The sequence below is a fragment of the Lepisosteus platostomus genome, chromosome 15 (genome assembly GCF_059453375.1).
Source record: "Lepisosteus platostomus isolate fLepPlt1 chromosome 15, fLepPlt1.hap1, whole genome shotgun sequence".
NCBI classification, from domain to species: domain Eukaryota; kingdom Metazoa; phylum Chordata; class Actinopteri; order Semionotiformes; family Lepisosteidae; genus Lepisosteus; species Lepisosteus platostomus.
This window is the reverse complement of record NC_142625.1, coordinates 24253820-24319141: the sequence shown is the minus strand read 5'-3', so window position 1 is coordinate 24319141 and position 65322 is coordinate 24253820. Positions and strand designations below refer to the sequence as shown.

Sequence of the window (65322 nt, the reverse complement as noted above, 5' to 3'; positions counted from 1 at the left end):
TGGGACGCTTGAGAATGAATCCTTTGCCGGGCATTTGCAGAAGTGAGTGGATGAAACAGTTGGACAAGGTGGGCATTTGGTGTTGTGGTCTGAAATGTGTGAAGCTGAAATTGGTAGAAGGTTTATCGCAAGTAAGACACTTTTTTTAGTAGTTCTCTAATTAAGACAAACACCAAAGATGAGAATGAAATATAGATGTATCTTTGCTAAACATCTTTGCATTGTTTAGGTATTACAGCTATAGGGTGAGCTGTGATTTTGCAGATCTTGATTGTACAGTACATGCTTTCTCTCCTTGCTCATAAAGTGACCCTAATGAACCTCTACAATTTGGCCGTCTTGGATCTTCTGTGACTTAAAGAGGTTGGGACGTCCTGGTCCTCTAGTCTTGAGGATCAGGTAGGAGTCCTGCAACCAGCTGGTCCTGAAAGTCAGAGAAAAGGCGGGCACAGAAAGTGAATCAAACCTGTGGCTGCAGGTCTTTCAGTCTTACCTCTTCTGCTGATTCTGTACTGTTCTGCACTGTTGCATTTTAGTCTATATGTATATGTGTTATGATTTTATTGTTTATACTGTAGTACTTCATTTATATTGTATGCTTGTTTGTACTCCTCTATCTAAATTCAATTACTGTACTTGCCATATTGATGTTCCAAGCATCTTTCTAGTAAAACGGTTTTTTAACCTTCAGTATGTAAGATAAACATGTTTATCTAAAGCAACATACAGTAAGTTTACAGAGATGCCTTCTCGTTACTAGATGTGCACAAGATCATGTCTTCATCAAACATGACGGTCCTTCTTTGTGAAAGAGCACTCTGGCTGCTGTGACTTTAAAAACCAGTTTTGTCTTTGCTTTTCTTCTCTGATGAAGAAAAGGTGTCTGGAGACTGAGAAGGAGGCAGACAGCACAGGAGGATCAACCGTGAGTGACTGTTGTGTGGGCCGGGGTGGAGACTCTGCAACTGCCAGGATTTCCTTGTGCCTTTACTACTTGGTGTGTTTTGAAGCACCATAATGTCTGAAGAACGCTGGGGAACAGAAAAGCAAAGTCTTTTGAGTCCAGTACAGTCATCAAAGGAAGTGTTTATCTTTTCTGTTTTAAAAATGCTTCCTAATATTTTCTGCTTAATACTTACCCAAAGACTGGTTTACTTGACTTGCGGTTAATACGTTTTTCCCCAGTGAGCTGAAAAACTCCACATGTGCGCTTTCATAACATGTTACTTGTTTAGAAAAGTTGTGGCACAGAAAATACATTAAGCATTGCAAAATCATGTGAGAGCTGACGTCTCCTTTGACTGGATATAAAAACATCCTGCCCAGGCAATTCTGTATGTTAGATTTAATTGATGAAGGAGTATACCTAGATTAAGTGAAATTGAAACACTGAGAAATCACAGTAAGAGGGCTGTCTCAGTTCTAAGCTTGTTATAATTTGTAATAACCACAAAAGGCCAATAAATGCACAGTTTCAGCTTGATGATTGAAGAGCAGTGTCTGAGAGCGTACAAAAGAACAGTTTTATTTGCGTCTGCATGAGCACCTTATTCAGGAGGCTCAACGGGAGGGGAATTTGAGAAAGCCATTTTCCCAGAAATGTCAATAGAGTATGATTTTTTTTTCTCTCTTTTGCACAAAGAGATCCTTTTAAATTCTATGCACCTGAAAAAAAAATTCAAAGGCTTTTGTGTTCTTTTAAAGCAGGTTGTTGCTGGCTTTCAAAAGCAAAAGAAATGTTGAAGTTTCTGGTTGATATTTTGATGTATTTGAGATTAACTGCCAGTCCCTCTTTCATCTTCTGTAGATGGATGTGTGCTCTGTGTGGACCGTTTATAAGCCGTAGACATTTTGTGAGTTAATGCAGGGTTTTGCTGTCCTGATCCCAGAGTCTCGCATACCTGCTGCAGTTTGTTCCAAATGACCTCTTTTTTTTTTTTTAATTCAGCCCCTTCATATGACTAACACATTTTTTACATGACTTCTGCAAAATAGAAAAAAGAACTGAGGGAGTGTGGTTGAGCGTGCGGCTCTCTGCATTTTTCTCAGTGACGCTGTGCGTCTCATTGCCTTTCTTGGTGTGTGATTCTCCTCTAATCCATTTTAAGTCTGGGACCTGGACCAGCAGAGTACTGTTGACTTGCATCCAAATCTGGGATCTGGGTTACTGCTCTGGGCTCGCAGTCCTCTTCTCATCTTAAATCGAAGAATTGAGATGGCCGCACGTGCTGTACTTGGCCGTGATTTTTTTTGTCCTTGCTGCATGTCTGGTTGTAAGATGTTGGGTTTTTTTGAAGACATTGAGATGGGATAGAAATGACCATGGCAAAAAAAAAGGATAAAAATCTCAAGGAGCTGCTCAATTAAATGAATATGATACATTTAGACATTTACAGTAAGTTGCCTTTCATAGGATCTGCGTGGTTGAAGTTTTTGTTTTTTTTTCCTGTTAGCCCCAAAGCCCAAACAATACCTCCGGGTCAGGGTTTTATCTGTCTGATTCGAAACTAAGATGTTCTGTACATAATTTATGATGAACTTATGTTTGCAGCAATGTGTGATAAATTGACATCATTTCTGTAAATGTTTCATCACATAATGAACTAAAATGTGTATTTGTTTGTGCAAAATAGTCACAAAAGCTGATTGACTTGAAAACGGTCTTACATTTTCAGCATTTCCTAGAACCTCTTTTAATGATTATTTTGCTTTTAAAATCTGTGTGGCATAACTCCCTATGGTCTACTCCCATCACTAAACACTTATTGGATGTTCTGTCAATCTGAATGCATTTTGTCTGCTTGTGCGCACTGTCTCTCCATATCCATAAATTATAACTAAACGACTGTGTTCTTCTTAATGGTGCCAATTTATCACACACTGCTGCGAGCATTAGGTCTTAATAAATTATGTCAAACAGAAAGCTGCTCAGAAGCAGCCCCCCTATTTACTGTTTGTACATATAAATGACCCGAGGCAGTGCCAGAGGAACCAAAAAACATATCATAACTTGAAGAGTCAGATGTTTAAGGCCCACTTGCTGGCCTGGCGTCATTCATTTTATCTGTTACTTTCTTTATAACTCTTTATTTCGAGATTGGTGTTTTCCAGGAGCAAAGGATTTTATGGATTGATCTAAAGAAGCAATGGTTGCTGGAGGTAAAAATGAAGTAAATTTTACAGTGGAGGCAAAAACTCCAAGAGGTTGTAAACCCCTGTGATCGGAAGATGATATAGGAAGCTCTGCTTCGGCTCACTGTTGTCATGCTACTGTACGTTTAACTCCTAACACAGTGCTAACATTAGGTTATTGAGAAAAACTACGTTTGCACAGTACTTGCTGGAGAACTGGAAAACTTGTAGGAAACTCTAGACCCACCAGATCCCTAGGTCTGGAGTAGGACTATCCTGTCCTCGGGTGTTAGATCACTATAAAAGGCATGCTGAATGAGGCCTGTTATTTAAGCAAAACTGTAGTACCTACTGTATCACCATAATACTGTAATCCTGCTGTAATTATTTGAACTTAATACCTCAGCTGTCCAGTTGTACCTTTTATGTGATTTACTGATAGAAAGACACCAGTTCTCCAAGCAATTTCTTTCTTGAAGACATTCAATTCAATTTACATTGAATTGCAGAGATTAAAAAAAATAAAAAAGAAGCAATAAAAGTGTGCAGAGATTACCCGGAGCAGAGACCTTGGAATAAGCAGAATTTATCTTAGCTTGGTCTAGTTCTCGCTACTGCACTGGCAGTAAACCCACTGTTGCGTTGAAAGTTACCGATTTCTTTGCTATGCCTTCTGCTTGAAATGCAAGGAAGGAGAAAATGCCAAAAACATATTCATTAAAGAGCAGAGAGGATAAGGAATGTATTTTCTGCAGTAAGAGAAATACTGCCTCACCTGGGTTTTTGCATAAAACAAATACTCTCTGTCCCAGAAAAATACGTCTAATTCTAGAACTGCATGAGATTAAAAAAGACTTTGCCTGAAGTACACAAAATATACAAAGATTTGTACAGTACCATTTTAACATTTCAACTTTTGGTTAGCTACTGTAGTTCTTAAGACAACAACTGCAGAAATCCATGAGATTCCTAATGAAATCCACAAAATTGTGTAATACTACAATGCAACAATTTTATATTACATGTTGTCTTAACTTTATATAAAACGTATATCCTAACTTGTGCGTTTCCTCACCTTGAGGGATCGCATCTTTGAATCAGACAGCCTGGTCTCTTTGGCTGTTAATGATTCTTTGGCTCAGTTAATAAATATTAATTTTTCAAAGGAGGGAAGAGACGTCTGGATGGCTTTTGACATCAAAATGGAAGAAGAGGCACCAAGAGCTTTAAGAAGTTTAGGATATCTGCATTTTAATGGCAGAATAAATCCCTCAGAGGCCTCTCTAGTCCTTTGGGATAATCTCTTTTGCGCGACTGCTCACCAGATCACTTTAAGGACAGAATATTAAAGTAGTTATTTCTTCTAAACCCGAAATGAAGTCTCTTGTCTCCCTCACTGGACCCCCTGTTTTATAGGGGTTACATGCAATGTTCAGCCTTCTCCTCGCCTTATTTTACTCTTTTTACAGACTCTGGTAAATTTACAGCCACAAGACTAACTGTGCAATGCAGGAGTTCTGTATAAATGAACTCTTCTCAGGTTCTCATGCAAATAGTGAGAGGTGGAATCTGTGACCATACTGTACTGCACCTTCACTGACTTCACATACACTGTGTGTTGGACCATATTTGCTGTTCAGAGATGATACTATATACACTCTGTGTACACATCTTTTGAATCACCTTTGCATGTATCAATATATAAGAAAAAAACAAAGTAAAAGTATCAAGAAGGTATTGTCTCTCACCTCATGGTACCTTATAGTAAGCCCCTGATGACTGTTTGACATCTGGCAGATATATGAAATCATCCTTCCTGTGACAGGCTAACCCTCTTGTCCAAGTTAGCAGAGCTTGAATTCTGTGTGCTTGATTGCTGTTTGCGTTACCAAATTAGACGTTGCATTTAAGAAGCAATCAGTTTAATTACTCCACGACACAACCATCCATTTTCCATTTTCCAAATATCTAATGAGGGATGATCAATAACTCATGTGCAATTGGTGCAATTAACGGCAGCTGGTGCAGGCTGGAGAGCACTCAATTAAAGGCCTGCGTGCTGCATCTCACAGCAGTAACTAGCCTCTCGGAAGAGAACAGTGAGAGGGCTGACATTCTGGTCGAACTTTCTAAACGTGTCTTACAACCTGTTGCTGCAGGGAATTCAACAGGTCTTACAAGCTGTTGCTGCTGGGACAGAGGAGGAGAGAACCACATCCCAGAAACAATCGGGACAGTATGCCGAAAACGAAAACATGGTTTCAGTGTCTTTGTCTCTGTTTTTGTGTGTCATTCCTTCACTGGCGAGGCAGTGCTGCCGTCACCATGTCATTCCAAATGATCCCAGTGGCTGGCTTGCCACTCTTTTTGACTGGGTCAGGCTGTCCCCAGCAAGAAGCACTTCTTAGGGTGTAGATGGCAGTTGTATAGTTCTGTTGAAGTGCAGTATGCAGAAATATTCTAGAAGTGCGAGGTCACAGGATCCCCACATGTTCTTTTTTTGTTGCTGTACCTCTGTCTGGAGGCCGGGTCTGCTTTCTGATTTAGGTTTTCACACACAAAAGGTCGTCCTTATGTGACCTTTTAAAAAGTCACTTATAAGAAAAGGAATGACTTTTATGTGTTCATTAAATCAGTATCATTCCTGGAGCATTTGTTTGTCAAAGGGTAGCTTGTACTGCATTTTAATTTTCAGCTGTGATCACTGAATATGTTTGAGAACATTAATTCTGTTGAGGTTTCCAAAGACGAGAGGTGCTGTGATTGCACGCAGAGAAGAAGACATCGATGCTCGTATTTAGAAAGTACCGTATGACTCTTCGTCCTAAATTAACAGTGTGAAATGGCCCTTTTTTGCGAAAAAAAAAAAAAAAACCTTGGTTATTTACTCTGTGTGTCTAAGGCTTTTTCTTCTTGAAAAACACTGCAATATTATCTTTAGACAACAGCAACTTGATTGATATTTATTTTACTCTTCATGAACTATGCTTTACAATTCTACAGATGGAATACCGAGCTCTTCACTTGGCTCTCTCAGGCTTGTTTTTTTATAGGAGCATATCAGCCTTATTTGTTTTCCTAAGACTTAATAAACAAATGCCCCGTGCCACAGACGAGTCATGTAGCTTTAAATTATACAGTACATCTCCATCTACTGACAGCATTTATTTCCATCCATCCTGTCTTCAAGAGCTCCTCCAGTACAGCAAGGTGTTCTTCAGCACTTGAACGTCTGTGTTAGAAAAACAAAAAAAAATTTTGTGTATCATTCATTTTGGGATAGACCTAGGTTTGGACAATTTCAGTGTGGCACAATCTCGTTATATACATTCTTAATGTACTGTGAATCGGCTTATGACAGAAAGTTTACAGGAATATACAGTACATTTTTAATGTATGTCAAAGAGGTTTTGACTGATTTTTTTTCTTTTAAACCACAATACACAGGTTATCTCTGGCAGCTAATATTGTTATGAAGCTTCATTCTGAAAAGTGCAATTATTTTCCGAGAAGTTTGCCATTATAAAAGGATTTTGAAAACGTGATGTTTTCATCCTGTATTTCTATCTTCAGGTCACTAGATGCTTCCTTTTTGCAGTGTTTGTTTTGTTAAAAACATGCTGAATATAAGCCCTTGTGGAGATAAATTCTCTGTATGTCAGCCATTTAATGTTGAGATATGAAATGTTCTAAATATACACAATCACCACTGACCTTGAATTGTTGTGTGTTTTTATGGGATAGCTGATGTAATTGGCTGTAAATAAGCATCTTTTTTTGCTTCTTGTTATCAGTAAGTGAAATGTGATGAGGTTATGTAGACATCTGGCTCAGTAATTTAAATTTGGGTGAAATCTTGTCCATCTACAGGATAGTTAGGACACAGATGTCTGCCTCAGTCTTCCTCTGTTCTGTTTCTTCACATGAGCATGGGTCCTTTATTTAATTGCATTGCTCAGCTTCATTAAGTTAATTAATTTGAGATTTTTCTCAGTGGTGTTTGCTGTAAAATATCTCCATCACCTTGACATCACCATGACTGGGCTTCAGAAATGTTTCTGTTGCTACAGATTTTATTTGAATTCACAACCATCTGCCTTAGAGTGTTAGAAGTTCTACAAAAATGATCACGCCTAATTAATCCTTTGATGGATTAGCTTCTTTTACTGCGCAGTGTTGGTAGTTAGGCAATGCTACAGTCCCCATTTCCTTCCAGTCTTTTGTGTTAAATTTGAAAAATGCAAAATAATACATTTAGTATACATCTAGAAAATTGAGATTTATTTTAAAAAGTCAGTCATCTCCTGTAAAAAGATCAATAAGCGTTTTTATGCCAGATGTGCTTGCTAGATTCAGCCCTTCCACAAACTTGCAACCCATAGTGGTTTCTGAAGCACAGCTTTAGAAAAAACTGAGAGCTGGCAGGCTGAAGGATTACAGTCAACAAGAATGAAGAATAGGCAGTGGATCTTCACATCTTTTTTGCTCTTGGCCTTTTCAGACATGGATCAAATCTGGAAAAGGAGTACAATCTCTCTTACAATACAACAGGAATAAATCCAACAAAATGGCAAACGCATTCACAGCCTGTAACAGGTAATGATTGCTGTGACTGAAGCGCTTGATGAAATTGTGCATTTCAGTCACATAGTGACTTGTTCTCTGTGCTCAGGTAAACAGCACTGCACCAATTATATGCTCGTCAAACACTTGTGGAAGTGTTACAGGGGGGGCTGTTAAAAAATGAGGATAATTGCTGATCATGTTAATTAAAACATGCCTTTTTATATTACTTTCATAGAACCTTTGCAGCTGTGCTTGATTATGCCATATAGGTATAATGATTGATGGAACACAAAAATGAACATACAGTAGCATTAGGTTTCCTAATGATATTTCGGGCCATCACTTCATTTGGTATCTGGTATCTGCTTGATCTCTTCCAGCTGTTTCTTGAGATAAGTTCTGGTATTGGCTTTGACAATGTGGCTGGGCTACTTGTTCCAAACACCTGCAACTCTTTGCATAAAGAAGTGCCTCCTCTTCGTAGGAGTTCTCGGGTGTTTTAAAAACACTTTCCCTTAGTTTCTGTTTGTGTGCTCTGGTTCATGTTGTGCAGGTGATTCTGAGGATGTCCAGAGGGCTAGCTTTGTCAGAGCCCCTCAGGATATGGAATACTTAAAACAGGTCCTCTGAATCTCAAGCACTTCTTATTTTTATTTAACAATTCACCAGTTTTCCCTGATGATCTTATCTATGTACTTTTGATTCTTTTCAGTACTTATAAACTTGTACCGTTTACAATGTTGTTTGGATGGATTTTTCAAAGTGTGAGAATTTGGGACTCTTCTCTGGTGAGATCTGGTGTAACGTTGATTTCTTAATCGTTAAACAATCTTTTGAAACCGTGACCTCAAAGGAATAAGGGAAGACAGTGAGGTAATGAGATTTGCATAGTGTAAGGCACTAGTGTCCAGATGTTTGTACCTACAGGTTAGTCTATGACTGACATATACCACTTCATTTATTCATTTAGATGAGTGCTCTAAAAAAAGGTTAAGTAGAGAAACACTTTAAAGATTAGATATACAGTATTAGGGAAGACCAAATATCTTAAAACCCATAAAGAACATGAGATAGTACTTTACTTTTCGGTATTTTGGTTACCGGAATATGCAGTGCTGTATATCCTCGCTAGCAGTGTCCTCTGCCTGCTGGAGCATGCTACAGTACCTCTGCAACAGTCTGTGGCCTGTACAGTACTGTGCCAAACTGTGCTCTGTGTTTGGCTACAATGTGGCACTTGCCTGTTTATTAATGAAAAACCAATCCACATGAACAATGGAAAAAAGTTATTGGCCACAAGGAAGAAAATGGTTTTATTTCAATGGATATTGTTTTGCTTCAATGTATGTAAGATGGTTATACTGTTATTACTGAAGGTATTGACATTCTGTTCCAGTAAAAGCCTGGTTGTCATTTTTGTATTGTATTCTGATCTGTCATTTTAGAAAGAAGGTGTTTATCTACCTAATAGCCTGTCAAGATCAGTTACTGTTAGACAGGCAATTTTTCATGACCAATTGTTTTTATGAAATCTGTCAATGTGTAAGGTCAAGTTCCTATCATTTGAAAGGCTAACAGTCAGTTTCAGACAGCTACAAATAGCTAATGAAATTGTTATCGTGATTCAAAGTCAAATCATTGAGAAACAAGTCATTTTCCATAATGGCAACTGGGTGTAATTCAAATCACAGTCTCACAGCCTGCACATCCAGCAAAGTGATTCGTTAATTGATCAAGAGTAATAACTTAACACAAAATGGATGCTTGTTCAACAGTGTTTTCTATGAGGATAATGAACACTCACAAGTTTTATTGACACAGAGGTGCATTGATTCTTCATCTCCTGCTATAACATTGAGTGTTCCCTCACTGGTAATTGTCTGTCAATGACAACAGTTTACTCTTTACAGCTATCACTGCAGTCAAGGATTCCTACTCTGAACAAGAGGTTAAAGGTGATCAGGCTGTGCTAGGTCACCCTGAAAAGACGGGCTTTTTCCTTGCTTTGCAAATAATCTGGGTGCAAAACGTTCTCCAGTAACGTGTGAGGAAAATTGGATTTACTTGTCTTTCATTCTTCTTTTCACTGCTATTTGAAAGCTAACAGAATATGAAAGGCAGACTCATTTTAAATACGGCTTGTCGAGAGTGCAGAGTCATTTTGTATTCCCCATTCCCCAAATTGCCATTCTTTTTCTTTTGCCATATTGCATTATTATTCATGTTCTGAATTTGGTTTTCAGACTTTTAGCCCATGTCTTCATTATTTTTTTATTTATTCAGTGGGACTCCTTTCCTAGGACACAAGAAAGTAAAAAAAAAGAAACAGACTGTAAACATCCTTCCATTCTCTAAAGCACTTCTTTTAATTCCGGATCGCAGGCGAGCCGAAGCCTATCCCAGCAAGCAGTGGGAGCCAGGAAGGGTACACCCTGGATGAGTCATCAGTCCATCGCAGGGCACACCAACACACACAAATTCACACCAGGGCAAATGTTCCCAGGAGAAAACAAGAGCACCAAGAAGAAACCCACTCAAACACAGGGACAACATACAAACTCCACGCAGATACAGTAGTACCCCAGTTCCGGAAGTGAACCCAGGGCCCCACTGCTGTTAACCATGCATTTAAATAATTGATCAAAATGTAAAATAAAAGAACAATAGGAAAAAACTAAAGCTTTATGCTTTGCGCACATTTGAAGAAAAACTAGACGGCATCAAAATCAAATATTTTCAACAAGTGCAGAGATGTACAGTACATCTCATATTACAAAAACTAGACTCCACAGCCCTCAGGGTCATGATCTGGATGGAAATACTTGCAGACAGAAAATGACAGATCCAGCAGTGTGGTTGGTTATATCTGATGTTCTGAATTCGGAATCCGAGTTCCGTTGCAGCATAATGGAACCAAGCAGGTTATTTCAGCTGGTTTTCATCTTTTTGACGAGGAATGAGGTCTGGTCTCCGAAATCCAAGTGGCAAGACCTGTGGATGTTTTGTGTCGGAAGGTGATGATTTGTTAGCTGATGAAAGTAAAACTGTGGTCATGCTGTGGTTTCCCATTTAAAATTTTAAAACAAACATTTAATTTGATCTTCCCTGATCCTCTAGTGCCGCAGGGTAAGCAATTGATTTAGTCATGATTGTTCAGGCAGCTAAACGCAGCCGCATTGCAGATATTATAGTGGGAGTTGGGGTTTTGTGTTCAGCTGGGGGGCTTGTGAGCACAAGGACCTCGCCTGCCAGGCGTCTGGTTGCACAGGGGTGGTGAGACCGTCCGTTGCACTGAGAGGTGTTGACTAGCCAGTGGGAATGACCGAAATGCAGGCCGCCACGCGACGGCAGAGCTCAACTGGAAACCGGCTGTGTCAGAGGATGCTTCACGTTAAAGGTCTGCTGTGGCTGTTTGTGTCACCGCTGCACAGTGGGGCTGTCGCTCTGCGACATCGCCGCTGGGGACATCCGCAGAACGTGCCATGGCGTTGTGACGTCAGACAGTCACGGCACAGGTGAAGCATTGTTTTTGGAAGAGCAAGGGGTTCGAAATGGATTGCTGCGATGCCTGTTTTAGATGACAATCCTTGCAATGTGAGCTGCAAGTTTTAAATATAACAGGCCAGACTTAATAAGCGGAATGGCTGTGGAAGAATACATTTTGTGCATTGCCTAGGTTTATTGCTCATTTGACCCCTATTTTAAAGTTGCGCATGTAGTAGAAAATAAGAGGTACATTTAGACAAGTTATCATCTAATTTGGAGACTAAAGGGGTTTTAATGAGACTTTATGAAAGTACTTCCTACGTTGTTTAGCTGTTATGACTCCTTTTAGTGTGCAGTGCAATTCCCACAGACGTGCTGCAGGTACAGCAGGGGTCAAGTCTTCGCCACTAGCCAGCTCTGGTGAGGAACCTACAGTAGGTGACATGCAGAATAGGATGTTTGGCTGAGCTTGCTTGGTGCTTGAGCTGGCTGAAAAGGTTCAGCTGATGGATCCCAAGATCTTGGTCTGGTGGTGTAGCTGCAGGGTCATTGCCCTGAAGCACGTACCTGTACACCACAGAGAGCACCCGCATGTCGGAAAGGTTGGTATTGCGCTCGCTATTCCACACCAAATTAGGGGTTTTCATCCAGACAGGAGCCTCAGCTCCGCCTGCTATTCTCCCTGGGGGGGTGGATGGCGGGGTTACAGTCCTGGACGTTTGGAAGGCAGCTCTGCAGTGTTTGGCAAAATGAGTTTAATCTTCCAGTCCGTGTGTGTCTGTCATTGGCAATGCCGTGAAAAAAAAAACAGCTGGAGCAAAGTGCAGAGAAGAGAATTTGAACTAACAGAACTGATGAAAGCCATGTTTGCTCAGAAGGTTTATTCACACCTTACTGGAGGGAGCTAGCTGTGCACAGCGAAACATCACAGCTAATGAACAGTACAGGAGGTTACAAGGTACAAAGTAAAAAAAAAATTAAAAGATGTTCTTTTCTCTGGTGGTATTTTTTATTTGTAATATGGCTCAAAATGTACGTCTAAGTGTAACCTAATTTTTCGGGGGAGACTGCACTTTGTTGCCATAGCAAAGCAAATTTGTTTACCAAATTCTCCATTAGACGAGTCTGCCTTGTACAATTAGACCTCTCATCATCCTATGTGCATACCATGAACATATTCCTGCTTAATTATCATCCTCCCGCTTTCTGCTTCATGTGATTCCTTAACCCCAGCAATATTCCTGTTCTCAGTCTGAACCATGATGCAGCTTTAACCTTTAACGAGTGCATTTTTTAGGTTCAGGGGTTTACAGTCTTGGTCCTGGAGGGTCAGTGTGTCCACAGGGTGTCCAGTCCTGGAGGGTCAGTGTGTTCACAGGGTTTCCAGTCTTGGTCCTGGAAGTCAGTGTGTCCACAGGGTGTCCAGTCCTGGTCCTGGGGGGTCAGTGTGTCTGCACGGTGTCCAGTCCTGGAGGACCAGTGTGTCCACAGATTTTCTAGGTATTTAAAGCAGCAGCACCTGAAGAGCTGGGAGATGCTGTTATACTGGTCCAGCTCATTAAACAACCAGCTGGATTCACTCATCGACTGCTGAGCTGGGATGAAAACCCACTGAAAAACCGTCCCTCCAGTGGCAGGACTGGACACACCTGAACTACGACAAGACATTTTTACTCCCCTCTGCTCATGTTTTAACTTCCCCGTTGAAACCTTCTCTCTCCACAGAAACGCAAAAGATGAAGCATTTTATTTCAAATCTGACCTGGCATGTGTTAAAATGTATTTATATAATAAAAACAAAGTGTTTTTTTATTAAGTGCACCTCACAGCATCACATCTGCGAACGTTAGAGTTGCTTCTGATTCTCGTCTCTTTCCAGTACAGGGCATTCTGATCCCCTCTGAGAAAGGATCTCAGTAATATGTCATTCTTTCTTTCAGAAGGCATTTAAAATATCTCCACGCTCCTAAATGAGAAGCCTTTCAGGACTGTGTTCTCATCTTCAGTATTTTCTTCCTTTTTGAATATTAACAGCAGACACAGAAGAAAGGAGGAAAGTGGAGGTCAGAGTCTCTGCCCTAGGCTTCCATAATTTATGAAACTGAAAAAGAAAAGAACACACCTCTTTTATTATTGAAATCGGCAGGTCTCCAAGTGTGTACACGTGAGGGGCAGAAAGGAGGACAAAAGAATTAATCTGTCGTATATCCAATGACCCGACCAAGAAGTCCCTTTATTGTCATATGGTTTGCTAAGGCAGTGTTGGCACATCTTTTACCTTAATGTACAGACAGCGCGTCTAAGCTGTCATCCAATCAGGACAGAAGAGGGAAGCATTCGAGTTTATGATCTATGTTATAGAATACTTGTTAGTGTTTGAGCCAGACAGCAGAATAGACCAATGTAATTATGGTTTGTTATTCCTCTAAGAAGTTACAAAGAAGAAGGGCACTTAAAATTGAGGACAAGAGGCACTTGTTTAGTCAAAGTACACAAAGAGATGTGGAGGTTTGGATCAAGCACAGAGACAAATCACTTCTTTCAAGAAGGGCCTGCTGCACTTTAGGGGTGGGTCACCTGGGTCCCCTCTTATACGTAAGAATCTTTAAGATCCTGTGGAATATACAAGCAAATTATTATTATTATTATTGGTGGTAAAAAATTATGGCTTTTATATCTCATAAAAAACAGGTAAATCAACTACAGGGTCCTCTGGGCAAGTGATTATACAGAAAGGCTTCCCAATAAAGTGGATTTGAAAATGAGAAGGAGGAGGAGAATTATGAAGGAAAAAAAAGTTGATTGAAGTTGCATTGAATAAGCAATATTAGATGTACTGTAGGACTGTTCTTGTCAACCGAACTGAAAAGGCTGTTCTTTATGAAAATATTTTGATTTCATTTGTACATACAGTATAAATACAATGGAATAAATGTTATGGATGGAACCAATTTCCATCCATAACGTATGAATATTTTTCAGCAGATACATACAGTATAAAGTTGTTGCATTCTGAAATAGTTCATTTTATTTCATGAGCCTCATGAAACAGCAGAGGAAAGAGAAGGACTGGTGAAGAAACCCATGAAACAAATGAGAAGAGGCTGCTAGCCTGTTTGCTAGTTAGTAGTTATTAATTTGTAGTTAGTAGTGGATCCATGGATCTTACTCAGTTGTATTTTTTTAGGGAAGCCAGGGTGTCGGCTTCAACAACATGGCTGAGCTGCTTGTTCCACACTCCCACCACCTTTGGTGTACAGAAGTGCCTTTTGTTCTTCTTTCAAAAGCACTTCCCTGTACTGTAAGTTCCTGTGTCCCTTCTGGAGCATGAGTTTCACTGCTGATTTAGTAAGAAATCCAGTGGGCTGAAATACAGCCAGAGGCCGCCCTAGCATATACAGCAGAACTGTTTTAAAGTGTGTTGCAAACTGTAGCAAACCATCGCAGACCATAGTGAGTGTTTGCTATACAGTAAGTGCCAACTGATAAATAAAAAGGTAAAATTAATAAAATTAGACAAAATGTCCAAAATTTCCTGTGACACGTTTTCAAAGGGGTGTTTTATTGCCAAATAGAAAAACACAGCTGTGCCAAAAGCTTGGCCAATCCACAGCAGCGTTAAAACCAGTTATCACAACAAAAACGTACTGGTGCTATCCATCAGGGAGAGAGCCCACATGATGTCATTAAGCGCTACTTGCATTTTCTCAAGATGCAAGGTTGGAGATTATGTGCTTTCGGCTGAATTTGTGGTGGCTTAATTAAATCCAGTCAAAACAGAACAGAAAGAGAATGCAAAGGAAACTGTATTTGCTCAACATTCCCCAAAATGCCCTAGAGACGCTGCAAGCCCCAACATGACAAGTTATATTTATTTTTTTTAATAAGCGCACATTACTTGGATTTAGGAGCATGTACAGTACTGAAAGCGTAAACACCCGTTTCAGAATACTGACATCAGATCATCTGAGTGTTTGAATTCACATTGCAAAATCACAACCAAATGCAAAATGAAGGGAATTTGTCCGTCAGAATAACCCCTACCGAACTGTGACTTAACTTTTCCAAGAGCAAATACGGTACAAACATAATGCATAATGAGTACAATAAACAGGTAAACAATGGCAAAAAAATCAAAAACCCAGACATTTACAGTAAAACCTCTGAAATTATATAAAAATTCAACCTCTAATCAAGCCTCGTTTTCTTCTCTATGTAGTATTCATACTGTTTTAATCTTTTTTTAAATGTAATCCTCCACTGGTTATAGCTAAATGCCAGGGCTCTAGGGGGAAATAAGTTATCTCGGTGATCGAGAGCGTAATGATTTTTCACAGTCCTGTTACTCACAGGGCTACAATGTTGATGTGTTCTCCATCCGTCTTCGGTGAGTGCGCAATCGTGAGCGAGTCAAGGGGAGCCAGAGTCTGAAATGGGACCCTCAGTGCAGCAGGTGTGCCCACTCCATGGCCAGGATGCCAGTCCATCTCACAGACACACACACACACTCCCCCTGGGAAGCATACGGTATCTCTGGGAGCGGGGCACCCTAAAATAACCTAAAAGAACATGCGAGCTTCGCACACAACGGGCCCCTGGCTTGATTCAGATTCGTAGCAAACTATGAGCCAGCAATGCCAACCGTGTGTTCACAGTTTTACGTGAAAAAGTGTCAAAAGCCAAATGCTGTCTTGTGTAAGCCCTCCTAGTTCCGTTAAAGATACAGTATGCCTTCGTGATTTTCACTTCCGTATTTAATTTAAATGGCCTGGGCACAATAAAAATGGTTCTAATCTTTTTCTCCCTTTACAGCTTTCTATTAGGAATATAGTACAGAAGGCAGACTGCTCTCTAGTCGGGTAATGTCGCCCAAGAGTGAAATACAAGCAAAGCCAGTGTTCAGATTAGAGGAGGCGGCTTCAGTGTTTATTTCTTTAATCTGTTTTATCCTAGCCATCAGCATTGACAGCTGCCCCTGATTGGCACTTATTGCAAGAAGCGCCGGCCCTGCCATCGTTAGTTTTCAGAAAATGCGTCATTGAGACTGACGGTGTCTGAGAAAACTGCCAGGTGCAAATATCAAGATTCCCTAGTGTAGCTTGGTCTCGCTGCTGCAAGCATTCAGGGGCAAAGTGAATGCTCAGAGAAAGACAGGGCCAGTTCTGCTGGTAGGCTTGTTCGTTCTGGGCTCAGGTCTTACAAGTGTGATGTTTGCTCGGGCAGTGAGGTGCAGGAGCTTGGACATGTGCCCGTGACACCGATTTGTGCCGGGGGGGCTGAGCACACGTGCACAGCCACCTGTGTCCTCTTTAGCGCTGCAGAAAGCATGAGCCATCACCGTTCCCTAAGGCATGTGCGCTTGGCTTCAGCCCCTGGGCAGCGTGCAGTCCTGGTTGCCCAGCGATCGGACATCAGTGGGGAGACCAGTGTGGTCCTGCCACAGCTGTGAGCGAGCACGCACTCTGTGTCAGGATCCCTCAGGAAGAGATGGAGTGTGCAGTCGGTTATGTTTTGTTTCCAAGAAAAAACTGCTTGCCTGCTACCCTGAACTGCAATTAATTTCACTACGTGAAGCAATATCTGTTTTTAATATATTTTTAACTCACTCTGGGTTGGCACAGTAGCGTGACATTGAGCTCCACAGCCTCAGGGCTTCACTTGAGTAAGTGGATGTTGCATGTTATCCCTGCGTATGTGGTGGTGCTTGTATGGGTGGAGTTTGCATGTTCTGTCTGTGTTCATATTAGATTTTGCCAGGTACCCTTGCTCCCTCCACCTCCTACAGACATGCTGGCTGGCTTTGTTCAGCTACTTTAAACCTTCCCTTTCTGCATAGCCTTGAAACGGACTGGTGTCTCGTCCAGGTGTGCTCCCAGTGTTTCTGGGCTTGTCTCCAGGTTGCTGTGACCTTCGTCAGGATAAGCAGATTTCAGATAATGAACAGATGGATGGAAAAACATTCACATCAACGGGTCAACCTCTTGACCAGATCATTGGTGAGGCAGAAAAAAAAAGAAATCCTTCCAAAATCAAGATTAAGCAGAATTGTGAGTGGAAAAGTGCAAAGTGTCAGTCTTTGCAGTCACATTGGACTGGCTTTCCATCTCTCTCCAGAGAGCAGCACTAACCAGTAGATATGAATTCAACGAGAGCTGCCACTTTGCTACTTGAACTGGACTAATTTGATGTCAGGGTCTGAAGGCACAAATCAAACACAACACTGTGCCCCGAAGTGGGATTCCATAATTTATATTTGGAGCATCTCAGTGGTCAGCATTTGACATGGTCTCTTCCTGGAAGGAGAGAAGAATGCCTTCGGCTTACCCTGGAGGAAAACGAGCGACCTGGCTTTCACATCAGCACGATGGCTGTCGAGGGACAGCTTCTGAAGAACAGGATACACACTCATCTTTGCCCTTTGATCTTTAATTAGCAGCTAGGCCAGCTTTAAATAAGATGGTGTGGTCTGTGTAATCTCTGTTGAACCCAGTCACATGAAAACCATCAGTGCTTTTCGGACATGTTATTAGTGGGAATTTGTGGATAGGAATTTCGATTGTGCTACGCTATATATTGTTACACGATTATTAGATGGTGCCTGTTAGGAAACATGTTTAAATTCCTCAGTGTGAAAGATGAATTGTCGATGTTGGTCATAGAGCCAGAACCAATTGTCATTCTAAGTATCTGCCTTAGAAGCGGGTTCGCATTGCAAACAGAGGAACCTGGACTTCCTGTTTCTAAACACTCATCTGTTATATTAAGGAACGCATAGTATTTATTCACTACATTGGTGTCCTGAAGGGCATATAAGACATTTCTTGATGCTGTAGCTTCAGAATTGCAACATTACATATGGAAGACAGCAGAATTTATTACTGATACAATAATAAATTAGTAATAAAACAAATTACTAATAAAACAGATTACTTGCAATCTGTTTATGGTCTTGAAATCAAAGTAACACTGTGCTGCTCAGTGCAGTGTTTTTTTTTTAAATAATCAACATTTACAGCTAAACACCGTGCCATTCACCAAAATCATTTTCCCACGTTTTCAGTCCACAAAGCATTTCAATTCCTACCATTTCTAAATTAACCATATGAAAACAGGTTCTTTCAAACTTACATCGCACACAGTGCTTATAGACACGGAAAACATAACTCATTTCTAAAAAAAAATACATTATTGATACCCCTTGTGCCAAAACGTGAGTTGATTTTGATTTATTTTTGTTATAATTATTAACAGTAGCTGTTGCAGAGTCGTTCTCCCTAGTTGGGTTGTCTTCAAGAGCCAGCGCGACTGTGTTGTTGCTGTGTGTGTGTGTGAATACAGCACTCCAGCGCCACATGCTTGTGGGACTCTTTGCTGACATTACCTTGGTCTCCGAAATCTGCCGCTTCAATGCTGCTCTGCTCACAGGCGGAAGATGGGGCCTGCTGGGCATTAGCCTGCATCAACCCTGTGCAGCTCTTCTGTCAGAAACACGTTTCCTGGACGAGCGGAGAGCTCGTCGGGAGACGTCCGGGGGGGCTGAAGTATCTTTGGAGACCGACGGCTCTCGGCTTTGAGTAGCTCGCTGGCAGCCCAACCATAAGGCACTTACTGTATTCACGGGCCCCAGAGATCGTCTAGGCAGACTGGTAACACAAAATTACACGATAGAGATAACGCGGAGGTCTCTCTGCTCCTCTAGCTCATACTCCACCAAAACGTCACTTCACAGTATACCGTGGAGAACCAGTTACACAATATTCCGGTTGTGTATTTCAATGGAAGATCTGTGTGTTGAACATCCAGTACAAAATACACAGATCTACCACTGCAAAACACAAATGGAATATTATGCACAGACATTTTTTTTTTTGTGGAAGGGTGCATAACACTTTTTTATTTTGTGCCTTTGGACGTTGCATTGATTCTAAATTTCAAAATACGTAGCTTAACACTGCTTAACTAGTTTCCCCGACTGGCGCTGAACCATGGCATTTGAGCGCCACCTAGTGAACAAACGAAGAAAGACCCGATGTACGGACAAGGGGAAGGAAATGTTGAAGGTCCTGGATCACTGAAGCTCGATATCCGTTGGGCTGCCAGAGTCGCAGGAAAATCTCAACACACAAATGTGAAATGTGCAGTGTGAGGCTACTGATCACCTAGGTGAGTCCAGTGTGTAGTGTACTGTAGGTGCACGTTTATGATGTGTATTTAAATGTCAGTGGTCATGGACGAATGCATTGGTTGTGCACATTGACAATAACAGTGTTTCTTTATCGTGATAAGTGTGCAATATCAGCTTTCAGCCCGGATGTGTATCTTAATGAATCTGCGAAAAACTTACCATGAATATGATTTTTTTGGGGGGGGATCGAGGTTGAAAAACTACAATTACTTGACATTTTAAATAAGAACTTTTATTTAAGCAAACTGGTACAAAACATTGTTTCATAAAAAAAAACGTTGCATTGTTTAGCAACGCCAACAAATGTGCTGTCAGTTTTAGATGCAAATATAGTTCTGAGGCAGATACAGCATGTACACTTTACACCAGACAAAATCACAATTCAAACAACATTGCATGTGCTAACAGCAGCTTTTCTTCTCAACAGCTTGTTGTTCTCTGTCCGTAACAGAGCCGTTCATTCTAGTTCATGTTAAAATGGCACTAAATTGCCTTTTGAACAGAAACAGGATGAAAGAGAAGCACAGACGGCAGAACCTAAAGAACTGCTGAGCAGCTCTTGGCAAGCACTTCACAGAACTACAGGCAGATAGATCCTGGGTCTGCATCATGCTGAAAAGAGTTGCAGGGAAGTAGCTACAGTGATTGGCTTTCAGCATCTATAACCTATAATGGCATCGGACTGTAATCCTCCATACAGGACTTTCCCTGTCAGCCAGTCCTCAGGAAAAGGAGAAACACCTGCACATGTGTGTCGTCAACATAATTGATAGGAAAAGTAGATTTCTCTTTAAGAGACAGTTGTCCAGGTGGACTAGCTTTTCAGCCAGATAGCAGCAATACTTTGAATTTATTTCAAGCGTAACCTCAGTCATTCTGCTCTCCACGGCAAAGGCTGCAATAAACATTTATTTCACGATCATTAAAGTAATATCCACTTAACTGCACACCCTAAGCACTTTACACCAAAATGTACCACGTCCAATGAAATATTATCCTTTACTCTGCTTGCTTTGTAAGCCAAATATGTCGGTTTCGCATCAATCCGGCCTCTTCAGCCTTGCAGATCAGCAAAGCTTTGCGGAAAAGGGCAATGTTTCTTTTTTCCCTTCGAAAAGTGGCGCCGTGACTTTTATCTTCCGCCACCTACTCTTAGGAAAGAGAATACTAAAAATATCTACACGCACAAGCACGCACACACTGCACGACAATCACACCCACCAACCCAGAGACATCACAAGATACAGGATTCTCTGCCACTGTTATTCTTCAGAAGTCCACATTTAAAGTGCCTGCAGCAGTACATAATAAACAGAAGAAGAGATGGAGCTCTTCGTCATTTTCATAATGAAACGTGCATTTCCGAATGCCAGCATTTTAAACAATCTGGACTACTTCACAATCTCTTGTGACTCTTCTGTTATGTTTTACACTTTGTTTTGACTGAATTGCTACCCTCTGAACACACGGTTGATTCTGTACATTTGTTTCCAAAGCTCAACACAAGAAGTTTGAAAGCACCTCCTGTTCCCGAAGGACACTGCGGGCCAGTGCAGTGTGCAGACCAGTTCCTGACCCTGCTATTTCAATTGCTGTGCTGACTCCCCTGTTTTCTTAACCCTTTTTCAAATAAAACTGTTTTTCATCAGCGCAGTTATTCCTATCATTTTTCCTCACATGTTTAGCAGAGGTACGACGGCATTGGGCACAACGTTGCTGGAATATGAGCCAAGACCAGCTTCTCCAGCTCCAGCCACGCACGGTACAGTAAACTGCTTTGGACCAAAATACTATCAAACCAGACAAACACACATCTATCCATTTTCTACTCGGTGCAGCCCTTTTAGCACGCAGCCATTGAGGCAGGCTCACGTAAGGAATACTAGTTACAACTTGTCTTGTGCAACAAGAAAATAAAAGGACTGGAATGTTTTGGCCTCGCATCTGTGTTTTCCCTGATTCATTTCATTTCCCTGAGCCCAGTTCAGTTTTTTTATCACGAGGAGCTCTAAGAAAAGACAAATCCAGGCAGGGAAATTGATTTTCGGAGTGCTGTGCTCAAACCGCAGGCAGAGGCTTTGGAAGTTTCTTCATTCCTGCTTTGCTTTCCTACAGGGTCGTGTGAGCAGGATGCGGCCCCACTCCGCCGCTGACCGCCCTGCGCTCGCCTGGCTGGAACCAGGCTGTCCTCGTGGCCGCGGGGGCTGGGGTCTGGGAGGCCCTGGGCACCGCCCGTCCCCATGCTGCACAGGCTTGTTCAGCACTGCGTCCAGAAGCAGAGGAAAAAGGGAAGAAAAGGAGAAAGGTTAGTAAAATGATCAAATGCACTTAACGTCGTTTGTCACGAACGACAAAAACAGATGATGGGCACTTCTGCAGCGCCCCAAATCCTGGGGTACAATGTTAAGTGTGTTGAACTGGAATCAAGGGTCTTCATTGTAAAATGTGGTTTTGGTTACAAGACAGGTGTTGCTGCCCCTAGAGGCAGGACAAGGGAGAGCAGCCAGAGGAACTGCTTGTCTAAAGCAAAGGTGTTATGAACTGAGTCAGCTCAGGGAACCTCCTTAAGATCATCAGCATCGCAAGGACCCAGGGACACAGTTGGAAATGAAGTTCAGGACATTTGAGACTGAAAACAGGAGACTGTCCTTTTCACAGAGGGATTGTGGGGGTGCTGGAACCAACTCTCAGGCCCATGGAGTTGAGGCTGTTGCTGGAACATTATTTAAGAAAGGATCAGAGAGAAATCTTGAAACAAAAAGTCACTCGCAATCAAATGAGCAACTGTGTCTCGTGTTCTTAACAAGGAGGGGACATTACAGAATAGGCACACCTGGGGGCAAAATGATTCCCGGTGTTGAGACCCCTGAAACACTGCCCACAGGAAGTGGGTTTGGACTGCTTGGTGCACATGTCTGTGGGATCGTTCTGCACCAACAGGTTCATTTCTTATTCGAGGTTCTTAGATTGCACCTATGCTGCAAGTTCTAAAGAAACTGAAGGGTGGGCCATGCTGAATTAATGGCTTGTAGACAGTTTGTCAGCTACAAAACCTGTGAAAGCTGACGGTACTTATTTATAATCTAATATGATGGATAACATGGAATGTGAAACAACAAAAAGAAAAATCACACTGAATGAACGAGTAAATAAAAAATGACACACAAGACTTTTCATGCCATGCATTTCCTGCATTTTAGTTCTTCATTTAAAAAAATGCTTAGAATTACATTTATGTTGCCATATAAAATAACAAACAAAAATATAGAATACTTGTCATTTCAAATCAAACGATAAATGAAGGCATTAAAAACAATCTGCTTTTTACAAGGTGTTACAGAATGAGAACTGTTTAGGTCACATAGTGCCTTTTGCCACAACAGAATATATGAACATCAGTTTGTAATCACAGACAATGACAAGGACAGGTTTATAAGATCAAATACCCACTGTATTAAATCTGCTGTAGGCATCTAATTATTTGCCATGTCAAGAATTATGAGACCTTATCTCCAGTATTCAGATGTTGATGTGTCAGTGATTTTGTTTTAAACTGGAAGAAACAGCCAGTAGTCAACTGGGTGTTATTCACATCTTTGCTGGCAGCTTCAAGCCTTCAGTATTGTGTACAGAGTGAGGAAGCAGACCCCTCCAGCCTGTCCACCTTGTCTTTTAACATGTCACATGCTGCACCTGCCCCACATGCCAGAGAATCAGTGCTGATTGGAGGAGAGGCATGCTCCTCACAGGCAGCACCGCCTCATGCCAGAGCATCAGTGCTGATTGGAGGAGAGACATGTTTCTCACAGGCAGCACCGCCTCATGCCAGAGCATCAGTGCTGATTGGAGGAGAGACATGTTTCTCACAGGCAGCACCGCCTCATGCCAGAGCATCAGTGCTGATTGGAAGAGAGACATGTTTCTCACAGGCAGCACCGCCTCATGCCAGAGCATCAGTGCTGATTGGAGGAGAGACATGTTTCTCACAGGCAGCACCGCCTCATGCCAGAGCATCAGTGCTGATTGGAGGAGAGACATGTTCCTCACAGGCAGCACCGCCTCATGCCAGAGCATCAGTGCTGATTGGAGGAGAGGCTTGTTTCTCACCGACATTCTCCCCTTACCAGGGGATCAGTGCCGATTGAAGGAGAGGAATACACCTCACAGACATCACCGCCCCCTACTGGAGCATCAGTGCTGACTGGAGGAGAACCCCCGATCGTAGAGCTCATGCCGAGACCCTTTACCAGTTGAGCCATAAAGGAAGCCACTGGCCAGTGATTTCTGTATCCAATTTAATACAAAAGAGCACAGTCACTGCTCTCCTGTTCCATGAAATCCCAGACACAGGGCTGTAGTGCCATACTGAAGAGCAGACACAGGGCTGTAGTGCCATACTGAAGACCAGACACAGGGTTGAGTGCCATACTGAAGGCCAGACTCAAGGACTGTAGTGCCATACTGAAGACCAGACTCAAGGACTGTAGTGTCATACTGAAGGCCAGACTCAAGGGCCCCATCCTTTGGGTCTAAACTCATCTAGGACTTCAAACAGCTGAGCTGGGTAGGAGCTTTGACTGTTCCTCCTTGTTGAAATTCAACGATAGGAAGAAAGATCAAAAGGATTTTGGAAATCAGCTCTCGGGTTTTCAAAATAAGACATTCATCTTTGGAAAACCTAATGTGACATCTAACTGCTGTCTGTGGCCAACACTGGCTGGCACTCTGACAGGGTCTCTGAAGAGATGCCAGCTTGCCTTTAGCAAACAAATATGAAACCAATTAAAAAAAGAAAAAGATGTACTCTGCAGTGTTTGTACAGTACATCACAAATAAATACTCTTAATAAATAAACTGTGAAGAAGCAAGACATAAAGAGAGCACACATCTGCACCAATTTCCTGCTCTTTTCTGTGCACTTCGATAAAACCTTTTTAAGACATAATGGCAGAAATTTTGGCAATGGACGTCCGAGAGACAGGTCACTTAAACTAGGGAAGAACTATCGCCTAAAGTGCTCTGTTTGGGGTCAGCAGTGTTTTCTTATTGAAAAATCATGAGTTTATTTAAATTACACCCCTTAACCAGCTTACTTCATTCGCCAGACTCTGACACCTGCTATCAGATTCAGGTAGAAAGGAGATGAAATACCTAGTTTCTCAAACCATTCATCCTTTTGTTTCTGTTTTGTTCCATTTCAGCTTATCTGGAGATCAAACACATTTGTTTTTAATTATTTTGGTAAAATATGAACTCTATTCTTTTTCTTCACTGCCATGCGTTTCTAATTTGTGCTTAGGATTTAAAGGCCAACTACCATTTGAAAGTCAATTTAAATAATTCTCTTTGCCGCAGATTTGAGCTACAGTAAGAACCCCTGATGGCATCCTTGAAAATTATTAGCAGAAATAAAAGAATTATTTTTGTCTAGCAGTGCAGACTGCCCGCCCACCTTGTAGCTTTTTCCATCAATAAAATTGAACAAAACACATCCATGGCCTGTATGGCCTCAAGACTATTGACTTCATATTTCACGTGTAAAAGACCTGCAGCTTGCAGCCTGTAAACACAGGATAACCATCACCACGCCAGTTTACCCAACAGAAGACCAGCCCTCAGTGTTGGTGTCAACCACCAGCTTTAAATTGACAAAAGTGCTTATTGTCTGTCCTCATCGAGGTCCGGTCACGCCGTATCGGCTGCGAGTATCTTACACATTCCTCTCTGGGATAAGGACGTTGGGCTGTTCAGCACTAGTTTACAGAGCCGAAAACCGATTGTAGACGGTGCTAAAACATACTGCCGCAGCATTCAAACGGAAATCTGCACTAGCAGTCTTGCAGGAGCAGTGAAGCAGGAGGAGAGCGCCTCTCTCCGGGTGATGACGTACTTCACGAAGCTCCAGATGGTTATCGCTATTGTTAACTCAGATAGCGGTCACTGATTGTCACGTACTGTATAGCGGTGCGTGCTGAAAGCAGTGTTGGACACCACTCTGTGAGAACAAGTTTTCTTTTTTGTTCAGTAGTTACGAGGAGTGTGAAAATGTGATTGTATTAATCTAGTTAATGTATTAGTGTGTAAGTATATTAAATATTCAGCAGACATTTGCTAGTGGAAATTAAAGAATTAAAACACTGGATATGCTGGGCCTATTGTCCGGCGCAGTCTTTGGCCTGTTGAATTATTTGAGGTCCAGGAGGCTACATTGAGTGAATGTCATATAAGTGAATGACCGGCTCTAGAGGAGCCTACAGGATTTGCCAATGGAGCCACAAGTGCTCTCTTAGTATCTGGCAGAACACACGTTTTTGACAAAAAGCCTACAGTACAGAAACAATGTCTGTGGAACTGAGGTTGACAGCAATACTTCAATAATTTTCAGGTTCAGCGTCTTGAACTGTCTGCGTTGATTTCTTAAGAGCGAAGAGCTCCGAAATCAGCGCTGTTGAATAGCTTTGACTGTCCCCTCGTCTCCTCTGTGACCTTGGCTGCGCTCTGGAGGCCTGCAGGGGGGGTGGATGCGGATGGGGGGGGTGATGTCAGAGCTTGGTATTTACGGCCTGGAGGATCTCCTGCGGCGCGGCCTTCTCGGGCAGCTCGGGCTCGTCCTCCTTGTCCGCCGCGCTCTGGTCCGTGTTCTCCCGGCTGCTCTGCGGCGACTCGGGCGGCGGCGAGTACAGCACCGCGGCCAGGAAGAAGAACAGCGTCCCCAGAGCCTGCCGGGAGGAAACCAGTGGGGCCTTCAGGCAACGCTGCCGCGGAAAGAGGGTGCTCGGCGTTGCAAACAAGGATACGAGGACCAGGGGCAACACGTGCCCACAGACACTGGGGACCCCCACACCTGCTGGGTTTCATTGCACCCGAGCTCCTTAGGGCTCCTGAACTGAACCAACAAGTTGTTTGGTTGGAGTCAATTGCCGGTTTTCTCTTCTACTGAAAGGTTGGAGACTTGAGGTTACTTAAGGACTCCTCCTACATGTTAAGGAACTGAAAACAATTTAAAGAGGTTCAGTTAAACCTATTATTGGGTCTATTTAGGTGGAACAAACCCCAGTAGGCTTCGTGGGAGTCCCTGCTCTCGGCTGTGAATGTGCAGATCACCTGTAAGCAGCAGATGGTCTTCAGGAAGGCAACTGAGCCCCACACTTCGGCGGCCCCTGGTGTGTACTGCTATGTCCTTGTACTTCAATCTATAACCTGTCTCTATCCATCTTCCCATTATCGGACAGCCACGTCTCTTCCTGGTGAGAGCCATGGCTAGCCAGCGTGAACCCCAGAGGCACAGTGTGCAAGGAGGGGCCGAGACCACGAGACGGCTCTTCCTCCAGACAGAAGTCAGACCGATACTGATCCTCAGTTTTCACGCTCGGCAGGGTAATGCCCATGACACAGGTGTTTGGGTAAATAGTTTAAATGTGAAATTTAAACACTGTCTTCCGCTTAGTGTCATGCCCAGACACGCAGACCAGTTATCTTCTGCACTTTTAAGGAAGTGACATACTGTAGGCACCTGCACCTGACCTAACTTCATTTCCTGCCATGTAAAGAACAATATGTTTCACTGTGTGACTAGAGATGTGCTGCAAATGGACAATAGTTTTAAATAACTTAGCTTCTGAAAAGTGTCCTAAAAGTCCAGTTTAGGCTAGTTACTTCTGCACAGCCCTGAAGATCATAATATCTGACTGTGCTTTTCTGGACTGTTGATGCAAACTGCGTGGTCATACTTTCTGTAAAACCCTCTTAACAAATTGAATTCAAGCTTTATTATTCCCTAGGGGAAATTGGTTTTGTGATAGGACTACAATATTTCATGAGATAAAAGAACTATTTTGCATTATTTAAGAATGATTCTGCAGAGGGAAGAATCATTTCCTGAGTTCGTTTCTGTTACCCCTGAGGGCACAGAAGCGTCTTCCAGATGGGAGGAGTGTAAATTCACAGTGGAGGGGGTGTGCCACATACTCCTATATCTGTAGAGGGCATTTAGGTTGTTCTGTTTTACCCCAGTGATTAAACACATGAATAAAACAAAGGTAATCTTGAGATGTGGGGGTGGCATGCAAGTTTTCATGAGGATTGAATCTGTTTCATGACTGAATTGAGGGAAGTCAGAATAGGACTCTGTGCTTTTACCTTGTAGATGATGCCAGCTATCAGGGTATATCTGCTCATGGCTGAGTTTTGGTAGAGGTAGCAGGATCCCTGTTCTCCACATTGGTCTTGCCACAGCAAACAGGAGATGTCAATAACTGAGCCAAAGGCAATTGGACCGGGAATCCCCCCTGTCGACACACAAATGGTGGAGCTTAGATTAAATCTGCAATGACACAGATCGTGACATAAATGACATCAATTTTATAGTGAAAGTGAAACCTTAAAAAGTACTACATGTGGAGAACTGAGGTTAAGCAGGGGAATGAAATTCTAGAAAATTGCTTACTTTAAAAAAATAATAAAATTACGCGGGTCACCCAGAAAGCAGTACTCCACTTTTTTTCTTAGGCAAACTGTAATCAGAAAGTTCACTTGGCAGCACAGAAGGTTTCTTCGTTTTCTTGTGGGAATGTGCAGGGCAGATTGTGGGCAGGCATTGTACAGTATGTTTAAAAGTAATAAAAAGATGTGCTGGTTGATCATTCCTAGTATTGACTGTTAAATGGAGTTTTTAGTGAACTTTCTCTAGACTGGGGTGTTTGATTTGGAACGGGAGGTAAAAACCAGGCTGTACCCAGTGTTCGGACAACAATCCACTGAATCCCCAGGCCAAAGGATCTCTGACTGTCTGGAACGCACCTTTGGGAAAGACAAAATAAAGGACTGGAAGTCATCGGAATGCCACAGTGCAAATAAACTCGACAACGGGCGATTAGCTGCAGGGATTAGTTCTGTCCTGGCTATGAGGTACTCGAACAGTCAAACAGCAGGCGCGTATTTTTCCTTTTTTACATAAAAAAAACTGGGAGAATAAGTCCAGAAAGGGGCGAAGCTTAGCAGCCAGAATGAAGCCAGACAAAATACAACTTAATCAAATTGTGCTCCTTTGTAACTTGAAAGACGTGCAAAGGCAATGATGATGAACATTTTCACGTCTGAAAGTTAAAATAACATCTTAATCATTCATGGAAAAAAACAACCTTATAAAGACCTGACATTTATCTGCCTGTTAAATCTGTCTTGTTTTAACTGCAAAACCAGACTGATCTATGTACATTTTGTCAATTTTATTAGTCAAAAATGTGCTTCATGCTCCGCGGCCCACAGAGAAGCTGGTTCAAGACACATTGTTTGTGTCTGGGGGATGAACCACAGACCATAACGTTGGCCAAGAAAATGACACAGGGCCACGCCTCCATGTGGAAGACCTCATGCCCCCACCTAACAGACGACACTTCTGGGAACACGTTTTGCTCAGCCCTTTTGTACTGGATGGATTTGATCTGAGCAAGCCACCGTTTAAACAATCAGCCCTCCCGGATCGCTCTACCGCCAACGCCACAGGGCTCCGGCCTCCGCTCATACCTCAGGGTAGCTGTCAAAGCGGGGATGCTGCAGAGGAAGGTGAAGAGGATGACGATGAACAGGAAAACGAGGAAGACGGGCATGTACTGACAGGAAGAGGTGCACTTCCCTGCCTCCGCGACACCCTGCTCCCAGGACGACAGGTTCCCCACAATGCACCTGCAGCCAGAGTACACCTGCAGCAAGAGAGAGCACACGCAGGCGGCCCGTTCAGTTTGATTGCAACCGGTTATAAAGCAGTGGGCCAAGATATACATTTTAAATTTAAAATGCGTGGTTCTGTACTGGAAGAAACTATATGAGAAAGATCTAAGAGTTTGACTCAGATTCCTCATCTAGACAGCGAAGAGAAGCAGTGAAAAAAGCTAACAAAATGCTTGCACATCTTGTTAGGGTTGTAGAATTCAAATCAAGGAAAGTCATGTTTAAATTAAATACAGCATCGGTCAGAACTCGCTTGCAATATTGTGCTCAGTGTTTGTGACCACTCTGATTCCTAAAAGGGAAAGACACATGCAAACAATGGGACCTGAGATGTTATAGCCCAGAACAGAGAAGGTTATAGGGGGACTCATAGTGCAAGGCATTGCCTTTTTAGAGATCAACAACCCAAGGACCCAAGTGGAGAGCAAAGCTTAAAAACATTCTGCACAGGACACAGAAACACGGCCTTTCTTTACCCTGTAGGAGACTGAATGCCAATCCCTGTGGCTGAAGCTGGCTCTATGGGATTGTCTGGGAAACAGCTCTGTGGAATTCTTGGATTAGTCCATAAACCCAAGCAACCAAATGAGCCTGATGATGGTCTGAATGGGCTCCACTTGGCTGCAACCTCTCCATCTTTTAATTTTGTTCCCCTGGGCAGTAGGAAGCTTCTGACTACAGAAACCCTTCAGTAGTTTGGTCAGATGCTAATAAATGCGATAGAACTTTGGAGAGGGAATGTATTAGAGGCTGTCTGGTGTAACTCGCCGATTGAACGGCAGCCTAATTGTGAGGAATGAGCCAGGAAGCTGCTCCAAGGGTTCAGCTGGGGTGCCTGGAGGGGAGTGAGAAACACAAGCAAAGGGAGGTACACAGGGAGCATGCCTCTCATTTCCTCAAAAGGAAGACAACGATGGGCACCGAGTATTTTCATGGCATGTTCCCCCGAAGTGAAGTCCATTTTATGTCGACGAGAACCCAGGCTGCAGTTCCCACTCCTGCCACCAGGGATCCGCGGCAACGCCGAGGTGCGACCGAGCGCACTCGTTGTCGGAATAGGAAAGCTACCTTTTTGCCTGCCGTGCTGAGCGTCTGGTTGATGCCGCTGCAGCCCGCGTGGCAGGGAGAGTAGTACATGGTGCCGTCTGCCCCACAAACGGGGTTGTAGAGCTCCTTCGCACAGCTGCACTCCGAGTTGCAGCCCACTGTCAGGTTCAGAGGTCCGCCTGACGCTGAGCTGTAACTTCAAGAGAAAGGATGGACTCAGTACGGTAGGGTCTCGACCTCTGCGAGCCAAACATTCGTGAATTTGCCTATTCGTGATCCGGTTTGGCCCACCGGGTCTCGTATGGAAGGAGAGCCGAGGGGGAGGACACCAAGACATAGGCTGTCACCCACAACGTCCGGATTGGCGGCGCAAGAGACTGGGCTCGTGAGAGGAATCTTTCCAAGTACCCACTGCCCGGCGTCCAGATCTCAACGCGCGCCTGTTTTTATATAACAACGCTCCAGGTTCTGTGTCAGCAGAATGACAGGCTGGAGACGACTTTACAGGCCCTCTGGCTGTTTTATTTTAGTGTTGTGCTACACTGGGGAGTGCTGATCACTGCGGAGGCACACAGAGACACAGGAGAAGGGATTCAGAGGGAGGGCTACTTATGTGTTTTAACTACATATTGTAGTACATTATGTGACGGTATACATTAGGAGTGGCCTTGGTGATCCATGAATTTAGCGTTTTTCTGCACCAAACCCTCGCGAATGTGGAGACCCTAAAGAACACCTGGAAGTAACCTATAGAAGACCCATAAGTTCCTATGGGTGTCAAGACGGCATTTGGACATTTCTAAAGAAAACTTGGTTATTTTTGTAAGGGGGTGCCTCAATAGTTAGAAACAGTGAAACGGTTTCAATAACCATGGACAAGAAAACATTGTTCTAAAGTGGTCTTACGTTACACAGAACAAGTTGACCCAGATGTCTTCTTCTAATGCTGAACATAAACAGCTTTTGACTTTACAGTACTCATTATTGCTGTGTTTGCCAGGGCATCATTTCAGGAGGGATCTACTCAATCCCTCAGCGCTGGGAAAATGAACTTCGCCCTCTTCGTAGCTATCGCCCAGCTGCCAAGTCACAATATTTCTGTTGGCCCCATTTTTGGCTTTTATCTTCATTTTACTTGGTGGTGAATTTGACATTTCATCTCTTGAAGTCGCCGTGTTATCTCCGAAATCCAAAACGTCGGAAATTAAAATTCCCTGGCGATTAATGATTTTCTCCGCCTCGGCATTCTCTTCGGAGCGTGCCCCTGTTCTTACACCCCCCCCCCGCCACTGTTGTTTTCCGTCGTTTGGGCGTGTTCTTTCTGGAAATAACCCTTCCTCATACAACGGACGTGCACAAGCGGGGCTTTCGCATCGCTTGCGCTGCTGGCATTTCGAACCCTTAGACAAAGGGGGCGGGGCCCAGCGGCTCTTGGCACTTTGCGGGACCCTGCCTCCGTTTTCCCTCTAGTGCTCCTGGGGCTCAGGGGTGCTGCGCGAAAGCAGTTGACTACGTGGGGGGCGGTGTAGGAGCGGAGGGAGGAAGACTGCCCGTCCGATGCGCGAGGATGTGCAAGACCCAGGCCGCCGCCACGCCTCGCGCCCCTCCCGTCTCACCTGTCGAAGTAGGGGGCGTTGACGCCCGCCATGGGCATGTTGGGGCAGTGAATCAGGAAGATGAAGATGGCCAGCAGGCTGATGACGCCGCAGAACATGCAGAACTTGATGATGCCCCTGCAGCGCAGGTTCAGCTTCTTCACAATGTAGCCCCCCAGGAACGTGCCCCCTCCCCCGGCAGGCACCACCATGTAGCCTGCAGAACCAGGCAGGGGGGGCAGGGGACACAGGCACAATAAGAAGAGGGTGACCTCAGCACAAGTACTGTACATAATGAAGCGCACTTACTATTGAAAGAAGCAAAATGTCTTTAAACGCATTATATTATCATAGGATGGCCACTTGCATAAAGAAAGCAGGCTACAGGCTACTGCCTGCCTCCTTCAGGTCTTTTCGGCAGTGGTTGTATGATACTTGTTGAGCGTACTGCTGTGTTGGCAGAAGCAAGCCTGTCGCTGTCCAGTACATTGAGGAGTTTTATTTTTAAATCAAACGCTTACCAAACCACGTGGCTGCTTCTGAGGCACTGAGGCTGAACTGGGATTCCAGGAATTTGGGGCCAAAGGTGGACATGCCCGCAATGAGAGTGGCTTCTGTGGCTCCGGCGAAGCACAGGAAGATGAAGGTGGGGTTCTTCAGCAGCAGCAGCACGGACCTGGGGAGAGGGAAGGGCATTACGCGCGAGTAGAAAAGGAGCTCATCGACAGATGACAAGTTATTTTATGTTGGGACTCATCCACACATCGAAGCAAATTTTAAAATGGAGATAAACACATAAGGACACACTTGATGTATCCTTGTTTAAAGGTAAAGAATTAAAATCAAGTGCGGTTAAAATTGGGATATGGTGTACAGTCTGGGGTCTGTGTTGTAGAGTACATACGGATGATCTGGGACCGTCACAGGGTTTAGGGGTTTCCAGAAACATGTCAGGTGAAGCCTCTGAACACTCCACAAAGATCTAAAAACATAAATACCTATATATTTACCTTCTCATAATACTCACTGTGTTTCCTAAGACCCTTAGATTCTTCTAAAAATTAAAGTCACCTTATCACCCAGCTCGGACTTAAAAACCTGTGTTTTTTAGCCACTATAAACATTAGTAGTGTCCAAAAAAGCTTTTGGAAAAAATATCATCAGTGGTGTGTGCCAAGACTCTGTTTGGCTCTGGTTTGTAAATGTAGAACTTGTGCTGAACCGCCTGTTTTCCAGCTCTGCTCTAATTCTGCAGCACAAAGGAAATGTTTACGATGGAGTTGCTTGAACAGAAAGGAGAGTTCTGCAAAGGCAAGTCCAGGACCTCACACCTGAAGAAGGCTCCACGGCCGAAACGTTGCGTTTTCTTTCTTCTCTTTTCAGCATGGAATAAATTACTTGTTCCTTTATTAAAAAATGGCTTCTGTATCAGGCTGAATGATTTTTTGCTTAAAACAGTCTTATGATCTTACTGATCACCAATAAAGGTTATCATTCCTGAGATGTGGTAACAGTCATTCAGCTAAAGACCAAAACCATCAGAACTTCACATACACAACACCTGTCATTGTACCTTGGAAGGCTTTCATGCCATAATGGAAGCTGGGGCCAAACGTAGGAACTTTCTATCTTTCTCAGGGTGTGGTTTTCACCCTTTTACCCTAGAGAGGAGGTAATTCTTCAACCAGGCCAAAGAGTGTGGTGATTTAATGATGCTGACCAAGGGATTACACTGCATTAGAAGAGCAAGGCAGTGAGAGCTTGTGTACCAGTTTGTCCAGCCTCAGAGATTGCCACTGCGGCCGCCTGGCTGAACCCTCTGTGTAAAGAAGCACCCAGTGCTGTACCTGGGCATATCTTTGACGGTTTTTCCAAACTGGGGGTCCAAGGCCGTTTCCTGGCTGCCGTCCTTCAGCTGGTGAGCCTCCGACACCCGCATGGCCACATAGCGCTGGGATCCTGGAGAAGAGGGAGCAGGTCATCACAGCTCAGGAGCTGGCCGGTCAGGAGCTAGCTGGCACGAGCGCAAAGTGAGCTAAACACAGCCCGAGGGTACGGATTCCCTGGGCTTGCGGGCACTACAAAGGGTCATTTCTGGAGGACGGAAAAGCTACCAACCACCAGTACATTTTACAGCATTGGGACAACTGTTATCCTCTCGACCTGTGAGCACAGACTCCTCACACTTACAAAGGAGGAGAACGCCCTTGTATCCACAAACCCACCAAGCCTTTATATGGTGCGACTAAGCTCTTTCTCCGCCGGGAACAGTTTGCACCTGTGGCGCTGGGGATCGGTAGCTCGTTGCAGCGGTGCCGCGGTGGCGGAACGGCGGGAGAGGCCGGGTACCTGGCAGCTGCCTGGGATAACCCAGGATAGGGATGGACACGAGGAGAGAAGCCGCTCCCCCCACCAGGAAGCCGATCCACCAGGCTCCCACCCAGAGAGGGTTCTCGGGGGTCAGCTCCGTCCTGGACAGGTCAAGAAGGAAGGAGCATGGCGTCAGCACGTGGCGGACGGGGGGGGGTTTCAGCCGAGGCAGGACACAGACGAGTCTATAAACCCAACCCTTCGGTGCCCATTCCCCTCCAGCCCAATCAAACCTCATTCCAGAAGAGCCCGTTGCAGCTCTCCCTGAGCCTGCACACAGCGACTGCAGCCCTACTACACCCCAGCTTCTCCCTCTGCAGGAAGCGAGCAGGAAGGAGCCGGGGAACTGGGGCACAGTTTGTGTGCTAGTGCCCCCGACAGCTGGGGAGCTGGACGTAGAATCATGGGATTTGACACCGATAGGCTCCTGTCTCCTTTCCACAAGTTTATGAGTGTTTGGGGGCAGTATTGCACAAGAATTTGGATCATGGGTCACGTCTGTGAATATAATTTTTGCAGGCTTGTGGACGTGAGCCAAGTAGTGGACAAGCAGAGGTCTTTGAATTTTTGGTTCAATACGTGTGATCTCTTATTCTGTTTTCTGATTATCGACCCCTATGACCTACATTTATGGCCTTGACTACAGCTGCAGTTTGGGAGTTCTGCCTAAATACCTGTATCACAAGGGTGCTAGACACAGTTTATTTTCTAGAATATTTTTTCTTAAAATTGTATTGGTGCTTTTTTGTCCCAATGGTGTCAGGGTTCACTTGAGAGTTGTGGCATCGATCATGGTTATTCGCATAATTATCCCCAAACTGCAACATGTGCTCTTTCATAATCTAAGCTCTAAAATAAGCTCTCTTTTGTAAGGACTTTACTAGATTTGCTCCTTTTGATACTCGATCAGTAAACAACAAGGCTCTGACTCTTAATGAGTTTATTATTGACTGGAAAATGGATGTCTTTTCACCAACTGAAACATGGCACCTACCAGATGTCCACTGAAAGAATTACTGTAGAATGAGGTTATACCCTCTGGTTACACTGAAAAGAATCCTGCAACTCTGGTAAGTGTAGCAGTAGTTCATCTCTTAGATGCTGGTCTACAAATACAGCTCCTGTGCAGAATGGTACAGCCTTTCAAGGTTTCGTTTATAGCACAGGATCATCCAAATTAGACTACTTGCTGGGGCATCTTCAAAGGTAATATGCTACAGTATGTCCAGACGTCTTCGTGTCATGTGCTAATTAAAAGGTTTCTGCCTCAACATATAACTCTTGTCCTAAGTAAACTACACTGACTCTATGTATAACTTAGAATGGACTTTAAGGTTCTCCTCTTACACATAAGGCACTGAATGATCTAGCTCCAGATTATTTTAAGGTGTTTTCAGGAGTTTAGTCCAGTTCTTAATCTGAGATCATATGATTTGGGCATTCTGCCACAGACCAGGCTCTACACTCTGGACATAAGTGTTTCTACTCAGCTGAAGACCAGGCTATATTTCTCATTCTGCGAAAACCAGGTTACACACAATGGATGACAGAGCCTTATTCTGTGCAATGCTGTGTTGGAGGAACTCACCTTAGACACCGGAACCCTTCTCAGTAACTGAGGACTCTCTTAAACCTCACTTAAAAATCTGTCTAAGGCATTTAATGTGTGGTTTAGTTGAATTCTTACTGTTACAGGGCCACTGATCTGTGCTTTTCTTTTCTGTTTTCCTTTTTTCTCCTCTCTGAAGTATGATTCGCGCACTATTTAACAGCGCTTTTCTCACAAGAGCTTATGAAATTAAACGATTGTTGTTGGCGGTAATGCGGTCTTGCAGCAGGATATCTGGACCAGCGTGTTTTTGATTCTGCCGCTAGAGGGCACTGCCTAGGCAAATCAGAGCCCTCCCTTCACAAACAGTAGCTTGCCCTCAAATGAACCAGTGCGCCTGCAGGAACTAATTATGAGACGGGCCCGATTTGCGGTGTGTGTTACCGTACCTACTGTACAGCACTGTTGCATCTAGACAGGCGGGGTCCGGGACGACAAGGAAAATACTTACGTTTCGTGGATTTCCGTGTACATGTTGAGAAAGAAACCCCCTAACAAGTAACCAGCAGCCGGTCCCACGATAGCAGCTGTGTAAAAAATTCCTACAGGAGGAAAAAGAGAAGCAGTCGTGACGATTTAAAAAAAAAAACAGCGAAACGTTTCCAGTGGTTAAGCAGCGTCGTGGATTCTCTGTCGGATTAATAAACCACTGAAAACCAAACGAGACAGACGAGCCGATTTCTTCTATACTCGGATACTAGGATGTCCCTTAAACTGTATTTGTACAGTATGTTATCAATCAGTATATTATAAATTAATATGGATATTTGTTGACTAGTTTTCGTTAATTTTAATAAAGTAAGTATAAAACAGTATGATGCAACACCACAGCAATTATTCCTTATTGCTAATATTAAAATAATATTAATATTGATGCTCTTGGTGAATGAAGCTACAGCACTCGTATATCACTCATATACAGTACTGTACATCTTAACCTCTTTTCTCAATGAGAGCAAAAATAAGCCCAGGTCCAAGTTTGATTTTATTGATTAGTTTCAGTCATCGGTCCAATAGCAATGCAATAAAATATTAAATTATCTTAGCGCTGCAAAGATCAGGTCAATCTAATCTTTTTCGGATGCACAGAAAACATCCCACGCTTTTATCCGACCTGGATGAGGCTACTGCAAGTACCATAGTCTGGCTACTGGTGGTGTCACTAGTCATGTCATGTGCTGAATGTTTCTGAATGGGCCTGTTGGTAAAAAGGCCAAATATCCTGATGGATTTCAACATTCGTCTACTTGAGGTCCATACATAACCACATGTGGTTCAGCACCAGATTATACTGATGCTGTGACTGTCTCTGCGTACCGACCATGAGGTTAAAATAACAGTAGGAAGCTGCCGTGCCTGATGAGTCTCACAGCATTACAAGCCCCGCTTCTGCGTTTATTTTTACACCTGTTCTCGACGCTTATTTCTGTACGTTAGGTTTGCATTTTCTGTTGACACATTGTTCACTTTGCTCTCTGGAACTCCTCTTGTCTGTTTCCAGTTCTCTTTCCTCGATCGGACTTCTTAATTTTGTTCAGTTCCCCGAAGGTACTTTTTAAAGATTATTTTTTTCAAATGGTTTGTAACAAATGATAACGCTAAATTCAGACTTTCTTAGACATAAGAGACAATGGTTTATAATGGTTTCAGAAGTGAACTCTTGCAGCACTGACTTCAACCTCATTGAGCAATTATGTAAATCGGCATAATGGTGTTTGTTCTAAACACTGCAGTGTTTGAAGAACTTCAACAAAAATAAATATACTGTAAGGCTTACTGACTCTTTCAGGAAAAGCGCTTCTGGCCTGTTTAAACTGAGACTTCTATTTAAACCAGCACTTCCATGGCTACAGCTAAGAGTTACTTTTGTGCTACAAGTTCTTACTGAGACCTTTTTTTGTTTTCTTGTCTAAGACGCAGGCAGTAGTGATGCCAGTCATCTACTTCTCAGAAAAGGCCCGGAAACTCAACAGTCAATTAAAAGCCTGTTTTCTGCGAGACAAAATGCTGGGAATCTTTGCCAAGTCAAATTGTTAGGCTTCACACTTCACATGCAGTGTTTTGGTAACAGCCCGGCCAGCCTGGTTGTGATTCCTAGCAGCTTGTTCGGTGATTCTAAATTATCTAATTATTTAAACTGTCCCAAAATCTCAGGTCTCCTGATGAAAATACATAACCAAGGTAGACATGAACAGAGTGGTTGCACTAAATAAGGTCTTCAGTAGATGAAGTATTTGCCCTCTGTACTGATGTGTGTTGTATTAAGAGTTAAACTGTTTTTGTGTTAAACGGTCTATCTGGTGTCTGACTACGTGTCTATTTATGAGAAACAAGTATGCTGCATGTAGGTGGGGCTGGTGCACAAGCACAGCTTCTTGATGAGCCAGGAAAGTTCAGGCATCACGTACAGCACTGCACTTTGTTACTGTTCTGTACATGTGGCTCCTGTCAGATTTTATCACTGTTGGATTACCTCACTGGCAGATACAGTATTTCATGTTTTATGACCTCAGGGGATTAAAAAACAAAATCCAAGTTTTAATAAGGGGAGTTTAAACTGCATTAGCTTTTAGCACAAAAACAAATGCATGTTATAAACAGAAAAGGGAAAAAGGCCCAATCTGTCTCGGGGCTAAAATAAAAAGTCTTCATTGTTGCCAAAACAAAACTCTCCCCAAGGGATTACCCTAGGACAGACATCATGGAGGTTAGACAATGCTGTAAGATTGCTACAGCACCAGGAAAGGGTTTTGCAAGTAGATAACACAGGCTTGTAAACCAAAATACAACAACTGGAAACTCAGTTGACATACAACAGCTATCTTCAGCTGCTCACATCAACACAAACATAAGGCCTGTTGCACATGGGAATGAGAACTTCCCTAATGATACATCGAATGACTCCTCTGTTCCCTTGTGCCCTTAACTCCTGAATTCCCCTGCACTCAGACACTAACATTAGGGATGTCCACTCAATGCCTCAGGCTTGAACTCCTCCTGAGAGCGGACCATGGTGGATCAGGGGTCAACACAGAGAAGTGGAGCCTGCCTAAAGCAGACTGTGGAACAACCTGCCGGGATATAGTCCCCAGCCCACCCAGTGGAAATGCATTGCCTGCACCCAGTGCTGGGCGAGCACACCACAGTGGCACGGTCCAGGTGGGCACAAAACAGGAGACCATCTGATCCAGCACTGCCAGGGAGCGTGCATGCTGCAGCTGCCCTCCATCGGGCAATCAGACCAGATTCATCAACCTTGAAAGAAGGGCGAGGGTATTGCTATAACTGATATTTGACATCTAGTGCTCAATCACAAAGCAGTCCCTCAGCCTGAGCTATTCAAAACACCATTCACACGCGAGAGTCTTCAGTTGCACACTGTAACAGAGGGACGTTTGTAGTCTCAGCTGACCTTACTCTGCAGCCTGAGGTTCCGACAAAAAAGTAAATGACAAACTCTGCCTGAATACTGATTCTTCTTCTTGATCTGCAGAGTATTTTCATTATTAACAGATCAAGAAGGTCTCTATACTATAACACCTAAAATTACAGTATATACAGTATGCTAAAAGAGTAAGTAAGGATTCTAACTTGCACTGAAAGATGCTATCATGAGCAGGTTAGCTCACTGGTTTTAAGGACGCTGCCGCCTATCGCCTTAAATCACAATGAGGATATTATTCACAAATCATCTGAGAAGTTCAGTTCAGAATGAGTGTATCGATCTGGTAGGAGTGGTGGTGAAATGTGGTTTATTATCTGGGAGCGGCTTTAATGTAGGAGAGGTCATAAAATGTGAAAGAGTCAAGAATTTTTTTAAAAAGTCTTTAGTTTTAACACCCCCCCGCCCCCGAAGTCACAAACGTATTAAAAAGGAGTTTTCCTAACGCTCCAGCACACTGTGAACTGCCACATGTGCAGATGGAAATGTGGCGTCCAGCCTCTGAAGCAAATAAATAACTGAGAAACCACATTGTTTCACAAGAGAATGGGCACAGAAGCATGTTTCCATTCTTTCTTCCAGCCGCATGTGGACAATTGAGTCACTGCTTTATGTGCCCCTGAGGAATTCTTCTTCATAGGTGTTTCAGCAGTGTGATTATATTATGGTAAAAACATTGTGTGCTTATTTTTTAAAATGGGAACGCCCTGAATTTCCCCAAATCTCTAGGGAACATCTCCTGAAAAACAACACCCCTAGCCGGTGACAGGTGATAGAATCATGAAGGCCGGCCGGACTTACCGATGTAGACAGGTGCATAGTTGGACTTGACGTTCTCATCCAGGTAGGTGACGCCCAGGGTGTAAAGAGGCGTGGCTCCCATGCCGTGCAGGAACTGCCCCAGCATGAACATGTACCTGTAGCTGGAGAGGCTGGAGCTGCTCTCCTGGCAGGGCGTCGTCTGGTTGTCCGAGCAGAGGCCGGTGTGGTCCAGCACCGTCACCTTGTAGCTGTCCGTGACGAAGTGCGGTAGGGAGAACACCAGGGACCCCAGCGCCATCACCAGCACCCCCCAGCCCAGCCACTTGGGCTTGTGCCCGGTGCCCCCGAAGTAGCTGACGAAGGTCAGGCAGATGCAGGCGGCGATGTCGTAGGAGCTGGCGATGAGGCCGCTCTGGTAGCTCCGCAGGTCGAAGCGGCGCTCGATGGAGGTGATGACCGTGTTGATGAAGCCGTTGACGATCATGCCCTGCAGGAAGGACGCCACGCAGAGGAAGAACAGCACCCACTTGGGCGTGTTGAAGGCCTGGATGAACCGGGGCGTGAGGGCGCCCCAGCCACAGAGCTGCTCCGTCTCCGTGGGGACGAACTTGAACCCGTAGGGCTGGTCCTCCCCGTACTCCCCAGCTCCGCTGCCTGGAGCCCCCCCAGGGGAGTCGGCAGAGGTGGGGCTGGCAGTGTCCGACAGAGCGCTGTTGGCAAAGCCATCCAGGGGGCTGGCAGCCTCCAGTGGCAGGTCACCTGCGCCAGCCTGGCTGTCATTCAGGTCCAGGAGCTCCTGCTTGGAGCTGAAGGAGGTGTCTGTGTTTAGGAGGTTGGGCATTGCCAGTCTCGGGGCTCAGCTACGCTTCACGTACGGGTGTGACTTACTGAACCGCACGGGCATCAACTCCCTGCAGGTGTGGGACCTGGTGGACGGAGCTCTTGGCTTTTAAACACAGTGATCCTGAGATGCAAGCAGAGGGCTTCTGGGACTTCATGCTGCAGGAGGGAAGCCAAAGCACAGTTCAGTATTTCTTAAGAAAACATGAAAGGCGGAGTGTAGTGAGAAACACTGCATTTCAGTCTACTAGCATACTGAATCAGAACTGGAGGGGAACTGATCTAACTTGTCGGACGATTCTCACATTTTGAGAAACGAAAACAGAGAGCAAATTGGGATAAAAAAGTCATGTTCGAAAAAGAGATAAAATGGTGCAGTAAAAAAAACTAAAGTGGCATACTAAAATACAAAGTCTGCTCTATACGGGTGAAAAGCAGGTTCCCCAAGCTTGTTGTGCATTCAGACCAGGTGAGTCAAGGTGAGATGCAAAAACACACTCATGTAAAAAAAGTCCTAGCAATACTAACCAGAGAGCCAGCGCTCAAGCAGCATCTTCTCCTGCCAGCAGCATGACTTGTGGAGCAGCACAGCCACAGGCGTGTGCTATCACACAGATCAGAAAACCCCAACCTGTCAGCAGAGCCCCCCTTTTTTTCTTCTGTCTGCTACTAAACCTTCTGCTTCTGCCTTGTCCGGAACAACCGTTAGGTCGAACCTGCTGCGCCGCGATCGAGCCTCGGCGCATTTTATAGTTCGGATGAATTTCGAAATCACTGAGATCAGAAGACAAAAACATTTCTGGATCTGCCTTTCCGGGAAGTGCTTCAGTTGCTCCACAACACGCCGAATTCAGCTTTCCAAGGCTAGCCCTCCCAACTGCTTTACAATTACATCATTCCAAGCGCTGATGTTTTTTTTTATACTCCGGGAGAGTTCACGGGGCAGCCTGTTCTCGCTGCAGGTAGAGAGCCAGGGACACACAACTGTTTAAGACCGGGACGGACCAGAGTATCATTTACAGTGTTGCCTCGCAGCAGATGGCTACATTTTGGAAACGCGAGCTTAGTATGTTGTGATTTCTTAGTATTGCGACAGTGGAGCACATGTGCAGCTCATCAAGATTCCCCACGAGAGCGCGGACGGGGTCCGGGCTCCCAACCCGCGATGTAGCGAGACGGCTACTGAACTATGATTTTTCCCTTTAGTGGGAAGACTCGCCTTACGATGCGACCACACACCGACATGCCGCTCGCTCTCTGGCTAAGGAAGGGAAGCGCTCTGCTGGCGCTCAGGCAAACCCATGAAGTGCAGTGAGCGCCTGGCCTCGTTACTCCGTTTTAACTCCCTGTTCCTGCTCCGGATTTTAACTTCGTCTGTCTCGGCTGGATCCCCCGGTTATAATACTATAAAATAACACTAGTGGATCAACTAGAAGGATGCCCAAACTTTTGCACATACCACGTTTACTGTTTTATTTTTTTCAATCTGTTAATTTCAGCAAATAAATAGTAATTGTGCATTAACATTTTGCAGAAATATGTCAAGTTTAAGCTTGTCTGCTGCAGAGGTTGTGTTAACTTCTTTTCACTTAGAAAATCAACAAAACATGTAATTTGGCCAGGGGTGCCCAACCCTTTGCGTACAACTGTATTTAAACTCAGGAGTGAAGTATTTGTGGTATTTGGGAACAAACCAGCTTGGACAGTGTGCGTCTTTTCTCCTCCAGCTGTCAGAAGGTTTCAGGCACCGACTGCATCTTGCGGTCTCAAATTTCCCAAATGTTGGACCACAACCATGAAAAGAAAAAAAAAGTTTTCTTTTTTATTAAGCATCTGTAATCGTGTGATAGAAATGGGTGGCTGAGCCATTTTGTGACCTGTGACAATTAATTGTTTGACTGCTGTTTGAAGTGGATACACATGCATCCAGTCCTACAGCTGGGTATTTGACTCAATTCGGGTGACGTGTTTTAGTTTAGAACCCTGAGCACTGCTCCCACAGACAAGAGCGCGTGCTACAGGTTAACGTGTGTATTAGCGTGTGGATACCTACATGTGCTGTGGATTAAAGGAGGCATGATGTTACATAGAGAATATTCTTTGGTGGCCGTCAAGGTGGAGCAGTGATTAGCTGCCTCACAGGGCTGGGGCTTCGGGTACAATTCTGGAAATGGGGTGTTGTCTGCTGGAGTTTCTACGATCTCCCCATGTTTGTGTGGGTTTCCTCCAGGTGCTCCGGTTTCCTCCCGCAGTCCAAAGTCCCGCTGGTAGGTTAACTGGCTTCTGGAGAAACTGTGTCTGTGTGTGCCTTGCGATGGACTAGTGTCCTTTACGGGTGTACCCTGCCTTGTGCCAGTTGCTTGCTAAGATAGACTCCAGCTCCCCTTCGAACCTGAACTGGACGACGGGGTTAGAAAATGGATGGAGGGACTGTTCTTTGGTGTTCACATAGGGAGGGTCCGAATTGTCCCTATGCAGCTCATAGTTTTCTGATATGACACTGGTATTGTGGCTGAGCTCTATGATCCAGGTGTCACGGGATCGAGCCTGAGCTTATGTCACTCGCTGACTGAGCTGGCTGGATGCCTCTGGGTGAGCAGGTTGTGATTAGTCACGCGGGGCTCTCTCGACAATCCCAGCGATCCTGGCGAGGGAGCTGAAGGAGTCTGCTTACACTTCCTTGTTCTCCCCTGCCAGAGCTGCCAACACCCAACTGGAGATTCCCAATCAGCTGGGCATGCAACAGAAAGTGACTGGCGATCCTGAATTTCTAAAAAAGCTAGAAACAAAGTAGTTGGCACCATTGTCCATTGCCACCTCACAGCTGAGGTTTCAGGTTTGTTCCCCACAGAGAACAAATAGATGTTCTGCTGTTAAACACAGTACACAGTCAGCCGAACACATTATAGTTAGAAATATTCAAGTATTCATATTTGGCTCCCGTTTAGACATCACCCTGGAAATGATGGCACCTGTCAGACCGACAAAGGTGTGAGATAAACGGTTCTTCTCTCACCCAGCAAACTCTCCCGCTCCTGGTAGATTTGTCAACAGCACCAGAAACAGCCAAATAAACTCAGACAAACAGAAGAACTTAAATCAAAGCCCAGTGAAAAAGTAAAAAATGTGGAGGTCGCATAAGTACTTTTGGAATTAAATTAGCCCTCACATTAAGAGTAAATCCTCTTATAGCTTAATGTCTATTGGGACCAATATATTATTATTCATGAAGAAGAAAAAGACTTACCCAAACCATAAAAATCCTAGACATCTAAGTGTTAAATCCAATCAGCGGTCACCATAAAGCTGTTTTTTCTCTAAGAAGATTACCCCATATTTTGTGTTCTTTCCAGAAAGGTGTCACTTTGATAGGAAAATTAGCTTCAGTACCTCCCTCTTCCTCGCTCCACTCAGCACGCTACTTGGCACATTTGGCAAGAGCCCCTTCCAAAGCCCCGAAGACCAGTAGGTACCAGGAGATACCGTTTGTGAGGTCCAGCAGCGACACGCTGACACTCTGCAAGCTCCACAGTGCCTGACAGGAGAGTCAGCACCAACTGGATGAATGACATATCCCTCGCTGACATCACGAGGGCAGGCTACTATCCAGAATAAGGAGTAGAAAGCTCCTGTTCTTAGCAAGGCTGAGGTGGACGAATGTGGTACTTATTGTTAGCATTATTATTTGTTTTTATTATTAACAAGACTTAAGAAAATGTAAGTAAAGCCTTATACTGTATGTATGCAAAACAATAAATACATACTTATACTGTATGTATGATTCAATAAAGCAAACAGGATGCTCTGAAGTGGTTATATTTACTGTTTTAATGAAGAGCTTTAAAAAACTTTCATAGAAAAGCATAGTGCAATGGAACATAGTGCAATGGAGCACGAATGGTAAACAAGGCCCAGTCTCTGTGCACAGCATTCGGCATGCTTTTGTGTGAAATACTGCCAGACTGGGCCAGATGACAATTACTCTCTTGTTATGCTTGAGAAAGGTAGTATGTTTTGCATACAAAAATTCAGAGATAATTCTCACAGTATTCTTTCTGTTTGTGCCATTAAGGAAATTATCGTTCTTTTTACTTACAGCCTCTCTGGAGCCATGGCAGAGACATACAGTACCAATTCATTGAGATCTGATGTTGTTTCTGTTGTCCAACTCTGCAGCTACAGAGCTACAATGCAATTAAGATTCCAAGGAAATCTACAAAAAGCTCAGTAGTCAGGGGTCTGGGCACCTTTTGAACTTCAGACCCAAAGCTTCTTAAACTGTTGCTGAAGCAACAAATGCTCCTCCAAGCACCAATCCTATTAACTCAGAAATTCAACTGCAGCTACTGTTACAAAGACGAACTCTGTTTTCCAACTCTACTCTTGATAATACAGCCGATGAAGAAACACCAACAGCAATAAAGCTGACAATCAAGAGAGATGCTACACATTTGCAACAGTGAAGATGTTGCTAGATCAGCAGCTCTTAAAATGTAGCATTCATGATGTTTATGCCATGAGGAGAGTGAGTAGGACGACCGTTATCTGACTTTAAACCTGAGAGGTTCGTATTAAAATACATGCAGGAACTGAAGAGTAGCCAAGTAGCTGAATGGGACACAATGAAGTTGTCATGGCTTGTCCTCCAACTTGTCAAAACTGGGCACTGAGCATCACAGATCACAAGAAGAACAATTAAGTGCCATCAGCCCTTGGGCTGAGCAGAGGGAAATGGAGAGGAGATGGGGATGCTGGAACGGTGGGGGTCGTGCTGGTTCTCCACCCACCAGAAAAAGAAAGAGGCTCCCCAGTGACTCAGCCAACAATGGTCTCGCCCGGAGCAATGGCTGAGCCCCACAGCTACAGGACGCCAATTTGAGACGGAAACGGTTACAAACGAGAGGAGAATATCTAGCCCATTTGGCAGTCAGTAGCCAATTGATAAGAAAGCTGCTGGGTCACCAATGCCCATGAGGATTTGGAATATAAGAATATAATATTCTGTATAAGCATTTAGGTCTGTGCCTGAGGCTCAGGCACATGGCTAGTCCAGCTCGACCCAGAAATGTGCAGGAATGCAGACACACGAGAAATGTGGGACACCTATCATGACTGCTGTCTCCACTATCTCCACTGTCTCACACTGCTGTCAGCTCCAGGCAGCCAACAAGGCATGCAGGAGAGTCTTTGGTCTCCCTGTTTAGTACAGTGACCTGAGATGATTAACATAAATTGATCATTATACTTTAAAACACACACACATACACAAAGGAGAAGTACCGCCATCAAAATATCTGTGAATTTTCACTTTCCACAGTTCTGAATTGCAATGCGGTCCCAGGCGCAGCTGCTGTCCATCAGTCCTGCGGTCACCCAGGAAGAATGAAGTTAAAGATCTTGCTGGATACATGAGTCATGACCACAGGCCTCTGATCGCACATGACAAAACTCCTGGTCCAGGGGCTTGAAGCCCAAAGAAACGTCAAAGTAAGAGCCAAGGGATCTTAAAAACCTGGAGGAGACGGTGATGTCAGGAACACAAGCCAAGGTTGTGTGTGTTTGTTTATTCTGAGTCTGATTAAATATAAGAAGGCCCCAGTCAATAAAGGCACCCTCGCGTTTGAAAACGAAATGTTTGCTTTTGAGTGCTTGGTCTCCTTCCCCTCCACAAATAATCTCCTTTGTTTTCTCCACTCCAGTCCATACATTGTCCGGAGGTTTACTTTCAGAAGACAGCCTGAAAACAATGCACATAAATACTGATCTTACGAAACAATAGAAACTAGATCTGTGCCAAAGGTTTCTTTTAAAAACATTTGTTGCTGTTTTGCTTTGTTAACAACAGAAAAAGCCCTGTGAATGAATCAGGACAGCAACCCGCCTTTGAAAGGACTTTATTCTGGACCACAGGCATTTTTTTTGCTCCCTCGGGCACAAGCAGTTATCCTAGGATGTTTTACACAACACTGAAAAAAGGGCTTGGCCACATTTTAATTTCTCATCATAGTCATGAATGAATTTTGTTGGTGGACAATGCAGGTGAATACAGCATGCCTTAATAGTATGGTGCAACTGTCTCCTGAAGCCCATTTACAAAAATGTCTGGGTAAAAACTCAGCCACAATTAGACTGCTCATTACTAACAACTGAGAATCATAGTTATGGAATAACTAATTATAACTGATAATTACTCATCCGTGTTATGATGAGAACTCACAACAGATGATTGTCATGAAAACCACCCATCCATCCTCATTCAGCAGGTGTGAACATCACCCAGCAGACACAGGGTCCAGGTTGGAGAGGACACCAGTCCATCACCGGAGACAAGGCAGGACTAGATACTGGAGAGGACACCTGACCATCACAGGACACAAGGCAGGACCAGACATTGTACCATCACCGGAGACAAGGCAGGACTAGACACTGGAGTGGACACCAGCCGATCACCGGAGATAAGGCAGGACTAGACACTGGAGTGGACACCAGTCCATCACAGGACACAAGGCAGGAGTGCACCCAAGGCAGGAACACAGCCTGAAATCCATCCATCCTCGTTCAGAAGTATGAACTTCACCAGATTCTGAACCCAGGAAACTTGTCCATTATAGAAGACAAGGGAGGACCACAGCCTGGACAGACACGTGGCCATCACAGGAGACAAGGCAGGTCCATACCCTGGAGAGGATGCAAGCAGTGGGCCGGTTAGGGCCGCTGTTAACCATGTCTTTGGGTGTGAACTTGGGGAGAACTTGCAAATTCCACACAGATACAGACTGATTCAAACGCAGAACACTCGAGATGAGAAGAGAAGGTCCTTCCCTCCTCCATCAAACATCACTGATGATTCTTTCTGAGCAATCCGAACTGCACTGGGTTATATCAGACCTGTTTACATTCTGTTCTGCACCATTTTATAATATCCAAGCCACAGCATCACACTGCAACAGTCCCAGTCAAGATGCAAAGATAGGGAGCCAAGACGAAATGATAAGCTATTCAAGCAGTCATCTCTGTATCTCTGGGGTGGCAAATTATGCCGTGTGTAGAAACAGATAATCAAATCAGATGTTATTTTCAAAGTGCCGGTATGCCTGCAAGAATGAAAACAATTTTTCACCCGGCATCATTTTATTTTGTGTTTTGTTATTTAATTTGCACTAACTGACAAGCTCAGACAGTCAGTCTCAGGTCAGGAGATAACATACTGGGCAAATGTTAACTATCAGAGTCTAACAATTACCCTTAACAAGCCTACCGGCAGGAACCTGGTTTCTGCAGGGTTAAGTGAAAGAAGCATCGAAGACTCTTCTTGGGTTGTCTGCAATGTTGGCACCCACCTAACACAACATACATATTTTTATTTCATCCTTTATTTAACCAGATAAATCAGTTCAGAACAAATGATCATTTACACAGCCTTATACAGCAGAGCAGTAAGTGAAACAATGGGGATGAATTACCCTGCTCAGGAGAACAAAACCAGTGTCCCACCCGGGATCTAAGGACTTCAGCCCAGGGCTCTCCAGAGCCTGACGGAGCTCCACACTGCTGTGTGGTGCTCAGGGCTCTGCCCCACTCCACAGTGGGAACATGAATCCACAGCACTAACCATTCACTGAAATATTAATATTGCAAACCCTTCTTTCTGCTAGAGCAGCTAATGATTCATAACATGCTTTGCAATTAGTGCACATCACATTATGGCATTCTTCAGTCTGGCTTTCCCTAATGAGCTTAATGGATCTCTGGTAAACAAACTGCATGTTTTTATCGTTAGGAAACAAAACCACTATTACTTCCTAATAGCTCTCTTAACTAATTTATAAGGGCAGCATGCATTCACTCTTAAGGACAGTTTTAAGACCCTTTAATTATGTTATCTACTGTACAGTACATTCACAAATTCAGGGTACAAATTTGTCTTCGGTAAATTACAGGTTCGTATTTTTTAGGAAGAACTCAACGGAAATGGGCACACTTACAAAATGCACAGTAACAATAATGGATTGCATTTATCTCAAAGAAGTACAGAATCAGGTGTACGAACAAGACACCACACTTTTATATGATCCCAAAACGCTCACTTGTCATTACTTGAGTAATGGATCTGGGACAGTTCCTTTAATGTGTGTATCCAGTGCACAGATGTTTTGATGCCACAGGTTTATGAAATCTGCTCCGAGAGCATGTTGTCAAATTGTATAATGTAAAGATAATTTCTGAAAAGGTACTGTACAGTGAGGATACAAGTGTGAGTGCGTTGTCCTATCCCACCCTGGAGTGACACGGATTCACACAGGCCCAAAGCAAAGCTCAAAGAACAGTCACAATAAACACACCCCACCTATCTGTGCTTCAAGCAGAGTTGTTTGCAAACTAGAAATGGATTTTCCAACTCTGGCGACTTCATTCAGTAACAATTATCTTCCACAGGAAGCAACTGTAATGACCACTCAGCACAGGTTCTAGCACAGAGATCACCCCTGGGCTTCTCTCTCTCTCTGGAACCGGACAGACGCGTCTGGACAAAAACGTGACAGCTTCCTTCCTACCGGCCAGCTCTCTGCCCGTCTGCCACAAGAAGACATCATCACCCCGAACTGCGAGACTCTATCAGAAACTAAACTTCACAGCTTTCTGTATTCCTCTCGGGACGGTGAAAACGAAACTGGAGCATGTGAACGGAATATCTGGGAATTGTTTCTCCATGTTTGCATGAATCACACTTGGATCCAGGGAGCTCCCAGTTAATCAGCCAAAAGGAGTGGGTGTCCATAAAAAAGGGATAATTAGGCTGCGTGGTGTTTTTAATTTTGCTTCTTAATGTACAATGGAGATGTTAGATGTTTTGGTCAAAGGAGTGTCCCCTTAAAAAAAAGCTGAGGGCAGGAACCCAGCATGTCTCAGCTGGGCTCAACAGAGGAACAACGAAACCGTCAGAAACACAGCAAGCATGGCCTGTATTTTCAAAGCTCCGGGTCGAATTTTACTGATCCCGAAACTTTTTAATTTCTACAGAGCTGCTGTGGGTTTTAGAGCAGGATGTGAGATGGGGCTGCTTTTTGAGCAACGTGTCACAGATGTCACGGGTTCGAGCCTGGGTTATCATGTCACTTTCCAATTGCAACCAGGTTTCCCCAAGCAGGCTCAAGGTGACGTCAGACACGGACGAGCCACACGCCAGAGATCGGCGCTTGCTCTGTTGTTCCTGTGGAAAGTTCACCTGTGGAGAGCAGCACCCTCTCTTGTCTAATAGTCCCTGTACTGCATGCAGGCCAGCTCCTGAGCTTATTTACTGCAGCCCTTCACAGCTGTCCTGGAGCAGATGGTGAGAACGAGCGATATGTGTGGTCATGAGTGTTTCCTAATATCAGATATGAAAGGCTCTGACTGAAGGTAAACCCCAGACAAATCAAACGCAATCCCAGGAAAAAGAAGTGCTAACCTCATGATTCAGGCCATCTGTGGCTTCATCTTAATTCTTTTACACTGGGACAAGGCCGCAACACATTGCAAACTATCTCCTTAGCATTTGGCAGGCAGAGCGGTGGCTCTGTGGCTAAGGACCTTCCCTGTGGCTGGAAGGTTGCTGGTTCAAATCCTGTGGCTAGCAGAGGAATCCTACCCCCTTGGGCCCCTCAGCAAGGCCCTTAACCCTGGCCGTATAAATGGCTGACCTGGAACTCTGACCCCAAGCTTCTCTCTCCCTGTCTGTGTGTCTCATGGAGAGCAAGCTGGGGTATGTGAAAAGACAAATCCCTAATGCAAGAAATTGTGGCATGACTGGTCTTTCTTTTTTTAAAACTCTGAACAATGAAGATTATATGTTCAACCACAAGCAAGCAAAGGCTTTTATGGTTAAGCATATTCTCCCCACTATTCTTATACTTATGATTACTGCTGCAGAACATCTGGCCTACTGTACTAAATGTGATTCACTGACTATATTCTCACACGGAGTAGCTTAATACCATTTTAATAACATGTATCACATGTAACACATGCCAGGGCAAATCATACTAGAGAGAAAAGGATACAAGGGGTCGATCACACCTCTCTTCCCATGGGATTTCTCCCCACAGCAATGGAGCCAGCCTGCAGAGCCAAGAACAGCTTGGCGAACTGGCAAATTGAATTTGCACTGCCCGCAGTCCAGTATGTACTGAAACGCTACCCCAGCCTCCGGCGTGACGCTATGCCTTGCCTGCGCGCGGACAGGGCTCTGCTGTCCATCGGGGCTGGCCTTGACTCGCCAGCGGGGCTCAGCGACCCGCTCACTCGAGCGCTGGAAGTGCACAACGGCGCCACTGCTGTGCCTAACCAGCTGTCCCGTGATTAACAATTCATGTATCACTTAGGCAGGAGAACGAGCCAAAACATTTCCTGGAAACCTGCTGTGCGATAGGCAGCGTTGGGTAGCACATTTGACTGGGGAGATATCCTTCCATTCATCTGCTGACTGCTGCTTAAAATGCATGGCTGAGAGGAAGCCAGAGCCTATCCCCGGCACGCGGTGGGGATAAGGGAGATTGTTTTCTTCCACACTTTCATTTTTCCCCTTTTTCTCCTCCAGGGCTTGAACTGCCCTCTGAATGAGTTAAATCAGCAGAGGAAAACTGATATAATGAAATACTTTCCTCCCCACCCTCCAAAAAGATGCAACACCATTAGCATGAGTGGGCTCACTTACCCTAATTGCTGTTCTTAAAAAGCAAGGTGGCGAGTTTTTTTTACTGCTGCTGAAAGAGCACGGTACTGTATTGGATTTTACAATAGGCCTTGAAGCAACTATGAAACTGTGCAACAACCTACACAATGTGTTTAGAAAACAGAAACCTTGAAAGGGTTCCCCTGCATTAGGACACAGTTGTACTGCACATCAGGTGCACACGGCAGAAGCACATCAACTCTCATCCCTGATAAAGGGAGCATGCACATTCCAGAGCTAAATCTTAATCACACTGTATCACCCAGCTGTTATCATCAAACAAGACTGTGTCACCCTTTAGATCAAGTGGTATAAAGGAGTATTTCATAGATATTGCAGTTTCCAAAATTAAGAATGTTAATAAAGCATTCTGTATCTACAGATACAGAGTAGTGTTGGTCCTAATCCTATCCTTAACTTAACCATTATCAGGTATCCAAGGTATGTTCTATTAGTATTCTGCAGGTCCTCAATTTTGAGTTAACTGAGGATTAACAGAATATCATTTAAATTTAAACCACTAATTATCGGATTTACCCTACACCCTGACCCACAATTGTGTAAAGCACCAGTGTTTTTTGCTACTTAAGCTGAGGGCCTTCCTGCCCACCACAGCTAGCAGCCCACACTGTGGTTTGCTACAATCATTTCACTGTATATAACGTCATATGACCTAGATTTTCCCACGATTCCCAGAAGTGACTCTGCTCGCTTTAAGCCCCGAAATCATAGTCGACCATCTTTATTAAAAACCCTGTTCAGGGTTTTACTGTCAAGCTTTGCCTGTGTAGTCCTACCTCTTCAGAACTGCCAGGCAGTAAGACCGATGGACAACTAACTGCACTTCCTGCTGAACACAGCTGACCCGACTTGATCTGTGGAGACACGGCGCCTCTCAGACAGATGCAGAGGAAGTTCTGTTTTGCAGTGGACACCTGGGAAGCAAGGCATCACAGAGAGAGACCTAAAGCTCATTATCACACCCATCGTTCCCTACTGTATGTCACTTCCTGCCATTCAGCTTTGAAAAAGTTTTTTTTTTTAAGTTATTTTTGCTGGAACAGTCACCTGTTATGGAGAAGCACGGTGTGCGTGACTAATGTAGCAGAACACATTTCAGAAGATATACAGGAATGTAGCAATTAATGGTGGTGATTGCTGTTTCTACAGTACCTTGCTCCTTTAAAACCCTGCTCTTTAAAGATGTCCTCAACTGAACCACAGGGCCCTAGAAATGTAAGAAGGGGGTATCAGATCCACCCTGCTGTGTTTCTGGGTCTCCTCTGGGTGACCTTTTTCAAAAGCCAAGCTGGAATCTTCTCCCCGCCGGACCCTGCACTTCTCGAGAGCTGACAAGTTTGAAATGCCCCACACCACGACTGCCCCGGCAGCATTTTGACGAACATCTGTTTCGGTCGAGCTCGCCGCTCAGGTTACGTCGCGCTGACTGACAGTAACTGCACTGTTCGCAGCGCGCACACACACACACACCAAAAAAAGGAGTTTCGACAAAAACATTTTCAGACGGAGCAATTACGCGGGCGAAACGTACTATCCTGTACGTGCCGTGACGGTTTTTTTTTTATCAAAGCTTTTCTTGTCAGGCTTTAAGCAAGCGTCTTATCACGACACTGACTTTTCGTCCTTCCTACCGGTTCAGAAGCCTTCTGTGATAAAAAAAAAGATGTCATTGAAAAGTTTGTGCAGTTGGTCGCGATAAAGATAATTTTTCAGGGAGAGGCAGATTTAAGGGTTGAAAAGTGCAACAACCAGATTTTGCGAATAATTTATGTGCTGGGATTTCTGAGGGAGGAAAGACGTGCAGGTTCATCATCACACGTGAGACTTGAGTCAGAGCTGACCAGATCTGAGATAGCGCAGAACATCAGACTCGTGGGAAGTTGTTTCATTCAACATAAACTGGAACAAATATAGGGCAACATATGGAGACGGCTCTGTCGGATTCATGGAGGTCTCAGAAGTAGAAAAAAAAAAACCTTCCACTCCATCACATTGAACTTCAAACAAACAGCTTTTGTCATCAGTCCAAAAGCTAAGAAAGATGAGTTTCAGCTACAGGCAAAAGATGCAGAAGCCTTGTTTGGCAGTTGGTTAAAAAAAGAAACACACACACACACACCTTTCAGACAGTCTCTCTCCCACCCACACAAGCACCAGAACGCTAGTCTTACTTTCTTAACTGCTTCGCATTCAAGTCCAGGCGTTCAGGTTACACTGCATTCTGAATGACTGCAACCTCAGGCGCAAAGCAAGAAATGCGATGTGATGCATTATATCGCAATGCAGCACCACTAGTGTAAACAGGTTCACATAACTGCTGTCCTTCAGAAGCAATAAGGCAATGCAATTTCTTTTTACTGCTGCTGATGGGGCACTCTATTACCTTGTAGGTGCAGGTGGCTGTAACCCAGGGCTGGGGACTAGGAAGGAGATGTACAGTGCAGCCTGGGCTCCCCTCTGCTCGCTGCAGCTCTGGGCAGGCTGTCATAGCTCATGCCTGAGTCATGTGAATAAAGCACAGGAAGGACTCTGGTACAGATACAGGAGATGAGGCGATATACAGCCCAGCTGTGGCTGTGGCAGAACGTCAGAGAAACGTCAGGCTTGTTATATTCAAGAGCTCAGTAGACGCACCCTGTTCGGGATTTTTTTGTGCTTAACTATTAAATATTTGCTCATTCTTCCAACAGAGAAGGGCGGCACCTTTTGCAGAGGTATGGTTTGCCATGGATTGGACGTGACAGGAAGCCGGATGGACTGAATCTGCGAGGTGTCCCTTCCGTTCCCCTACAGTACACAGCATCTCCTAAAACAAACCCCTGAACCCCTGTCTCTGTGACCAAGAGGCAGCTGTGGAATAGTGCTCGATCTGCGCACATTGACCCTCTCGTTTGTGTCAGCGGTGTTAACTGGGACGCTTACATTTCGGTATTCCAGTCTGTAAAAATTCATTTTTTATGTGCTGTGACACAAAAGAGGTGCAAAATTACCGCTGTGCTTAAAACTCCAGATCTCCTTCTCCCAAGAGTCCTCTATGAAGGCATTTGTGATTGGTTTTACAGCATGAATGACTAGAACGTTATAGAAATGCCACGTACTGCTTCAGAACCTTAGGAACATAGGTATTTTACAGTATGCAATATGACTGGCACAGGGTGACCATCAGGGAAGCATGTAGTGCCTTTATGACTATGTGCTATTAGAGAGATTACTCAGGTGCCAGCAAGGAACTCTGCCATTACACTTAAAATTGTCCCTGCACAGCTGTGCACTGTATGTTACAGAGGTTACTGTTAGTTTCTCCAGCATAGTCGGTGGTTGGAGAGCTCTATAGTGTGACACTACACAGGGCAGCCTCTCCTCACAGTTTGCTTGCACTTTTATTTTCCCTGCTGGCTCTCTTGTGTGCATAACACATTTTTTTGTTTTTGTCTGTGGCTCATTTCTGCTCAGGTTACATCAAAACAGATCAAACCATTTTTCAAGTGGGCTCAATAGGGTTCTGTCTCTGCAATACAGATGTCCCAGGACAATGCCTGGACTTGGCAGCCTGGGCCAGCCTGTGAACACTTCCCATCTTTTGTGTTGCAACGGATTCTATCAATGAGCCCACGAATGTTTGTTTTTTCAATCATCGCTAACACAGGGCTATTCTTAGTTTGCCAGCCCTATCATTTTCACTTTCCCCAAGTTAAAAGGAAATTAATCTCTAAAATCACGCAGCTCTGCTTCTTTCTCTGCTTGTTTTCACCATGAAAATATCTGGGGCAGCAGAGCAAACGTCATGTTTTGTGGAAAAGGAATTGACCTTGATTGCATCCTTGCATACTGGAGCTTCCATAGAGAACATAAGGCTAATGACAAAGTACTGTATGTGTTTCATCTTTCCATCAGTATTTTCTGTAAAGTGGTACATACCAAGTCGCAAGGCTTCCCTTGATCCCATAGATGACTTTAAAGTTCCATAATGATCTCTGATCCTCTTCTGCCAGAGTGAAGTCTCCAGAGTGGGTGCAGGCCCTCTGTGACTGTTATTAGTAGAGTTTCAAATGGTATCCACTATTGTCACACCATGAACAAACAGGCAAATGTTGATTGGACGAATGCCGGTAGTCTCTCTTGCCTGGTAGTGTGACAGTCTTCTCCAGGTAAAGCTGAGGCTGCATAAATAAATAAATTTAAAAAAAAAGCAACATGAGATGATGAACTTTGAGCTGCTGGGGTTAATTATTTTTCAATCACTGCCACTCCTCTGGGTGTTTTATTTATGTATAAAAAATCTCTGCCAGCTTCCACAGGTGCAGCTTCACTTCCTGGCTCTTGAGCTGGGAAAGGAGCTGCTGGAAAAGGAGACTCGACCCAAACAGAAAATGCATGAATGCATCACAACTAATGACTGAGTGATTAAAAGCCACTGCTATAAATTGACACAATACATTTGTGACACAATTGCAAGCTACATGGAAAAGCCAGGTGAAATACAGACATCGTTTCCTATATACAGTACTATATAGGAAGTAAAATAATATTATTTGTGTATTATATATTATATTAATAACCATAAACGTTTATAGTTTTTAGGGCTTTAAAAATACATCATCTCAAAGTGCTTGTTTTAATAACGCTAATAACGCAAAGCGCTTCACCTGAACTACTCCAGTTCAATGCCCAGCTGTATAAATGGGTGCAGGTGTGAAAAACCCAGCGTCTGGAAACACAAAAGGAAGAACAGAGCTGTACAGTTGCCTGCTTTCTCGGGAGTGTGGCAACGTGAATTTCATAACAGGAACCTGAGGAACGTCTTCACACAGAGCACGTGCTCATTTAGTCCTCGTCTTCACTTCTGAATATCGTTATTTTCATCAGCGGGGGTCCAGATGGCTTGGCACATACAGATTGAGGGTCAACAAATCTTTTATTGTAAATGGCTTCCTACAATCCGCTGACCTAATTGTACAGACGCAGCCACGGACTGCTGTAGACTGCAGTGCAGTGGAATTAATTCCCTTGGCCCGCGATTGACCCTGATTTTGCCTTAAGCTATAGCAGCAGTAGGTCAAGTTGTAGGAACAGCAGTTATTGCAGGGAAAACAAAAAAATGATGTCACATGACATACAGCCCATTTGTCCACATCGCACTGCGCTCGACACCGTGAAGGCACCCGTCCTCTCCCGGATCCCCGAGCTGTGGGCTCACAAAGGCAGGCGACCGGAAAAGGAGTTGGGGCGCAACTCGACACGGATGACAAATCCATCGCGCTTTGCCTCCAGCGGGATACTTTCAGAAAATAATTTTATTTTTCAGTCACATTCATTCACGGCTGACTGATGAGACCCATTAGGTGCATCTAGTCAGGAGTGACGAGGCAGACTATATTTAGGACATTTTATCCAGGCCACTCCCTAAAAAACATGGGCAGAGCATGGGAATATGGAAAAATCGGAATAAAGGAGCTATGGAGAAGACTTACTGTAGGTCTTGTGACACTGGTGTGGCGAATTTAGACAGATCGTGGAAGGCCGTGCTGTGCCCGAGTGCACGTACAGTACAGGTGACCTGATAGCTGGGGCAAGAGGGTGGCATGTCTGGCCAAGCTGGAGAAACCCATTCCCATTAAATTAGCTCTGCCTTACAGGGGACAAGCTACTGAGCTACAGCTGTGGTCATTTTATTTCTACAGCACTTCCCTCCCAGTGTTAATTCTAGTACATACGTGACAGCAGAATGAATACAATCAAAAACACGAAGTGTGCAGGCGAAAGAGTGTCGGAGCATGACGTGTTCCGTGTGCACGGGTGTGTCGCTTTCAATCTGTCACACTCGGAAGTGAGCGTGACACCTGTAAGAGCAGAACCAGCAGAGGATGCGAGGAGATTGATCGCAGGTCTGCTGGGACGAGACTGTCCGCGCCGACGTGACAGTGCCTTTTGAATGAAGGACCAGGCATCTTGCAAAACACACTGCAGATCTGAAGATAGCAAGTGAAATCAAAGACGGCCTGATATTTGGGTTCAGCAGAGCACAGCTTTGCCGTTAGTTTTAGTGACACGAAAAACAAATGATTTTCATTGTTAACTTTCACCCAACCACAAAGCTGCATAATGTCACATGTGACATTTTACTGAGACCATTTCCTGTTTGATCTAAGGCCTGTGCGAAGTTCCATGAAGCTGTAGTGCCATGTGAGTGCCGTGTCATGTTTTGTTAAGGTTTAATTGATATTGTGAGATACTCGAGCTCTGGATCTGGCCTCTCCCATACTGGTGCGACAGGGTGCCCTTTTCTGCAGGTATTCATTCTCAGTTCTTAGGGGCACGGATCAGCTCACTATTGGTTGAACTGGATTTCATGTAACAACTTCTCCCAGCTCTCTAGGCGATGGCTGTTCCACTGTGATGATCCTTGAATCCAGTTTGCGCTTATATTGCTCATGAGGTTCTGCCCATTATCATACAGAGCAAATGGTAATTATACAAGTGAACCAGTTACGTGGATAAATTATTGGCATTTCTAGTGTATTTTATGCCAGTGGTTCCCAGTGCTGCTATTGCGGACCCAGACAGCTGCTGGGTTTCACTGCAGCTCAGTCTCTGTCCTTCAGTGACTCCTGAACTAAACCAACAAGCTGCTCGGCTGGAACCTTAGTTTCTGGCTTCTGTTTCTTCTCAGAGGACGGAGACTTTTAAGTTTCTCAAGAAACACGACAGTGAAAAGGCAGCCTCTCACATGTTTAGGAAACAATTAAATAAGTTTGGATTAAACCTACGATAAGCTCTATTAAGGGTTCATTGATTTAATTGAATACTCAGCAGGAACAAGCACCAGGAGCAGGATTGTTTTATACAGTCTTGGACGCAGGCAGTTCTTGTATAAATGACTTCATTTTTGCATATACAGTATGCAAATTGAATTCCACATTTTAATTGCCAAATACTGGCACGACTGCTTTATACTTTGCAATTTAGTGTGCACACCAAGTGCAGCCTCTTCCTAACTGGTCCAGTTCCTTCACCATCTGCCACACGTGACTTTGTCAGCACAGGTGCGTACTTTGGGCTCTTTTTATGGTGCAGTGTGTGATTCTGGGCCGAAGGCCTCCAGAGTCAGGCTATGTGGTGAATCATATGCTACCTGTCGGGGCCAGCTGGACGCATGACAGGCAATATCGGGACGCCAAGGCTGTGTGCCAATGCCCAGCCACCTCCAGGTCCGTCACAGTACATGTAAAGTGAACTAGGAACTGGGTGAAGGCTTACCCAGCAAGCTGCAGACTGCAGGACTTTCCTGTACAGACCATGCTAGAAGAAGATTCCGAAGGCTCTCAGAAGTGAGCAGGCTCGTTGCGTGTGCTTGCGTAATAAGCAGGAAAGGATGGAGGAATTTCACGGGGCGAATGTTATGAGAAATATCTCATTTTATTGTTCGGTGCATTGCTGAGGTCCACAGGAGGCTGTGGGAATCTGTGCTCTGAGAAATCCACTCTGATCCAGTGCTGTGATGTCCGCCTGCTATTTAACTTCTCTCTGATAACAACGGGGTATTTATTTGTGCTTTTCGTGAGATCAGAGGCAACTGCAACAATAAAAGGAGATTTAAAAAAATGCAGCCTGTGAAATTGATTCCAGTTATGCTCCCGAGAAAGAGAGAATTAGACCGAAGACTTCAGTTTTTCATTTGTTTATACCAAGGTAGTGCCTTTAACCAGAACCAGGGATCTCAAATGTACTCCACAGGAGAGCAGCAGCGAGTCCAACCACAACACACCTTAGTACAACCAAACACAAACTTGAGCCGCAGTAAATGAGTAGGGTGGATGGGGGGACAGTATGAAGTAGAAGCTAAGGCTCTGTACCCTGTGTTGGAGGGCTGTTAGCTCAAGTCCCCATTGCTGTTGCTTCCTTGAGCAAGGTAGCCTGACAGCTCCGATCCAGCCAGCTGCACCGCCCCCTAGAGGCAGAGCCTCGTATTCTCCATCCGCCTAACGCTACAGAATCTGGAACAGGCTCCGGCCTGTTAATCACGAGGCTCGATTACGGACCCTGCTCCCTACAGAGTGGGGCAGATTGTGAAGATGCTAAGGCACCCTCCCATTTTGCACCTGGCAGGAGAGTGAGTGACTAGCAAGCGGCCAATGAGAGGAGGGCAGGCAGCCCCGCCGGGTCCCCTCTGGCGTAGGAGTGGCTGGCCCGAGTCACATGACGCTGAAAAGGGGCGTGTCTTCGCGATGAGCCCCTCAGCCCGCTCAGCTGGGCTTGGGTCGATCACTTATGGCTGGTATTATCTGTGACACCATCCGTTCAAGAAGAAGTGTGACACACATGCCGATAATCTGTGTTGCCACCATTTTATTTGTCTTCACCAAGACAACGCATTAGAGTGCAGCCAATCAAAGAACGTGGAGTTGTGAACCAACAGCATGCAATTGCACATGAAATACTCCCTGCTGCACTAGGGGGGAGAGGGAAACAGTCTGCGTAGGGCCCTGCGCCTATGTCAGCCTATACTGCCATCGCTCATCTGTCCTGTAGAAAGTGCGGACTGCCAGTTCTCCAGTCTCCGATGTTTTCACACCCACTAGCTTTTACATTTTTCATTACAAGGGTGGAGAGATTTCCTTCTCCCTCAGAAGTCAAGTCAATTGTGAGAGAGAGCCCGCGGGAGGATAAAAATCAAGCCGCTGGAATGTCGCTGGTTTCAAAACCAAACCAGAAATAGTGGTGTCCACATCCCCAGCACAACCGTAATTGTTAATTAAAGCCAAACTCTATGTTTTATAAGTATAAAATAAGTAATAAAATATCGTTTATGGCTTCTCTGTGGATGAGAACTGAATAAACATCCGTAAAGCACATATTACACTATTTTATTATCAGTAACTGACCCACATCTTTGAAAACTCATTGTCTTTTCAATGTAATGAGATGTTTTCTTTGGTAAAGTCGTCTTTCTATGTCTGAATTTCAGACCTAAAATGTATAGGAAAAGGAAGTTTTTTTTACTATGTTATTAGGCTAATCCTGTTACACAAAGCAAACTATCCATTTACAGTACACAGCTGTGTACTGGAGTGTTGCTGTTTTGCATCATGATATCGTACTGTTGGTGTATTGTAGTACTGTCATACTGTATATGTTACATGTTTAGGAGCTCTTGGAGTACAAGACAAATTCCCTTCGGGCTAATGAAGGGCAATTCAAAGTTAATTCAGCTCAGGTACCTTACTCGAAGGTACTGTACAGCAGCACTGCCTCAGCTAGGATTTGAACCTCCAGCCTTCAGATTACAAACTCAGGACCCCAAACACAACTCCCTGTTTGACAGCACAAAAGATAATACCCCAAAGGCTAAAATAAATCAAAGCATATTGCAGAAGGGCTACGATATCTGCTCTCTGTTAAGTCTTATATAACTAGAACTTCATTAATTCAGACTGTTGCTTCCCAACTGCTTTCTAAACAAAACCCCAGAAATTTAATTTGAAAAGCAGATTTCTAACGGCACCCTCCAAACAACAACATTGACAATACAGCAATCCCTTGCGTGTCTACAGGTCGCGTCATGCCGAAGTATCCCATAGTGCTTCACACAGCGGCTCAGGCATGCAGGTGAGAAATTGCTTCACCTATTGAATCAAGGGGGAACTGTTGATGGACTGTTCAGACCTGGGGTGGAATTCATCCAGGCCACCAGGGTAAACACCCGTATGCTTACAAAACAGGGCTAAGGGACTGGTGATGACCAAGCAGTGTCAGGAGCTCTCTCTAACATCTCATTCAAGGGACAATGACTTTACAGCACAGAGCCCCTGGTCCCCACAGGTTTGGCAATTGTGTTACAGAAGGAAGACAGCCCACCTACTGGTCCACCCTCACTGCCCACAGTGACACGCTCTCCTTAACAAGTCTCCTACCCCGGCAGTGACCTGGCATGTCTTTGCCTTGCTTATCTTCCACCAGCTCCTGTATTTATCCTGCTACCGTGCATCTCTTATTTGGTTACTTGCTGTGGGAGCAGTGAGCTCACACATTACATTTGACTACTGCGATCAAAGTGTCTTTCAGCTCTTTCCCAAACAAAAAAGGCAGTCCTCCCTGCAACAGGAGGCAATGCCCTGCCACTTGCGTCAGATTCCATGGAAAATGAACATCTCATGCTGCGAGTGTTATTGTCGGATTCAAATTCTTACGGGAATTCAAACTTTGAAGCTACACTATGTGACATAACAAAAATTTGCTTTGAAGAGAAAGCATGATTTTTTTTCCCCCTCCGTTTGTGTTGGCTTTAAAGGATTGATATCATCTCAGTTATACCGGTTTATACTGAGTAATACTGAAGTCTAGTGGGCGACACGGCACGGACATCTTTAATCTACGGGAACCACCGGTCTACCATGACAAACGTTTAAAAGTCGGGGACTCATCACTAGAAGTCATGCCTATTTGTTTTATACTGCACTTCAGCCTGTGCATGCGTGCATTTACATCGAGAACGATCCTATTGCTCGGCGCAGAGCGACGCCCCCCAGAGGCAGCCGCCGCCGCGAGGAACAGGTGCGCGACCGCTAGTAACCCCCGCGAGGGGGAAGCGCCCCAGTTCCGGTAACCGCCGAGCCGCTCGCGGCGGCGCCGCCTCCCTCGGCCTCTCAGGTGAGGCGGGTGGCGGCCGCTGGTCGTAACGGAACCGCGGACCCGGGACCCGGAGACTGGGGTTCCGGTCCGGCAGGGCTCACTAAAAAAACCGTGACGCGATAACGCCCCGTAGTGACAGGCGAAACGAGTGCCGCAGCGTGTCTTGTGAAGACGAGCACAGCGGCGAAACGTTACGGGAGCGTTAGGGGCAGCTCCTTCCTAAACCTAAACCGCCGCCGCAGCTGCTAATTCACATACGACCTCCCGTGTTGCGCGATCATACACGGTATAAACGTGATGTGAAGGAAATCCTAAATGAATCACTTGCGCCCCGTCGAAAGGTGGACCCTTACCATCGCACAGTACCTCTCCTGACCCCCGATCTGATCATCCCGGTGACGTCGGCGGGGCAGGTGTACCTACATCAAGTGCAACGCACGATGGGAGAGTCATTCAAACGCCGTGGCTTCTGGAAAGGCGATTTCTGATATCTTACACCTTTTGCGGCTTATTTGCCTCGGGGAGGCATTTACGAGAAAAAAACACACCACCACTGGATTATTACGGCTACGAGACTGATCAAGCATCTCCCGTGAGGAGGGAGAGCGTTGTACTCTGGTGCACGGTGGTACCACAAAACATTTCCATGAGGGAATATCCCATTTTTTCATTTTCTGTCTGAGCGGAGCTCAGGGGAGATACTATCCCCGGGCTCGACACGAAGGGCCGTCATAACGTGACAAGTCATCGATACGGCAACCCCCCCGCACGCCGATTTAAAATGGATGAACAAAGCCCACCACACGGAGAGATTTCTTTCTTTTGCAAAACACGGTCCTGTTTGTTTAAAAAAAAATTCCGTACACACCCCGTAACCCACGAACTGACAGAAAAACGATCTTACCGATCGCATAGCGATGTATTGGGGAGAGAAAAAAAAAGACCAAGCAGATATTTATCAGAAATGATGAGATATTCAAACGCGTTTTACAAACATCGGATGGAAGGGCCGATTTAAGACGCCGAATGTGCGCACATAATAAGGAAAATGAAGCTGGGAGCGGAATGAAGATACTTTAACTTACACAGCTTTTCATCATTCTCTATCACTGTTAGGAGGGTCAGTCTCTCTCGGCTGTGAACCACTACAGCGTGGTTAATAGGATTACCCGGTTGGTAATGACATTAATTCAATCTTGCACCGCTGCTCCCCTCTGTACGCGCCGATGTCTCCGGGATCGGCCTCACAGTCCCGCATCTCGCTTTTGCGAGGACAGAAGAATCACGATCTCGGTAGGAGCTGGCTAGACAGCTAGACGTAGTAGCATCCTCATGTACCCCACATGGGGCAGTGAGGGGGGCTTTTCAGCCCGCTTCCAGGCAAACGCTACGGAAACCTATTTGCCGGCTTGATACAACGCCGATCACTTACCCACCTGCTGGTGCCCCAGTCGCCGATGTATTGCTATTATTATTATTATTGATAATAATATTCAATGATCACCTCTCCGTAGCGGCTCCATTCCTTTCGAGCGATTCACCGGCTTAATCTGTCATTATAATAGAAATCTACCGCTCAGCTTCCGAGATCGGCAGCCAATGCGCTTCAGCCCCCTGTGGTGCCAGTATGCTCAGCCAATGGGGACGGCGGCTCAGGCGAGCCCACGCCCGGCTCCCCCTCGCACGCAGAAGCAGCCCGACAAGCCCAGTGCACTCGTGTGTGCGCCGCGAACACGCGTTGCCTGTCGATTATTGATGTCAATCATCTTTTAAGGGCAGTGGTAAGAAACTGCATTCACAGCGTGTTCACTGTGCGGGCTGAGAGCTCGTTTCCGCTTTCATGCAGCAGTTGGATTCCTGCGCTTGGCTCCATACAGCAGGTGTGCGCGCCAGACAGGAGGAGGAGAGCAGACCTTCCCGCAGGTCGGTCATTAATGCCGTTCAGACGAGCCGGGCCAGAAATATGTACAGTATAAGAGTTAGGAGGGTCCTCAGCCAGTTAAGGTCGTGACTGGGGCACTGAGCTGGAGAATACACAGCAGATAGGACCAGAGTTGGGGGTTAACGCGCTCCTCCTGAGCTCAGGGCGTTTTAGTCTGTCACAAAATTGTGACGCGTTCCCTCCAAACACAAGCCAGTGTGATGGTGCAGCCTAAACACGTGAACTGACCCTTTCTACACCCCCCTCCCCAATCAATCAATTAAAAAGAAATTGAGAAGGGCCCAAACAAGGCTTGAATTATATGATCTCATTTCTTCACGAATTGTAAGCGTCTGGGTGCCTCTGAGGACCTCAGGTCGCCCTCAGTCGACGCAAGGATATTTCCCAGCACACGAATCTCACTTTATTTCTGAAGTCCCGATATTCTATACTGTATATATATCCCATTTATTGATATTTATATATATGCAGATTGGCAAGTAATAATTTATTGTGAAACTGTTAAGCACAGGGGCCCAGAGACTGTGACTCACGTGAACTTGTGAAAGTTCAGCTGAAATGTACATCGGGTGAGGGCTTTGAATTCCAAGTTTGTTTTGGCTTGATATCTTAAAAGCGGGGCTACGCCACCTGCTTCGGAATCAGATCACAGGGAGGATGAAGGCTGATTCTAAACTACTTTTAAGCACTTTTCCTGTCATCTGAGCCGCCTGCGCTGGGTGTAGGAAGAATGACACACTCCTGCAGACAGATCCTGTTTGACTTGGCCAGAGACGGGCTGTGGCTAGCGAGAGGCTCACAGAGGTCTCGGGAGGTTCACCCAGGGCCGTGACAGCAGTGCACCGCTGCAGGAGCACATGTGGGCCGATGTGTTCGTGTGTCGGGTCAGGGGGTCAGGGGGTCGAGGGGAGGGTGTGGGGTCGGGGTGACTGAGGGCTGGTTTGGAAACTGTTCTCGCCTTCGATTTTCGAAACACCTTCACTTCAACTGTCTCCCGGGGACGCTTCTCTCATTAAGTGTTTTCCTGCAGGATGACATAACAACATCCTGTTTATTTAGATCGTATGTAGAATGGTGCTCTCACATTCCTCATCCTCAGTCAGTAGACATCCCTAAGTATAATGTCCCCATGTATTGACGCTGTGAAAAAGTCAGATTTTAATCCTTTTTGTGTTCTTTTGATGTACAGTGTACGAACTAATGAGGTCTTGATACTGGTGTGTGTATATCAAACAGTGTAGATTTAAATTTTGTAA

General features: G+C 44.6%; 1 protein-coding gene across 12 annotated transcripts; it reads right to left on the bottom strand.

The window, feature by feature from the left end:
* Positions 1 to 19579: 19579 nt before the first annotated feature.
* slco4a1 (solute carrier organic anion transporter family, member 4A1) lies at positions 19580 to 63718 on the bottom strand. Of its 12 annotated transcripts, none has more exons than XM_088607617.1 (14): positions 63557 to 63680; positions 55414 to 55655; positions 39963 to 40922; positions 36171 to 36261; positions 34090 to 34211; positions 33588 to 33699; positions 32262 to 32416; positions 31762 to 31957; positions 30167 to 30341; positions 28895 to 29070; positions 28104 to 28168; positions 27509 to 27657; positions 25930 to 26088; positions 19580 to 21632 (listed from the first exon to the last, which is right to left on the bottom strand). In XM_088607617.1, exons 3-14 carry the CDS (start codon positions 40762 to 40764, stop codon positions 21627 to 21629), a joined length of 2208 nt encoding a protein of 735 aa, XP_088463743.1. In that variant the 5' UTR covers positions 40765 to 40922; positions 55414 to 55655; positions 63557 to 63680; the 3' UTR covers positions 19580 to 21626. The 12 variants fall into 12 exon arrangements, with proteins under 12 accessions (XP_088463743.1, XP_088463735.1, XP_088463736.1 ...); XM_088607609.1 differs by lacking the exon at positions 19580 to 21632 and adding an exon at positions 53879 to 53992 and having other exon boundaries at positions 22540 to 26088; XM_088607610.1 differs by lacking the exon at positions 19580 to 21632 and adding an exon at positions 56142 to 56203 and having other exon boundaries at positions 22540 to 26088; positions 63557 to 63672.
* Positions 63719 to 65322: the final 1604 nt, after the last annotated feature.

What these genes read in the sequence shown, in the direction of transcription:
- slco4a1 (XM_088607611.1), bottom strand. Translation starts at nt 40,764, where the DNA reads ATGCCCAACCTCCTAAACACAGACACCTCCTTCAGCTCCAAGCAGGAG. An exon ending in CTATGCACCTGTCTACATCG is followed by an intron (nt 36,262 to 39,962) that starts GTAAGTCCGGCC and finishes TTCCTCCTGTAG; the next exon opens with GAATTTTTTACACAGCTGCT. An exon ending in AACGCCCCCTACTTCGACAG is followed by an intron (nt 30,342 to 31,761) that starts GTGAGACGGGAG and finishes TTTCTCTTGAAG; the next exon opens with TTACAGCTCAGCGTCAGGCG.